Source organism: Plectropomus leopardus, chromosome 7, assembly GCF_008729295.1.
Source record: "Plectropomus leopardus isolate mb chromosome 7, YSFRI_Pleo_2.0, whole genome shotgun sequence".
NCBI lineage: Eukaryota > Metazoa > Chordata > Actinopteri > Perciformes > Serranidae > Plectropomus > Plectropomus leopardus.
Window position 1 is genome coordinate 10,960,008 of NC_056469.1, and position 72,089 is coordinate 11,032,096.

Consider the following 72,089-nt stretch of genomic DNA (forward strand, 5'->3'; position numbering starts at 1 on the left):
CACAGTTTTTTGATACATGATTAAAATGTAGAGTCAGTTTTTCTGTCTCCATCCGGTTTGCTGAAACAACTAATTAGAGGCATGTTTCCAATATCTGCCTGCAAAAATAAAATAAAAATAAAATGAATTTGTATCATTATTAGAAGTTAACTGAAGAGAAAGAGAGTGGTGGTGCTGTCTGCCTGACTGTCTTTGCTGAGACACTGTAGGAGAGACAGGTTGGAGACGAAGTCTGAGAGAAAGATCTGCTGAGCTTCGTTCTGAGGCCAGGGGGAGCACATATGGGTTTGCTAAACCAACATTGGGTGAATTTCCTAATCTTTCAGTGCTGGTTTGCTTTCTTCTCCAGGCTTAGATAGAGTTGGCCACGGTTGTGTTTACACCAGCTGTCAGTCCTGTCCTATAAGACACACTGCCACCCTGTGGAATAAGGCTGTAACTGCAACGGCACTGCAAAGCGAATGCACTGAAGTCTTCTGTGATAATCACAGAAACAACATCAGTATATGGTATTGTGTTTCAGAATTGGGGCATTTCACCGTATAGGTGAGGGCATTCATATTTGAGATTGACACTGAAAGGGCTCCTTGGTGTGATGCACATTTATTTTAATGTTACTAGTTTTGCCACCTGAGACCAGGCCACTAACTCCACTGACCCACGTAGGCTGTTGTGATGGATTCTGTTGTAAATGTTGGTCCTCAACCCAACTTTAAACACACACAGGAATGATATACCACCTTGTTCTTAAGGCTCAAATTACCAGCCGTATGTATTGCTATACACGTTTTTATCAGCTGTCCGTTATTGTTAAAGGGACAGTTCACCACAAAATCAAAAATACATATTTTCCTCTTACCTGTAGTGCTATTTATCAATCTAGATTATTTTGCTGTTAGTTGAGATATCGGCCGTAGAGATTATTTTGGAGATAAACTGTCCCTTTAATGTGATTATAGGATATTGGTGTTATTTGCTGATGAGTCTCCAAAGCTTTGAGTGTCACTGTCTGTGCCATGAAAGTGCAGCAGTGTAGCACTGAGCTTGTTCACGCATTGATAGATGTTCCTGTTTATAGTATTTGTCCTCAAAGAGACGAGGTATGGGAGGAAAATGAGTGTTGGGGGTGTTGGTTTTGGCTTTGAGGAGGAGCTGTTTGCTTTCGTGCACTGCATACTTGAGCGCCGGCTTTAATAAGGAGCCAGAGCTGCGAATGCAGAAGAAGAGTGGTGAGGGAAAACCGGTGAGGTTGAACATGCGAGAGGCCTGGACTGTCCACAGAGATGTGGTGCAGACACGGGGAGCTGTGGTAGTCCAGTTACTAATTCAGCATTATTTATCAACATGTAATGGGATTGTATTGTGAGTTTGTCATATTTTTGCATGTATCATAAAACGGTCCTTATTAAACTGATGCTGATTTCCACCATATTATTCAGTCATATATTATAAGATATTAGACATATTGGTGCATTATGGCCCATCAGGATTGATCATTTGTTCTCAGGCCTCTACAGCAAATGATATGTGATTATGAACCAGCAGTATAAAATAAGCAAAACTTTCACATGCTGTCAAAATTGGGTTGCAGTAAACTAGCCCGCATCTATCCTGGCACCAATTCAAACTGTGATAAATATCATCTGGGCATGTTTTGGACATGTCCCGCCCTGTCTTCATTTTGGAAATCTGTTTTTTTCAACTCTCTTTCGTCCATTATATCTGCCAACATTCACCCCTCACCCTTAGTTGGCCTTTTTGGTGTCCTACCCATTGACCTTTCTTTGCCATCCTATTTTGTTGAACTTGTAGCATCCTATTTTTCTTTTCCCTTTGTTTTTGTTGCTGATTTATTTTTCTCTTGTCTTTGTATAACTTGTTCTTTTGGCTATATCAAGACACCTTCTCTTAGTTCTCTTAGTTAATTGTACATATTCACACGAAGGTTTTTGTATTGTATGTATGCTTCTTGTGTCGAAAACTTCCTAAATAAATCATACATAAAAAAAAATTGGGTTGCAGTCAGTAAATCACGTCATTATTCTACGCTAAATGAGGAAAATGAGCCAGTCTTTTTTTTTCTTTTTCTTTTATTGACGGTACGGTCTGTTCTGTAGAATAGAACACTTCAGTCCCTGAACAGAAAAGTTTCTTTCCCTCTTAAGTGAAAATAAACAACTCAATTCCCTGTATTTTTGTTCTACTGTTACAGTTTATCTTTAAAAAAAAAAAAAAAGTTAACATGACTATATGTGTTGCATACATTTACAATGTAATAATACTTCCCAACACAAACTGAAGATAAATCAACATACTGTACAAATATATGGCCCTACAGCAGGATTACTTTTTGTAATAACTTACATTCAGATGATTCAGTGGACACACAGAAAAGCAAGCACACACGCAAACACACACCAGCTCCATGTCGCTTGGTATCATTCTCAAATACTGTAAATTGTTAACTTTTTTTGTTTTTGTTGTGTTGTTGTGGCGTAATGGGCAGCATCGACGCACTATAAGCTTGTAGACAGCTTACTGTACCCATTGTTTGAATGGAAATGTTTCCATGAAGCTGTTTCAAAAGCCCCGGAGAAATGTTTTTTAAAATGAACAATCCAATGAAAAATGATTCAAAATGCTGTTAGAATATAAAAACAATCTGCAAAAGTCCTTCACTTACACATGTACAATGGACATTCAGTTCTATGAGTGCTTCTAATAATCCAAGTATTTAATAAATATATTTAATGATTATTAATCTCTCACTTGATAACAATAACCCCTTAATCATTAAGGATTTCAACAGATCACTGCCAGCGTCAGAGCCAGCCATTCTGTCCATTTATTCACTTTCAGACAGTCAGTGGCCCAGTCCAAGTGCCCAACTTCAAATGCTGATCATTACCTAAATGATCAGCGTGACGGGGCCAGAGATCTATCTTAACGTGGCCAGTAGAGTGTTTGTGTGAGGGTCATATCTCTAACATGGGCTGATAAATCTAAGTGTTTCTCTCTTTTTTAAATATAGCTTAGTATGATTGATGGAACAACTGTCTGGGCCTTTACAAGGATGGACACTTGAACTGGGTCAGTAACCCCAAAATTCCCTTCAGCAACAAACTGTAATAAAGCTCAGTCTCTTGCTCTTTAAAACCAACATTTGGATATTTCAAGTCACTCCATTTACAGTTACATTCAGAAACATATACATTTTATAATGCTTAATATTGCTGTTTTTTTCACCCACACGCTTGTTTGATTTGAACAAATAAATTATATTTTTTTATTCATGTGACAGGCAATATGGGAAAAAAAGTGAGCCTGACAAACAGAGTTTTGTGTTTTCTGCCAGTGTGCCTCTTGTTGTCTGGAGTCACAGTGTTTGAACAGGTGTCTGTTACAGCTGGACCTGCTCTGTTTTACCGTGTATGTGCTACATGTCCGTTCTGTGGATTATAAACCAACAGGATGCTTCACCCAAACTCATTAGGAGACAAAAACAAAGAGACACAAATGTGTGGGGACCCTCAGCAGGTTCAGATGCAAATACATTAATCTTTTACTCACTCTGCTGCATTAAAATGACTATCACATTAATCCAAACAAATGCAAACCCAACGAGATACAGTTTGTCAGCTGTTTTTAGGCACATAAGAACAGTAAGTCACAGCGAGATTACACATTAAAGTCCCAATCTGGATTAATTTTTAAAATAAGGATTATAGAAAATAATCTCTAGTGCCACTGTATGTGACAATATAACCTCCATTTAACTCCAGTGCAATAAAATATGGCCGGAATATAAAATGACAATGTTTTGGACTTTGAATGAAACAAGGCAGCAAAATTAACCATATTTGAATATGTTGCCACACTTAAATAAAAATACAGTACAGTTGAAAAAAAAAAAATCTAATATAATCCTATCCCTGAATAAAGGCTCTGGTAATAGGCTGACCCCATCCAGGACTAGCAGACAGCTTTATCATGGCGTTTTCTTGTCTTAATGGGAGAGAGACTTTTTGTTCACTTCATGGTTGGCTTTAACGTGAGCTGGTTTGTTATTACCATAGACTGAACGCTGGGATGACATGAACCAGTCACACCAGTGCACAATGACAACGTTTTTACAAATATCAGGTATTTCATTTAAAAGCCAAAGACTACAGATGTGTGTCGTTTTTGACGGTCGATCGTACTTTGTGGAGATTTTTGTGTTGCAGTAACACACGGGAAACCTGTTCAAGTAGCGACATTAAGGCTACAGTTGATCCATGACACAGCATTATCTGGAAGTGCAGCAACATCTGTTGAGTGAATGCATAACTGTGTAGTCCTGGAACAGACAGCCCCTCATTCCTGCACACAAACCCATTCTGAATAAATAAATTCTGTAATCTGAATAAAAAAAACAATGTTATATTCAGGCCAGTGCATTACAATTAATGTGTTGCCTTTTTTTTTTTTTTTCCAAAAGTGCACTCATTCAGACTAAAAAGTGGTAGTGGAAAAGCTCTGCAGTACATCCACCAGATTGGGCCTTTAATATTGTACTATATATGACACAGTATATTGCATAAACAATATACAGTTACCATGGACACAGAGGAAGGCAACATACTCCATCATTAGTCTGGTCTGACAGTATATGAGTATAACACAGTGTAACAGTGTCAGCCACTACTGGTTCATTTACCACCATTTCATTAACTGGTGACTGTTTAACCAGTTAGAGTCTGGACTGGTTAGAAGAGATGACTTATTTGAGCTTGTACTGTTCATCAGTGTGGCTGTTTGGTCTGGGGACACTCTACAGTCGTGTAGGATATTTGGTTTTGTAAATAAATGTGTATGTGTGCACGTTTAACATCGTATGGTACTGTGAAAGGTTAGTGTTTTGGAATATGAGCTACTACACTGACTATCCTCCCATTATGTCCCGGTTTCATCGTCACTGTGTTGCTCGCTGCTTGTGGAGTGCCACAGTCTGAAGTTCGGCCTGGTGTGTGTCTGTTTCACTGTCTGTGGTGCTGCTGTGTCCAGTTCATGTAGTGTCTGTGGTATGTGTGCGGCCTTTGTGTGATTTGTTTGCATTTTGTCCATTTCCTGTTGTGGGGTTTGCATCGTATGTGGTATGACCATCTCTGCGTTAGGGGGTCCTCCCGGGTCTTTCATAGCCATACTGGCCCCTACCATAGCGGGATAGCTCCGATTCCTCCTCAGCCCTGCATTCAAACCTGGAAGCCCCCCGCCCAGTGCACTGTTCCCCAGTCCGGTAGAGCCAAAGGAGGCTAATAGAGAACCCCCAGATGAAGCAGGACCGGCATGAGGGGAGAGGGTGCGGAAACGTTTCAGTTTGTCCACAAGTCGCAGGTTTAGCTTCTCTGTTTGGCTGTCATCATCCAGTCGTCCCTCTCGTTCCCTCTCCGCCTCCCCCAGAATCTCCCTCAGAATGGTACGAGCTGGCTTAGAGGCGAGGAAGGTGTCATAAAATGGCGGGTCTTCAGCGGAAGGGCTGAACTGAAAGACTGGGCGGTTGGTGGTGGAAGAGGCAGATTTGGATCGAGGGGAGTTGGGCGGAGTGGAGGGCTGGAGGAGGAGGGTGTCCGGACGTTTTGCCAGTTTTCTTTTTTCAGTCTCCCCTAGTGCGTTGGTGCTCCTCTGCGCTTGCGCTTCTCCCACGGGTGTTGAAGCTCTGCTCGCATCCAACCCTCGGTCCCAGCTGCGGGGGTCGTACACCGAGGCAGAAATCCCATGCTCCAGCAGGAGGCGCACCAGGCCTAAAGAGGTGCTGGTGGTCTTGGTGGAGTCCCGAAGGTTGGTGGAGGACTCTGCTAGTGAGAGGGAGAGAGAGAGGCGGCGTGGGGTGCAGCAGGGGGTGTAAGAAGGTGTCTGTGGGGCAGAGAAGGGTATGGGAGACGAGGCGGGGGTAGGGGTGCCGATGCAAGCACTGCTCTGACAGGAGGCCATAACCGAGCTGCAGATGGAGGAGTGTGTTAAGATGAAGGGAGGAGAAAAGAGAGGAGGAACAGGGAGCAGTGGGTGAGCATGGGGAGGAACAGAATGGGGAGTTGGAAAGAAATTAGTGGACATTAGTTATCCAGTCTGTACACTTTGCTTTTAGTGACAATTAGGACTCATTAGAAATTCTGTGTACAAGACCTAAAACAAAAGCATGCAGGAAGTCAACCTTTGTCTTTCTGGGGCAACTGAGACGTGTAGACCAGTTTAAGTCTGCATAAAATCATTACAATTCACAGACAGTCCCATCGTCAGTGACAAATAACATATTTGAAATGACAACCAGGATCATCACCACTTACATACATTAGACTATTTACCACACAGTAAGTCCAATAAAGAAACTAAACACAAAAATCCACTTCATCCAGAAAAAGGAGCTGACTCCTGTGGTCACAAGACCTTTTTCTAGTCCTTGGGTCATGTGGGCAAAGCTGTCATATATAAGGAGGATATCATTATCCCTCTCTTGATTCGGAGCAAAACTTTGGCATCAGATAAAAAAAAAAAACCGTTTGGATTTGGTATTCAGACTGTCTGCTGTTAGCGGTTAGTAAAGGGTTACTTTGGTGCTTTTCAGTCTGGATCTTATTCCCATGTTTTTATGTCACAGTGGTTCATGGGAGTAACAATTTTTGAAATGGGTCCAGTATTGAGTGAGACAACTGCAGCCACAAAACAACCTGTAATGTAACCACTCCGGGCATATGAGCTTCGTAAATGTATGTTAGCTAAAAGTCTCAGATTATTATTTTACTTGTCTGACATCGTATGGAAAGGATCCATACAGATTTCGACATATTTGTTAATAAGTAAGACCATCTAAAAAAAAAAAAAAAAAAAAAATCAGAAACAGCCCTGGAATTGTCTGCACCTAACTCAAAAGACTCCATTAAAAAAAACTGTAATTTTAGGGTGTATAAAGCCAGCATATTTTCACATCTAACTGGGTGAATTAAGGGTATGTTTAAACCAAAACAGAGTTGGTAATTGTTGGAACATTGAAAATACATTTTTTAATATTGTTTTGTTACTGTCAATTTTCAATCAAGTATGTTTTACTATGAGAAAATGATTTCTATGATTGGCTTCAGTGAAGATGATTTCTGGGGATTTTTCTGGATGAACAAAAAGTATCTCACTTTGTAACAAAAAGGTTGACCTGTAGGTTCCTCTCCATAGGTTGTCAGATTCTAAGGAAATAATCTCCTGTCAGCGGCAAAAACAAGCACTCTTAGTGGACGTAAATTGATGGTGCAAACATGCCCTGAATGGTTCCTTTGCAGCTGCAGCACCATTTGCTTAACAGTGGAACAATTACAAAAACTGTTGTTTCCACGTTTTACTTTGAGACCTCTGCTTTGGTATTTTGCTACCTGGACGTTGTTTTCCCCTGTTTTTGTGTCAAAGTGTTGAATGGCTTGTTGTAGACGCTAACATATGATTTCAGAGACTGGCTTTGAATTCAGACAGGGGGTTACAATCAAAACTATTTGCTATGAGCTGCCCAATGGAGCAGATCAAAGTCAAGTGTGGACACCACAGCCGGTTCCTTTTAATGAATGATAATGTTTGATTTATGAATTGTAGAAAGTGGACCTTTGATTAGATCAGATTCGATTATTCCCATCATATACTTTTCTCAAATTCTGAAAAATGTTAGATTTGATCAGTGATTGGAGTCATGAATTGAAATCAGAAGCTGGATTGTTAGTAACATGTTGACAGGGAACATTAGAGGCAAACTACATGTAGGCCCACAATGCTTTGACTATCTGTAGCGTTAGGGCAAAATGCTGATGTTATTCTGTTTACACACACCCACAGTGTTTAGGGATGCACTCCCATGCATTGCCTCACCCATGTGCACCCAGTGGGTGCACTCAATGGGTCTGCTCTACTCCGGCCATGACAACCATATGATACAACTCCACTTCATCTTCCTCATCACATGACCTGCCAAGGCCAATCAGACAGCAGGGACAGAGAGAATGAAGTCAGCCAGGTGCTGTGGCATTAACCCTTTGAAACCTGGATCGACAGAAGTTTTCTTATGTCGTGTTCAGATGCCTTTTAAGCATTTAAACCTTTTAAACCCCGAGCTAATCGCTTTGAGTTCTTTCAAAAACAGGGAACAAAGGCAATGAGCAACTTGGCAAGAAATGTCTCGCAAACTGCAAGAAATTAATAAAAGAAAAATGACTTGATAAAGAAGACAGAAAGAAAGAAAGAAAACTATGAAAAGGAAAAAGAGAAAGATAACTACATATATTTATTTTTACAGTTATATTACATAATTTTTTAAAATATATTATTTTAGCGCTTATTTTCCATTTTTATTTTGTAACTTTTCTTTAATGCATTTTTTGAGTTGGGTATTTTTGTAACTTTTTTTGCTGATTTTGGGGTGGGATTTGGTTTGAATTTCTTCTTCTTCTTACGGTTTTGAAAGAAATAAGGCCAATGTGCTCAGGCTTTAAAGGGTTAAAGTAGCTCTGCCTCAATATCTATTGGAGGGGAACAAGAGGCAAATTTCATCCTTGGCTGAGAAGCAGCTATTTGATTTCCAGTGTACATTTAAGATAATGTTCGAGTCATGACCTGGTAACACTATCGGACATTAACTGTTACTACAGTAGGTCGTCTTTAATTTCCTACAGTGTTTACAGTAGAATTAGCAGCAGCTTGCTCTCTCCTTAATGTGCCAGTTAGTAAAACTTAGAAGTAGAAATTGAATTCAGTGACAAAAAATGACTGTCTGCCATCGTGTGTTCATAATGGTACACTACACTCAGTTCAAAACAGACTAAACATAGCAGATATTTCAAACTGAATACAGTGTGACTGCACTTATAAGCAGTCGGGAATTTAATTTGCTCACCTTGAGGATACAGAGGTCAGCTGATCAGAAGGGTGGAGAATCCTGCAGGTGGTGAAGGTGTATGTAGAGCTGGTATGGGACATACACTTCCCCGGGAAATTAACTGAAGGAGAGGAGAATAAAACAGGAGAGAGGCATTAGTCCTGAGACAAACGGCACCAAGCAACACTGTAAACAAAAAAAAAAAATGCTCGACACAAAGTGGAGGAAGGTAGACCATGATTATAGAATGAGCCCCAAGCAAAAGCACCCACACACATTAGCTTCCATAATTTCAAAGACATTGAGGTGATGAGGTGACGTGCACTGTGGACACCCAACGTTAGGCAAGTTTGCCAACAGCTTTTTGTTATATGTATATATATATATATATATATATATATATATATATGACTGCTGTAATCATTTGTCCTGCTCACACTGGCGATCACAAGCACACCACTGAAGATTTCTAGTAATATAAACTTTAGAATGTTTTTTTTTTTTTTTTTAACAAAACAAGGAAATCGCTCACATTAAAAGCACACGAGCAAGAGATCTTATAATGGCATGTTTGAACAGGAGGAATGATTAGAGAAAGCAAAAGTGTATATATGGACATCTGACTAAAAAAAAATATGCTTTTAGTTAACTAAACATGTAGCCTTATTGTTTGTTTTAAATTTTATATGACAGTGACTTTTTTTAATTTTTATTTTTTTATCCTTAGTCATGCTAAAGTCTTGCTCATTGTTTAGAATGTAGCCAAAAAACAGGTTCATGTATGTAATCAACTATTCACTGGAGGAGAAAGCGAGCTGTTATACACACTGTATGGGCTATTACACCCACATGCATCTGACATGATGTCTTATATAATGTGTATTGTCCTGACTGAATAGACTGGATGATGACTCATGTGCAGGAAAATACTGAAAAAATGCAGATGCACGAACCTCAAAAGCCCACCACAGTGAGATAGAACAGCAAAGCTGGGAAATGACGGAAATGAAGGGTAGTGCTTTTTTTGACAGACACATTTAACTATTGGCTTTTTTTTTTTTTTTTTTTTTTTTTTACTAAATATTGAAGAAAAGATGAGGAGCAATAAACAATCCATTTCGGGGCTGACTGTTGTACTGTATGTACAGGTAGAATGCAGCTAAATATGAAGCGTTCTGAAAAGAATATGTGCTCTGGTCATAAAATCAGGATTAAATTGTTTTTTTTGTCTGTTTTTTATACATTTTTTATGGAATATGGTCACAGATTTTATTGATGACATTTGCAGTGAAAAATTTATTTCAAATTTGCCTCAAAGTAGATATCCTTTTGTAGGTATTTTCATGTGTTTCATGTGTTCATGTATTTTTTTAATTTGTGGTTTTGGATTTCAGGATTTTCAAGTTTAACTTTACGCTGCGGGTCTTATTTTGTCTTAACCAAACATCTTGGTAACATGGCTTCTTAATTGTTTCATCTTGGGATTTTTTTTTATATATTCAGTCTGTAAATAAATCATATAGTTCCATTTGAGTATAAAGGTGACCATATAGCAGAGCTACAAGTCAGCTCCTGCGTAACCCAGCCTGGATGTCATGTGTTCATGTGACTTAGACAGCTGCACTAATAACACCTGATATACCCGTATGTGCCTACATACTGGACTCAAGCCATGTTATTTCTGCATGCATGGTAGTGCATGTGCTTCGGTATTGACCGCTAAAAGGAAGTTTATCAAATACTATCAGTGCCAAAATATTTTCGTAATTACATTTCTATGAATTACACCAAAACATGAGAAAGTTTCGTTTGGTGCTGCAGCTCACCGCTGAGGGACTCTGAGATTGTAAGAGTAATTAAAGACACCCTAAAGTCAAAGCCCTGTTGAAGAGGATATGATGGTGTGACTGTTTGAAATAAAGCGAAATGTGGCCATGAAAAAAGGAGTGAGCTGAGAAGGAAGACTTGAAAGATGTAAACTGAAGTAGATTAATGAACAAAAACATGTACTTGATGGGGTTCGATGGCTGCACACACAGGACTGCCGGTGGGATGGGTGGGTGTGCAGGTGTGACATCAGGTGCAGGTGTGTGCGTCACATTGGGGTTGTGAGATGTCCATTAAATACCTTCCCCAGTAACCTCACCCTCCCACCCTTCCTCTTCACCCCCCTCCCCTTTACTCCCCATGCTCCAGGGTTACAAGGGTGGGTGGATGCAGTGCAGTGGGCTCAGCTGAGCGCTCCCTCACCAGGCATACGGTCCACTGTGGCGGCCTGTAAGGCCTGGAGCTCCTTGAGGTCCACGTGTCCATTCATCATCTCAGAAGAAGTGGGGAGAGGAGAAGAAGAAGGGGACGAGCCGGAGAAAGAAAGGGGCATGCTTCCGACATGTCCATCTTTTCCATGAATGGCTTCTCTAGCCCTGCACATGTCTCCTTGCAATGTTTCCGATTGGCTATTGTCATCCGTGTCTCCATTTTTGTTGCAGCAGATGGAGGGAGAAGAGGTAGAGTGAGGCACATCCAAGGGAGCAGAGCTCTCTCCTGGCATGCCGGTGAATGAGTCGCATGAAACTTCGTCCTCCTCTGGTTGGTCCAGGTGCCAGCCGTCTTCCTGTTCCTGCTCGTGTGCTAAAGTGCGGAAGCCCTTCGTCACCACACCGGGCCGATGATCCAGCAGAGCGCCCATGTGAGGTTGAGCCAACTGCTGCCATGCGTGGAGAGTAGCAGAGCCTGGAAGAAAAGTAAAAAAAAAAAAAAAACTCCTTGGTGATAATCAGGGAAGCTGTTCAGAACCTGCTTCAAACGTGTAACCAAAAGATGTTTTTAATGTTTGACACTAGTCCCTCCACCAATTACAATTATTACTGTAGATCACATTAACACCACAGGATGATGTCCAACGGCTGTAAGCTTTACATTTTATTATAGAATCATACGCTGTCTGTCCAGAGTGTACCTTGCCTCTCACCCAATAGCTGAAATAGGCTCCAGCCCCCCTGCAACCCTGAACCCGGATAAGCAGTTATGTAAAATAAATGAAGCTTGTATCCAGCACTATACTGTATGTAGACAAACTGACATTCTATCTGTTCAGTAAATGTCACTTCTATGTTTAAATGTGTAAAAATAGATCAACTCCAGCTGTTTACTGGCAGACATCAGACTGTATATAAACACATACACAGGCGAGCAGACATCAGTGACACACACAGACACACACCCATGCACACACACACCAGAGGGAACAAAGTCATGCATATAAACAGTCACACAATCCATGTCACACATGCATGTATGTACCCATGCATGTGTGACATGGATTGTTACATTGTTTCTTCATGTAGTCCACACAGACTGTCACACATATTGCAGTGACAGTGAATGCCACAGTAGGTGATGTCTGTGTATTTGTCTTTATATTTATCAAGCGTCCTGCAGCTGGTAAAAATTTCAAGTCCAATGAATGGTTGTTTTCTCTAATGACACAGGTCCTTTAAAAGATGTCAATACACACACTAATAAGATCAATACAGAAGAATGAAGGAAAAGGGAAAGTGAGGAAATTAGTAAAATTTTATTTAAGGAATTATCAACAAAGAAAACAGACAGGTTGAACAGAAAAAGAAGTAAAGTGTAAAGACAAGACAAAACTATAATGAAAAAGAAAAAGGCAAAGAAAAGGGGTGTGAGAGGGATGGACGTACAAATACATATAATTTATATATTTTATAAAACATCTCTACATTAAAGGCTCACAGTAATAATACTGTTAAAAAAACAACTAATGGTAGTTAATTTCTGGACTGTTGCTCTTTAGGTGGTACATCATCCAGAATTATTTTGTATGAGAAATAAAAACTAAAATCTGAGGAAAATTCGAGATAATTTTTCAAATTTCAACCAACCATCATTAGACTTGGAATTTAAAACTACCACCTGTTTTGTCTTTCACTCCTGCCATGCACCAAGTTGCGTAACTGACTTTGAACAGTAGGTGGTGCCACAAAACAGTAAATACCTCTGTAACAGCATTTTTTTTCTCAACTTTTGTCCAACATAATTTTTAAAGACTTGAAAGCTTTAAAGACAACATATCGCACATATACAATTTTTAAAAAATGTATCCTCAGGTTTAATGCTGCCGTTGCTTTTTTGGCCAAAACACCAATGTTAGAATAGGGGGAGAAAAAAAAAATATTATAGCTGCTGTCAGTTACTATGTATTGTATCTTTAATGGCATTATTGTGTAGATAAATATCTGTCTGCAAGTATTTCAACAATAAAGCTCTAAACTCAACAACCAAGTACAGTACAGAAATAAATACTCAGCATAATAAAACTCCTCTATTAAAAAACAAGGCATAAAAAACTTTTTGTGTTGATGTACCATTTAAACTTCCAAATACTGACAGAAAACAGTGTAAAGTGCTCACCTTTTGGGGTGTGTTTCGGATAAATGTAACACTGCAATGCTCTCATATAAAATGTGCTGACGCGTTGCATTTCTATATATCCCTTTATGGTATGGTATACATTGCCATACCATTTCAATTTTTAATATTGTAAGAAAAACAAACTGCTTTGACAAAAATAGACAGCACAATTCTAAATAGAATATTATGCAGTGTTAATGGCTTTCTTGACAAGCGGTGTGCTTCACACCAGCAGCTGGCAGCAGGCCTTGTTCTATATTTCAAACCAGCAGCGTGGCTGTGTGTGTCTGAAGTAAAATGAGTGCTGGAGATTTAAACTGCCTTCCTGTTGCTCCACCACCTCCAGCAGGCCTGTGACTAAAGCCAGCGGAGCTCTGAGGTGAGGCTGCGAGCTCGGCAGCTTGCTCAGCTCCGACAAACTGAAGCTCCTCTGCAGGATCTTAGGATCCTGTGAGGCACTCACAAAGATTTTGGACTGATTGCGGTGATGAAAAATCAGATATTGATTCTGCTGCTGGGTCTGTGATTGGGTCTGACTCGTCTGAGTGTCAATTTGGGGAGTTTGTAGGAATCTACTATTTAAATTCTGATAATATTCATTTTCATTGTGCACAGGATTCTGGTTTGGACTCTTTTTGTCATTGTGTGGAGGATTAGAGGACTTGTGAGAGGAATAATCACCTTCTAGCGGCTTTACAATTTGTAGCTTCTCCGGCAGGTAGGACCTCGCTGTGAATGAGTACCCCGACCAGACGCTTCCTAAGGAGGGATGAGAGCACAGCGACAACAGGCTCTCTGTCGGTGTCCCTGGGCCTCCGCTACTCCCCTCACCTCCCTTTTCTTCTGCTTTGGCCAGGTAAGCCAGCTTCCTCTCCCTCTCATCTTCAAAGAAGCGTTTTTCTGAGAGGTAGTTGTCACGGCGGAGGGACAAACGTCGCAGGGCCGCCTCCAGGTCCCTGCTGCCTGGGGTCCCTGGAGTTCCAGGGGGACGCTTGTTAGAGTCCTCTGACCTGGGGATGGGGAAATAGTTGACATTTGGGTTTAAGCAAAGATTATGAGCAGGTTGGCTCTCTCTCTGTACTGTTATTTTGTAAAGCTCAGTTAGTTCCTGTTGTGATAGTTAATAAAAAGGCAGGACCTAATGACTGAAAACTTACGTTGAACTAAAACCATTGAAACACTAAGGTTACTGATGAACCCAGAAAAAAATTTCATGCACACACACACACACACACACACACACACAAATACAAATACAAAAAAACAAACTAAGCTAACTACATAATGTTACTGAATGTTTCCATGTTATTCACAAAAAAAAAAAAAAAAAGAACTGACCGGCATTATCAAAATCTAAAACGTGCTGCAGAGTCCATCTGTCTTACCCATCATCCGGACCCTCCAGGATACTGCTCGTCCTGTTGTCTAGGATGATCCCACTTCCTGTGTCGCTTCCATATATGGAGTTGGAGCGTGGCGTGCCCACCCTGCTGGAGAGCCCTGAGGTGAGGCATGATGTCTGGTTGGAGCCTGGGATGTTGAGGGGGGAGGGGGCCAGCGATGAACGCTGCTGACGCATCAAGTTCAGGTTTTTCACCGTCTGGAACACTCGCTTCGGGTGCAGTCTGGAGAAATACGATCACATATGTACTGAATTGTAAGGTTCTTTTTCCCATTTCACTCTGACGGTAACGACCCTTTTGTCTATGTTTTTGTTTTAGGTTGAGCCTGGTTCTTAACTGGACATACCTCTGCTCCTCTACATCTGGATCATCCATCTGAAGTTCCTTTCTCATGGTGCCCTCGATTTCTGCTGCCAGAGAGTCCTGGAGAAGAATGCATGGGGCAAAAAAAGGTAAAATGACTTTGTATCAACTAAAACCACAGAGATGCAGCAACAGTGACAAACATGTTGGTAAATATGAGCTCACCATTGGGAACAGACCCAGAGAATGGAAACGCCTCGGTGTGCTGAGTGGTAGAGTTTTATTTCTCAGGTTCTTCAGCTCCTCCTGAGCCTCATGAAGCATCTCCATGCACTCTGCATACTTGTCTTGTAGCTCTCGCAGCTGGTGGTAGGGAAAAGAAAGATTGAAAGAGATGAGAAGAAATTTAGGTAAATGTTCTGCAAAATGTTCATTTTGGGGGTTTTTGTGCTACATGTGAGCATATAGAGTGCTATTTTTATTGGGTATTTCATTAAAAGCACTTTGTAATATAGTTTTTATACTTGGTGTGAAGGGTATTTTTGGCCAAAAATAACAAATTAGTTGATTTTTGTTATGTGGGGTTCTCAGGCAGGCTTTAACTTTGGGAACATCTAATTAGGCACTGGTCGTGATTCAAATGTGGGATGTCTGGTATTGAACCATTATTAATGTTTATCCATAACTATGTATATGTAACTAACGATCCAAATCCAGACGTTTTCAGGTTGAAGAAATGAATTGGAACTGACATTCAGGTGATAAAAATGATGTCTTGCTAACGTTTCAGTTTACACATTGGACCAGGCAATAGTGCTGCAAATTTTACATCAATAACATAATATCACAAGAATCACATTTACTGCTATAATAGTACCAAGATGATCGGGTTATATTGATAGTGTGGGTAGTCAGCGTGTTGTGGATTGTCTTACTTCAGCAGTGAGTTGTCTCTGGGCATCTTTGGCTGCACCTAAGTGCTGAGTCAGCCCCTCGTTCTCCACGGCATACTACAAACACCCCAGATGAAATAGGATATAAAAACACAGAATCCAATGTATCAAGGCTCATTGCACACAGGCATTAAAGGGGAACAAAGGCAATTTAAAAAAAAGAAACAAAAACCTATTATTCTAGAGGCTATATAAACATGATGGAAAAAATAATGCAACCTCATCTGTGTGCATATTGTGCGGGCACACTGACAAACCACCAGGTGGCAGCGTCATCACAGTAAACAGTCACTGCCTGCCTGGCTGTATGAATGGAGTGTAGAATTTGTAATATAAATAACCATGTTGTCACTTTAATGGTAACACTTTTAAGACAGGGAAACTTTGTCAGACCTTTCGGACTTTCTTTGTCTTCCAGTAGATAACCTTAGCGTTTATTCGGGCCGTGACTGGATTTCAGCACACGTTGTGATGATCATACTGCTCATAAGTTGTTAGGTAGTTACACAGTGGGGGTGTCGAAAAATTGATACAGCATTGTATTGCAATGTGTTGTGTGGCAATATTGTATCAATTTTTTTAAATTATGTAAATTATTCATATAGCAAATACAAATTAAACTTTTGCTAGCCCACTAGAATTATCGGAAATAATTCCTTTAAAAGTAATATTATGTTAGATATACAGTAGCTAATCCCATAAATACATTACTGTGGGTTGACAGATTATTGGCCTGACTGATTATTGGGGCCAATATCTGGCATTTTGCCAATTATCTGTATCAGTGTTTCATTTTAATGATCGCTGATAAAATGAATCTATTAAAAGGTGCAAAGAAAGTGTCAGCACATTTTATTTTATAAAATCTCAGGGAGCTACTTTTATCTGTTCATTTTTATTTGAATTTTCACTTAACTATATACAAAAACGTTGATGGGAACTTTCTGTATATAATGTTGAAAGTGTCAGTTTTAATTAAACATTTGCTAAAGGCATTTAAACAAAGACTTGTGTTGGAGTTTGTTGTATTACAAATTCTAAATATTGACAGAAAGATTTTCATTTTCATTGTTAATGCATATTGATTCCAAATATCAGTTATCGGTCTCTTTATCTACTAAAAATTGGTATCGGTATCAGCCCTGAAAAAACAATATCAGTCGACCCATAAACAGTACTAGACTTCTAATGACCAAGTAGTACTGGTGTGCTGTTCCTGACTTTGGAAACTACAATCTAGTTGCTCCGTTCCAGAGAGCAGCACTTGCTTAAACTGTAACTACTTGAAGATGAAAGAAGTCAGAAAGGTGTGTCACAGTTTCCTTGTCTTATAAGTGTTTATAGTTAACATTAAATAAATCCAGAAAATGACAGCATGTTTTTTACATCACAAGTGCTGAAATTCTACACTCCATTCATATCGCCATAGGCAGAGGGTTACAGTTTACTGTGATGACGCTGTTAGCTGGTTGTTTCCAGGCGCACCTATCATGTCACACAGCCAGTATAATATGATTAATATGATTTTTTTATGTGGCTGTTTTTCTCCTCTAGTAAAATAAACTGTTAATTATCCATGAACCATATTCTTTAAATACTAACGTGTGCTGTCAAACATTATCAGTGTAAGAGACTGTCGGGGGTTTATACCATCTTGGCCTTCTTCTGGAGGTCTACTATCTGGGAGAGGAGGTGTGTGATCTCCTCCTGCTGTCTGGAGGCGTCTTCAGTCTTCCTGGCCAGCTCCTCAGCCAGAGAGGAAATCTGCACATTGGCATCACCTGGCAACATCATCAGGGGCTCATTTAGAATAAGAATCTGCCACAAAAAATGCCTCTGTGTGCCTCACTGCACTTAGAGATATATGATATAATGTGACTCCAGACAATCTAATACTCACGTAGTTCTTTGACACAGTCATTGACAAGTTGCAGCTCTTTCTCCTCGTACGAAATGGTTTCCGTCTCCAAATGACTAGCCTGAAAAATCCCAAAAAAAGTCATCACTAATGAGTATAAAAAACACACTGTAGACATCATTAATCATCCCAATAAATCACTTCTCATTAAAGCTATGTAGAAGGTCACACTTAGACCACAGTGCTGCCAACAGACTAAATCAAACAAATTAAATTTTGATCATCATTCATGTCTTGAATATTGACATATGATACTTGGGGTTTTATTAATTTTTGAAAACGATTTTTACATACACTTGTGCTTTGATAAGTAATGCATGCAATAATGTAGATTTATTTAAAAAGCAAAGCAGAAAACGTATGATGAAATATATCAATCAGTTATTAAAAAAAAATTGTGTGCATTTGCAGAAGCTTATATGTAAGTGTGTGTGTGTGTGTGTGTGTGTTTGTGTACCTCAGATCGCAATGATTTGTTTTCTTCCTCCAGATCTTTGAGTTTCTTCTGCAAGGAGTCAAGGGGGAAACTAATTGGAGTTGACACACTGGTTTCACTGGGACGCACACTGTAAACACACACGAGAGAGAAACATGTGAATATGCATGTCAATCAATCATCCATTACTCTGCCATAAAACAGCGTGAAATCCCATTATATTTAGTAGTGGTAACAGCCTCTGTCTCATTTTACACATTATTTTTTTACATTAAAAAACAATCTGCAGAGATTCATTAGAGAGGAAATACATTTTTTTTTTTGCTGTCTCAAATAACTGATACATGCTCTCATGCCTCAGTTAATGACAGCATGCGTTTGCTTGCATTCAACTTGAATTACATTACATAACTGCACTGCATACTCTTTTAGCAAGAAGAATGAGAGGGTAATGAAAGGTGAGGAGAGCAGGTGAATGAAAGGAGACTTACGGTGTGGAGGTGGTGGACTCCCCCTCACTCTCCTCGGCAGCGCTGGTATAGAACTGTAACAGCTCATCTTTCATGGACAAGTCATGCCGCAGCTGAGACACCTATGTGTGGAAATTGAAGGATAGATGAGGATAGGACAGGAAAGGATTGTACGTAAAACATAGAGATTCTACAAGCACAGGAGTCACATTTGATCATTAACACATACAGAAGCACACACACGCTTGCTCTGTACCTCCTCTCGGATGTGCTCCACTTGCTCCTCTAGCACTTCATTCCTCTCACTGAGGGCTTTGTTTTTCTTCAGCAGTGACTGTCCGATGCGAGCTGCTAACTCCAAGTCACGCTCTTTCTGCACAGAGATAAAGTTTTTTGTTTAGTGTTTGAACAGTTAACAGTTAAAAACATTACAGACAGGGCGTCTGGTGGCTCAGTGGATAGAGCGGGCGCCCCATGTATAGAGGCTGTGTCCTCGTTGCAGCGGCTGCAGGTTCGATTCCAGCCTCGGCCCTTTGCTGCATCTCACCCCCCCTCTCTCTTTTGCTGTTCTATCAATTAAAGGCAAAAACGCCCAAAAATATCTTAAACCACCTCTCCCCCCAAAAAAACAACAACATTACAAACAATAAAGTAATAATTTGACATTCTGGTAAAATAGATGTGATTAGTTCCCATGAGTTAGATGACAAGACTGATACCACTCTTACCTTTGGAGCCAGGCTAGCTGTTCCCCTCATTTTTCCAGTCTGTATGCTAAGCTAACAGGCTGCTAGATCCTGGTTCATATTTAACAGACAGATTTGAGAGCGGTATTGATCTTTTCATATAATTCTACAAGAGAGTGAATAACAAGGTTCCCCAAATGTCAAACTATTCATTTGAAAGGACAGCAGTGTAAATTTGCATGCAGCATAAGCAAGTTTAACACCAGGGTTGAGTCAAGTATCACAACAAGAAGAAATGAAGAAATAAACAACAGCTGGTGACAGAAACACAACCCAATGTTCGCACATAATTCAACAAGGACCATAACAGATATTTAACTTACAGTATTACCTCAACCTCTAATTGCCCACAACGGCACAGATCTAATGTAAGTGTAAACCCACTGGAGCAGCAGAACACTCTCACCACCCAACACTGAACTATGATTAATTAAAAGCTTATTATTAAAAGTGTACAAATGACCGACAGGCAGGCACTCCTGTTTTTCAGCACGTCTGGGTGCATCAGTAACAATAAAACTAAATAATAAAATTAAAGTGTTATTTGCTACTGAGCAACACAAACGTCTGCCCTAACTTAAATCAGGAGGTTCAGCTTAGTGTTACAAAACTCTGAATATTAATGCATTATCAAGGTAACTTACGAACAATGATCTCTCACACGGTGTTAAGTTTTCCAGTCTGTTGATGCTTTGGTGTCGTTGAATACCATCTTTAGTCAATAGTTGGATGTCTGGCTGGCTGAATTTCATGGTTCATTTAACAATGACACCTTTCTTTTCTCCGCATTTTTTATTCATGCATTAAAAGCTGACTGAGCTCCTCACCAGCAGCTGATGTGGATCACTTAGATTTGAATATCAGCTGCCAGCAGCTACTTTTATGATGTGGTTTCATCAAACCTCCGCTGCCAAGAGCCTCATGAAGCAAACTGTTTAGACTCTCAAAACCACATAATAACATTTAACCAAAGTACTCCTCAGTCTGCATATACTTTGTGTTTTTTCAGCTGAACGAACTGATCTCACATGACATGATCTTACCTCTTCCAGCAGTCGAGTGACAGCATCAATGTCACTGTAGGTCTTCGTCATCTGTCCCACTCTGTCAGCACACAGCACTGCACAGACACATGTAGAAAAAAAAGGTCTCAATCCAAAATTCCTAAAAGAAAATTACTGTACAGCAGATGCACTCACTGATAAATCAGAATAGTAAACCATGCATTGAATTTCTGACCATTTAACATTTATCCCAAATACGATGGCTGCATCACAGTTCTTCTGTACATTATGATTGAACATTTGACTTTCTGCACTCCAAAATTTGGTGAGTTTAGCTGACTGAGAATGAGCTCACAATATACTTTTGAATAAATTGTGCACAATTTGCAATGTTTATGGATGACAGAATTCAGGAAAGTCAGCTCAGTTGTAGTATTGGCATGATACCTAGAAAAATATCAATATTAAATACCATTTTCAAGACCACAAGGAAAATTGACATTGAGGCCATAACATTGGAAATCTTTATTAAAAGGCATAAATAACAAGACAAAGAAAACTTTATAAAAACAGCAGTATGACTGTGGTAACTATTTAGAGTAAGAGCTCGTAACAGTGTATAAATAGTGTGTAAAATCAGTATTGAAACCATTTCAAATATTCAGTACTGATATGTATCCATATATTGTTATTTTGAGCAAATTGTACTAGGTTGTAAAAGGCATAAATTATAGGTTAAAATCTACTTTCTATCCACATCAATAGTGCATTTACCAACACAGTAGCATATAATATAGGATACACAATAACTGATGTTTAGCTCTTTGAATATTAACCTGCCTAAAAAAACAGATGTCAGGTATTACCACCTAAAATGTATGCAGCCTAAAACAGCAACCCTACAATGAAATCTATCTTTATTTAGGTCAAGGTGTTTCCAATATTTACTCTTCCCTCATTGATATAAAATGGGAGGAACCCATCAGTTTTAGTCAACTAAGTATTAATTCCAGATAACCTAACTCAAGATTATATAATATTCTTAGTGTTTCTAAAAGCTGCTACGTGTCGGATTTAATACTCAAGATAATAAACAGGGCAGCATATTTCTAAGAAACACACACCCACATACAACACTCATATGCACCTCACAGCCCACTATTTATCAACTTTCTTAAATAGTGATTCAGAAAAGATAAGTTAATGAGTGCAGAGATATGAGGAGCCACATCCCAGCGCTGCTATTTCAGCTATGAGCACATGTTCATTATCAACTCCTTCCTTTCTCATACAGAGCTATCACTTTAAATGCATTCATTTCAGACTGGAAATTACAAAAGGGTGTCTTGACAGAATACATAATAATAATGAGCATTCTGACACAAACAATCAAAACTATTTTCTCTTTGAGAATGACTGGTGTTATTGCTTCATTAGAAAATGTTGCTCAATTTGTTTGAGTTGTTTTAAGGTAACATTCCTACATAAATGTGGATAAAATGACTGGGTGCGGATACATCAGAGTATGAGGATGTTTATTTTTGTCTGGTCTTGTTAGTCACTTTTAACACTGTCAGTTGGAGCGAGGAGGTGTGTGATGCCACACTGTCTGGAGGTGTAATGTCCAACATGGCCTGATGTGTCATACAAGAGCATGAGGCACAGTGAGATGATATCATGCACACTATTACAACAAAGAGCCATTATATTAGTTTCCACAGAAATAATATTTAACTCTAGTTTAGAAAGAAAAATGTCACATCAGACTCAAACACAATGGAGCTGACTCACAGGCTTCCCAGAATGCAAAACAGAGCTGGCCAATGCAAACAACATATTTTCATATCCTCATACCTCACAGAGAGTGCACTGTACCGCTGTTGGACACAAGGCCTCAGTTGGATAAGCTTTAGTTAAAGATGTTTCCCATCATCATCATCACCATCATCATCATCATCATCCATTATTGAATAAGTTGCTCTTTTCCACCCAAACAGTGTTGAATCAGCATGCATGACACCGCAGAGTCACTGAGGCATTTTGTTTGATTTAATAAGGCTCACCTCAACTTGTAATTTAATTCAAGTTTCCCCCCATAAACCCATCATACGTCAGTCAACTCAGGACTGTAAATATTTATGAGGTGAAAGAGAGAACTAGAAGAGTCCACAACAAATCATCTGCATCCATGCTAGCAGGTGTGTGAGGCTGTAATTAGGCACAGCAGGACGTCTGAGCTAAATGCTAACATCAGCATGCTAATATACTGCTTTTTAATAGGATGTTTACGATGCTCACCATCTTGGTTAAACATGTTAGCATGCTGTCATTTGCTAAAGAGCACTAACACTCCTTAGTTTTGCAGGTGTTTGCTCATGATACAGGCACACAGTAAAGACACGCAGACATGACGATCTATAGGAGAAAAAAACATCCACACACATAACTTTGTCTCCTGAGTGAGCTGTTAAGGCACAGAGTGTTACCGAGGGAACAAATCGGCGTGGTGACGACAAGGAAAATGCATACATTATGTGTATGTGTGCACACGCGCACACACACACACACACACACACACACACACACACACACACACACACACACACACACACCAAAAATATGCATCACTTGTGTCAGTTTGCAATCTGACCTCTAATGAGATTGTACGCTTGATAGCACAGGGTGCAGCCTATTTACCTGTCACACTGTATATTTGTGTGTGTGTGTGTGTGTGTGTGTGGTTTCTTTCTATGGAACCTTGCTGATTTATTTCCATGGTAACACTCCACCCAAGTTGGATCGATAAGCGTACAACTGAAAACAACTGATGGAAGCTTATATGCCATTGAGGACCTTGATAGGTGATAGGACATGCTGTGTAAAGAAAGAATGCAGGCAGAAGGAACCAGGTTGAGTAGGAACGAAAAAATGATTTTTGCTAACTGCTCCTGATCACTTGGACCAAAGAAATAAAATGATTAGGATAACCTGCTCTTTCAGGTAAATACAACATTCTCTTACTGATTCATCTTAGTACTCCACTTTGGTCGTAAATGGGTGGTGAAAGAAAAGGTGAAGACGGGTTAGAGAAGGCAGACCTGTAACCTGGATCACATAAAAGGAAGTGTAACGTAATATTGGAATGTGATCTGGATGTTTTCTTGGTGTTTCATAAGGTGAGCAGGTAACTTAAGACTGATGCACTCACTAGCTCTCTCCTTCCTTTCTTATCTTGTACCAGGAGGATGATGAATGAGAGAAGTCAAATGTTTGGTCTTATTACACTACATGGACTCTGCCTTAACAGATAAGTTTGATGACTCCGAGTTGAAATGTAATTAAAGCTTAATAGGACTTAAAAGGACGTATTAGCAGACTCCTGGTTTTCTGTCTGTCTGCAGGGGGGCTGAAGGAGCCAGACGTCTGGAGTTCTGGCTCCGTCAGGCCTCCTGTTGCTAGTGAGCAACAGACAACGCACAGGTTCAAGGACAACAAACACCAGGACAACGGCTAAAAAGGAGCTCTTGTTATTCTAATCAACATCCTAAACACAACCTAGAAGTGTCAAATGTAATATAATCTAAGTAATTATCACTACACACTATTTCCTTATTGGAGCCAGGTTTATATTCTGCTTAACTGCCACTATAAAAACATGTTTATGCCACAGTGACCTCTGTGTCTCAAGCAATGATTTAAATACTTCACACAAATACAAGTCACCAATTATGTTTTATCTCTACTATTCATGCACTTTTTGTGATAAAATCTCACTTAAGCAGTTTACTTTCAGTTTTTTAAATCACGAAAGTTTTCCATTGAGCTTTCATGATATTGTAGCTTTAGTTTATGTACACATCTCTCAAAATACGTGTCCCCCTGTGTCACCACCAGCCCCTGTCTGTCTCTCAGCTGTTTTCTAACCATTGCTGTGAAAAATTCAGGATGGCTACAAAACACTGAAATTAATCCCAAATTGATTAAACACAAGCTAAAAACCTTAACATTACGTAAGAATCTTTGTGCTTTTGTAAATGAAAAAATATTAAATGTAGCATGCTAGCACTTGGCAGTGAAGTGACAGCTGGAATAAAGAACCAAACCCATATTTGAACATGTCAAATCAGCAGGCAGGTGGATGTGCATGCTGCACTGAGACCAGATACAACAACAACCTGAGGGACTGAAGCACAGACTCACACACCATGTAAAGCATTACACAAGTGTCCTATAATCCCCTTCACAATCCATATAAATCATATCAAATTAACTAGGAGTGAAAAATCTCACTACAAAGGTCACAATCCATATAACGTCATAACAAATGAACTTGAAGTGAAAAATCACACTGCAAAGGTCAGATATACTGAGCAAGATAGCACACGGACTCTACAAGAACAACTCCACAACAGAGAGGATGTCCTCGATTACAAAGACATCTACCTTCACACAGAACCTGTTGCTCTTCATCCAACTCTTCTCCCTCCTCCTGCTCTGAGCTTCCACGACTAGGAAGACAGACATACTCCTCTTCCTCCTCCTCCTCCTCCTCTTCTTCTTCCTCCTGCTCTGTGCTTTCATGACTGGGTAGACAAAAATATTGCTCGTCCTCCGGCTGGTCAGAGTACTCCAGCTCGTCCTCAGTGCCAGCAGCTGCGAGCAGCGCCATCCTCCACTCTGGCACTAAGGCTATCTGCTAAAGCACAAAGCTTGCAGGTGCAACACCATGGCTCCTACCTGTGCTGTGTGCATTTGTGGGTGTGAGTGTGTGTGTTTTAATCTATGAATCAATAGCTAATCTGTGTGTGCCTAGTTGTAAAAGCAGACATGTAACAAAGTCCCAAAGAGGACAGTGGGTGTGTATGCAGTGTGTTTCGTTAAAAACGCCATTGTAAATGACTAGCAAAGTCTGTCTGCGTTTATCTGTCAAGTGCCAGCTAATGTCTGCTGAGTGAGTTTCTAAAAGTGTGTGTGTCATTTGTCCCCTGAGGTAGCTCTGCCACAACCAGATAACCTGACTCCTCCCTGTCTCCTCTGTGACTGGTAAGTGAACGGCCTACTCCACTTTACCACAGACGGGGGGAGTAGACACAGACATACAGGACACTATCCCTTAGATTTTTAAAGTCATAGAGTAGGTTAAAATACATCTTAACACAACAGATGAGAGCATTTAAAATAATTTGTATTATTTATATTTATCCCTGTAATCCTCAACCGGGCAACCAATTTCAATCTTTTCCACTTGAATAGTTGAAATGGTTCACGCCCGCATCAACAGGAGCGAATCAGAGCTGAGAGAGCCACCTGTTTCTCAGGTAGACTGCCTTGTACAACCGCACTGCCCCCCTCCCTCCAGTGACAGTGACTTGGTACAGTCCTGGCTCAGCCTCTATGGTGACAATAGGGCAAAGTAAACAATAACAGACCTGCACCTGTTTCAGGGCGTGCCAGTCAGTGAAACCTTTATAAGTGAATGATTTTATGCAAATTTAATCTGCGACCATGGGACAGCAAGTTGAATTTAGAGCGAAAGGGGGGCAAACGATCAAATGAATGACAAGCAAGTTTTAGTATGCACGATACTGCAAAGTCATGATAACGGAGAAACATCTTGACAATGAACTGTTAAAGCTTTTTCCCTCCCCCCCCAAATTACTCTCAACAAGAATATGATGTGAATCAGAAGAGAAACAATCTTTATGTTTCTTTTTAATTATAAAAATGTGTTTGTTGCACAGCCCCATCACTAATAAAAAATACAGCCTTAATTAAGTGTAGGAACTACATTTTTGGTAGGCCAGTCCAGAAGTTAATGTCGCCCTGTTTGCCTTGACAAAGAGCCAGTGGGGGGTTTTCCATTGGATTTTGGATAATTGCAGAAAATAAGCTCTGTGGCAAACAAAAATGTCAATGCCAGAAGTAAAAAGCTAACACTAGGCTATAGATGAACTATACCACGGTCACATGACTTTGATGTCGCCACCACAATGAGGCTGCAAAGGCATTTTTGGCTTGATGACATTTTGTAGCCTCATTTAGCAAACAAAAAAAACCCCACTAAGTTTGAGACAAGGGTAAAGGGAGTGCTAAAATGCTTACTCATTTCTGGGAGAGGGCTCTTGCAGGAACCATTTCCAGCTCAGAAGCAGCTCATGCTGTTACAGAGGCAGAGCTTTGAGAGAGTACACTCTCAATTCTTTATACTCCCAGAGCTCTCGAATCTCATACCTGCTTGCTAACGGTGTTGCACTTCGTTAACCACATGACTAAACTTTGTCGCTTGAAAAATGACAACAATCAACCAAGTAAAATGAATTTCAGTCATTTATAACCATGTGACCTGAAGTGATAAGGATATTAAATGTTCTTTCTCTGGAGACTAGGAACAGATTTTTAAGCTCTAAATCCTATTCAAATATAAAAAGCTTTTCAAACTACTACCCTGAAAAATGACATGCACACAAAAAAACTATTACTGTCAACTTTAAATGCAAGAAAAGCCAGAACTTGAGTTGACCAGACGATGCAGCACCTTCAATAGGGCTTATTGGAAAACAGATGCAAAAGGAAGAGTCCAATGCCAAATTTCAAAATCTGTCTCCACAAGCCACATACAAGCAAGTATGTAACCATTAGTACAGACTTTGTAAGAGTTTTACAAAGACCAAGATGTATTCTCACCCTGCAGCATATAGTTTTGTGTTTTACTTATGTTAACCATTCAATTTAAAAGACTTCAACGTGGCTCCCATTTCTAACTAGATTAAAACTTAATCACATCATTCAAATAGTTCAGTTGAGGCTGAGAGGTTAAGCATCAACAGGTCTACTGATATATAAACAAAAAAGCAATACATTAGCTATCCTGTATGCTGGTCCATTTAATAAGCTGCAATACATTTTACTCTTCGTGAGAGATTGTTACCATAATACATGTTTATATTTTACAGACTTTGCACATGCATAAGGTCAAATGCTATCACAGAGTGAATTTAGTAATTTCACACCTATCACTATTGTAATATGACATGCTATTGTTACCATCATTGCTGTGCATCTCTCCCTCTCGCTCCCTCTCTCTCCCCACCTCTCTTTCTCTTTCTTTTCTGTCATTATTGTAATTTAATTGTTATTTACAACATCTATTGCACATCTGTCTGTCCTGGAAGAGGGATCCCATCTCAGCTGCTCTTCCTGAGGTTTCTTCCAGTTTTTCCTTTAGGCGATGTGAGGGTCTAAGGGCAGAGGAATGTCGTACCCTGTAAAGCCCTCTGATGCAAACTGTGTTTTGTGATAATGGGCTTTATAAATAAAATTGAATTGAAATGAGAAAAACTGTATATACTGTACTGTATGTCAGTGTCAGGTGTCCATATAAGTTGAACTAGTACCAACCGGAAGATCCATTCTGTCATAAATGAATATGGCATGCATCAAAGCGGCCCAATTTTCTGCCCATTAGTTACTGCTCAAGTGTTATAATTACTGTAACTGGTCTAGAAAACTGATGCCAGCTCAGTACAGTCCTGCATGCTTGAGTAACTTCACTCAATGGTCCCATGGATGCAATGCTGCAGGGAACAAAAGAGTCCTGCACAAACACGCCCAGTGCTTCCCAGCACTGTTTTCTCTCTCCTATTGCTTTTCTGGTCACATTCACTCTTTACACTCCGCTTGGTTTCCCCTTTCGTATACTGCCCCGCTTTTCACCTCGTTCGGTTGCTAAGACTCTGTTGACATGCTTTGTACAGTTTTGTTGCAGAAAATTCTTGTGTCCTTCAGGCGGCTTAGATTTAATACTTACTTTTCTGTTTTTGGCACAAAATCTGTATGAACATTGCCAGCAGATCAGCAACAGCCAGGGAACGTCTATCTGTGCTGACTGAGCTACATACTAAGTTTTTAAAACACAGCAGGAAGTCTCTGAGTAAAGTTAATAAAACTTATGAGATCAGATAATTCTCCCAGTGAGAAGTTTAGACTATAAAAGCAAATGCAAACTCGTGATGTAGGTGAGATAATTACAAATTCAAATCTGTAACCTTTATAGACTCATAAACAAACATTTTATTTGCAGCGGTTTCTTAAACCAAATTAGATACTGACACAAAAATCCATGTTTTGTCTCCCAGCTTCATTCTCTTCCTGTAATTTATCCACCCTGTCACATCCACACTCAGCCCGTCTCTGTCCTGGTTGCCCTCCACCCATCCAGCCATTTGTTTTGAAGGGTTCAGAGAGTGCCAACGAATATTTGGCAGGCTTCTATCGACAACGGTGGCTTAGAGCAGCATGCAAATCATTGGACTAAATATAAGCCAACCTACTTCCACATCCCTCCCATGCATACCTCAGAATAACACCAAACCAGCTGCTTTCTATTTCTGCCTCCAGACTCAGACTGTCAGATTTATCAAAGAAACTACACACACACACACACACACAAACACACACACAAACGGCTCATTTGGTTATTTGATCATTTCAGCATCATTTTACAGTTGTAAAGTCTATTGTCAGCGTGTAGCAGAAAAAAGCATCTCAAAAAAGTTGAATTAACAAGGACTGAAAATCAAACCCCAGCTGCTTTGGCTAAATAATATTGCAGATGTTTAAGCTGCACAGCTCACAGCGAGGAGGTGCTGAGCTGTCTCAAACTGTTATGTAAGAATCTCCACAGAGCATCTCCGCCACACATGCATAATCATAGCACATAACAACTAATACATCACGCTCTCCCGGTCTATTCAAACATAATACTGTAAAATTTACAAAAATGAACCTGTGTCCAGCCAAATGGAAAGCAATTATTGCAGGTTATAGCTGTATTGAGTGCAATGTGTACATGGCACAACAGGACATAGACCATAACCAAGAAGCCTTAAAACACAAGAAGGGGGAGACAAGGACAACAGTAGAAAGGTGTACAGAGAGAGGATGAGACAGAGGCAGTGCCAACAGGCTGGTAATAAACCAAACACTGCTGTAGCCTGCGGTTAGTCACAGCTTCCACATGACCAGGCTACATCAGTCCTCCTCATGTAGTTTTGTGTGTATGTGCGTGCATGCATGCATGCATGTGTGTATAAAGCTGTAGAATTATTATCCACACTGGTTACATACTGCTTTGACTGTGAGCCAAACAACAAGCTGTCATAAGAAAATGGGGTACATTACATAATGCACGTCACTGCACCAAATTCTACTATTAATGGGTAATTATACAGATTTGCAGCTAAAATGTATCCATTATACTTATTTATTCATTACTGTTTGCTATGCTGGGGCTTTTGTTTGTTTGTTTGTTTGTTTTATTTTGTTTTTATTTTGTTATTCATGAGAGGGGACAGGGTGGTGCAAAACTGGGAAGACAAAAAAAGACAAAGAAAAAAACAATTGGAAGCACTAAGGAGAAAGTTGTGTTTTTTAACTTGGCTTGGGGTTGGGCCATTATCTCTGAAAGGTTGTATTTTGTAATAGCTGTAAATACCCTCCAAAACCTAAAACCCAACAGCAGGGTTGAAATACATGTTATCTTTAAAAAATTGCCAAAATTACAATATTTATCATAGGCAGAAACTGTAAATACCAAAAGTATCTTACACATCATGTGTTAGAAACACATCTGCATGGAGCTTAAGATAGAAGCTCTAAGATTAAGATAGTGATATTAAAATTTTGCCCAAAATAAACCACTTCCACTCACCAGATCCTGTAAAATACAAACACTAAATTCTCTACTCCTGCATTCATGACTATAGTGAAAAAACAAGGCATTTGTCAACTCCAGGATTACATTTTTCAACTTTTAACATTTGATCATCAGAGGGTTCCTTTTTTAAATCTAATAATGCCAAGTTACTGACATTATTCTGGCTGCTGTTTCCTCTGTTGTGCAAGTTTAGGTATGGTTTATTTGGAAAAACAGTCATTATATGCATGTGTTGTTAATGCCAGGGGTGTGCACGCATGTATGTGTTGTTTGCTATTAATGGTGAAGGGAAGGCTTATGCATTGTGCATAACTCAGGTAGCTTAAGGAAAAATATTTGTAGAGCTCCAGGGAAGATTTAAAAAAAAAAAAACTAAGAAATCACACAGGTGCCACCCTGCTCCTCTCATAAACATTGAACGGTCCCTTGGCTTTTACATGTCTTGCCCTGACATGGTGATTATTACACTGATTTCACTGTCTCAACAATCTAGCTTCCTTTATTCATCTACTTAGACAGTTTACCAGCTGCCTACGTCTTCATTACATGTATCTCATCTCACAATAAACTGTTTGCCAACAGTGACTGATGGGTCCCTGCAGGTCACCTGTTCTGTTCATCTCTTTTTCAGCAGCTATGATAAGCATGTAGCTGACATCAGCACTACCCTCTTACACTAATTCACAACCAGCAGGAACAGCATCTATCCCCACTCTCACTCTCTACACCCACAGCTCCTCATATAAGCTACTCCATGGCTCTATTTTAGAAGCCACACTGACTCAGCTGCTACAGAGCACCTGTTACAACACCTACTGTATGCCTGCTATAGCTACAGCTTCAATACTGCTGTGTTTGTCTTCACTGTAACATCTGCTTTGATTATTTTCTGGTGTCATGAATGCCACTCCACAAGGTCACATTCTGTGGGTTGAGCTTAGATGGAGACTAACAGAAAGAAATCAGTGTAAGATGACTCCACTAGGGGTTTAGTTGAGGGATAATAATGGTGTTTAATCTTATTGAGTTGAATTATTTTACAATCCACTTTTTCTATTATGATGAGGGGAATAATGACCACCTATTTACCAAGCTTGTTTAATATTAACTAATCCAGCTAAATCCTGTCAGCACCTCTCTTCACGTCAACCTCTGTGTGTCAGCAGAGGACACGTTATAAAACCTGGCTACTGGTTATCAAACGTTACATCACATACACATTACAGGGTGGGAGTTAGGGGTACTGATATAGCATAATATTTTGTATGGCAATATTGTACCAATACAAAGATGGCAAGTATCAATTTCTTTATTTTAAAAATGATTAATATTACAAATACACATTAAACCTTTGGTGACCAGCTATAATAATAAAATCAATTGGTTTTTCCATCCATTCGATTCATTTTGCTGCAATAAAAATAATTAAAGTGAGATAGAGAGACTTAAACTTTCAGTAAAAACAAATGTTGACAAAGTTTGACATAATAATTATGTATAATGATAATTTGCAATAGAAAAGTAATGTGACTTAAATATTGCGATGAAATCCTATCGTGGGGTCTCTGGTGATTCTCACTCCTAATATACTACATGGCATTATCAAAAATATTACTTCTTATATTTATGAACTTTGATTCCAGAATTCAAAACTCACCTACCAGGAAGTCCTTTCTACCTTTTATTCGGTTTCAGTTTTTTTATGGAGTGCCTTAGGGATGATGTTTCTCTGTAGGCCATCCCGGAAGCTAACATGGTCTATGGGATTTTGGATTATTGCAGAAAGCAAGATCTGTGGTAACCAAACTTTCATGACACTTACACGTTTAGTTAAGCAAGATAATGGCAACAAATGACCACCACTTTGAGGATTTTTGAATCCTAATTGCTGAAGTAAAAAGCTAATGCTAGATTAAAATGAACTACATTGCAGTTGCATTGCCACCGCTGTGAGGCTGTAAACCCGTGTTCGGCTTGATGACGTTCTGTACTCTCATTTAGCCACTTGTTAGCAGCCGCCTCTTTAAAACACATAAAAGCTTGGTGGGGTATTGACTGGCGTATTATATGTTGAAGAACAAAACGTGAAAGTCTTTAAGCTAGCATTAACCACTGATCTTAGTTAAGGCTTCTAACCAAAAACCCATTGACTCTGACACAAGGGAATTGGAGATGCTAAATGATAATGGATTTCCAGGTTTTAGGACTCAGAACTGGGGTCTATTACTTGATCTTCTGACTTTACAGCTCACTTGTTGTGTCAATGTCTTTTTTGGGACAGTACACACATTAATACCACTTACATTAAAGTTATTACTGTTATACTACTGTATCACACAATTCCTACAAAGGAGTTAAACTATCCAACAGGCAGTCAGCGCCATCAGTAGTCTGTGTCAGCTCTTCAAGAATTAGATGTCACAACATAAAACTGTCATCTTACCATCAGTACACTCCTCATAGTACCAGTCCAGTTCATAGTAGTCTGCCTTGACAAACCTCCGACCTCTGACCTGTCCTCGTCTGTTCATCATCAGCTGTGTTGTTTCCAAAGTCCCGGCATACTTAGGTGTTACATATCTGGGAAACCTGATGTCCCAGCATGCTTTGAGACAACCAGTTGCCGCTAGGGTCTTACTAGTTACTGACTGTGTCCGTTACTCAGTGGCCAGTTCTGCTATCCCAGCATGCTTAGCAATTACCAGCTGGCACACAGTCATTATTAGTGACAGTCTGCCCATTATTATCATATGTCCTTCCTGTCCCACACTCATTAACAGCAAACTGTCAGCGTGTTATGCTCCATATTTGTAGCCGTTTCTGCGTGTCATCCCACAGAGCCGTTACTTGCGTCATCAATTGTCAGCAGAAAAAACAGTCACTTTAATGTCCTTTTATCCATCGCTAATTCCTCATTGATTCAGCAAAATGTGTCAGTTGGAATCTGACATTCTTTACTGTCGCTCTGTCCTTTTGTCTGTCTTCTTTCTTTTCTGTCCATTAGTTTTCCTCAGTCCCTCCAAAGCTTCAGCAAATGTGCCAAATTCTATCTGCTCATGTCTCCATCCATTTATAGCTTCCTGTCAATTCATCTTCCTGCGCCCCTGGCAGCCCATCCTCAGGCCAAGGCTTTCTAAGGTCATATCATAACCGTAGTCTTCTTTTTTGTAACATCCCTAGCGCAGTGAAAGCACGAGATCTACTCATGCACCACCGTATCTCTGACCATGACTCAATAAACACAGAGAATCAGAGAGTGAGAGAGAGCAAGCAGCAGCAGTCACGGGTTTTGCAGCAGAGATGATGATAATCATGACACAGTGGGGTGGGCGGGGTTAGAGGATACCTATCAGCCAATCACAGGGAGCAGTATCACTAGCTTGCTCCCACCCTCCTTTTGTATGTATGTGTATAGCCCCCCTCCTCTCCTCTACTTTGTCCTTCTGTGAGGTTGCTATAGCAACAGGCTCAGACTCTCTATGCCTGACGCTGAGCAGCATAGCATAGAAAAGCAGGAAAGCAGTGCAGTGTTGGAAGAGGTGACGTGGCTTGCCCAAAATGAATGAACACAATAGGTATTCGGGGATTGGTCATTTTAGCTGGGGAGGGATGAGATAAGCACGTGCGCGGTGCATGGCAGACAGAGCAATGATGTGTCCTCAGAGTAAAAGCAAAATGCAAAAATACGATACATTTCTATGACAATGTGAGCTAAATTCAATGTCATCCAGCCTGCAAGTGCTAACCAAGACTGCCATGATGCATATTATGGAAAAATTAGGTGTAGCTCAATACACTCTAATATTTGCAGCATGAAGCTAACACAAGGCCTCAGCCAATAGCTATCAGGCTAAAGGCAGACTCACAAACTGGTGCTTACTGGAAGCAAGTGGGCTTTAATTACAGGCCTTTATGATGTCTAAAAATGCAGCTTCAGCCAACTTTGCATTTTTCATGTAAGGTATAGTGAGGTTATATTTCTCCCCATAATAGATTCAGTTACAGTTCATTTGTCATTACTGTATACCAATACATACTGTATATGGCCACTACCCCAGATAATGACATATATCTCCATATTTTGGAAAAATAACAACATTGCTTAAAAATGGAAAATTATCATTAAAGGCATACTATGTAGCATTGTCGGACCAGTTAAAGTAAAGTAAAGATTAGTGATGTCTGAGAGGGATTACATTTGTATCGGTCTCTACATTGTTTTTTGAGGGAACTCCTGCTTGGTATACCTTTAACCTGAAAAGGTCATGGAATTTCAATCACATCTTCTAGGCCTGGGAAAGTAATGGAATTAGTAAAGATAACTGAAAGTTTAAAGTCAGGGAAAGTTGTTGCGTGTATAAAAGCTGATGACATAACTAAACCATCACATAAGTTTCCTTGTTTCTTCTTGCATTTCTTCTCTCCCTTCATGCTCTCTTGCTGAAATTATATTTTCTTTACTTTTTTTGACAATCATTTTATGGAGTTTTTAAAAATTATACCACTATATATATATATATATATATATATTTGTAGCGAGAGAGAGAGAGAGATAGAGAGAGAGAGAGAGAGATGCATACACATATACACACTAACATATACACATAGATACATATGCACATGCATACATATCTACATACATGCACTCATACCCTCATGTACCTGTTCACTTACATATACCTCTCCTAAGAAAAACTTACTTTATTATTTGATTAGAGTTTGAAAATGGTTAGTTTTTAAAAATTCTGGGCAAATGTGGCAAGGAGAAAATATTATGGATAACTAAAAATTTTTTTAAAAAGTTTTGAAATTTTTCCCATGAAAATGTGTGGGAATCATGTAAATCTTGGGTCCACGGTTTGGGGTAAATCTGCAGTTGCAGTTGCAGTTGCACCAATAAAATAAATAAATAATACTAACTAAGTACTATTTATAAATACATGTAATTTTTCCTATGGTTGTCAACACTGATCACCAGCTACATTATAGCTAGGATGGCTAGAGGAACATCTACCAATGAGACAACCCGTCTCCTCTGTTGAGTGAGACAAGTGGGTGTGATGTCATCACAACATGAAGAGGCTCTGTATTGGTCAGCTGCCTCAATGTCATCGCCTCTTCAAACATGTCCTCCTCCTCATGCAGCAGGTTACATACTTAAATAAATCAATAAACACCCCTGTGATTCATAATGCTTTTACACATTTTAACCAGAGAAGCTCCACGTAAAGATGAACATATGGCAGAAAAAATAACAGTACACAGCTCCAGTGAAACAATATAATCCATCCCTGCTCCTTCAAGCCCTCAGGGTGCTGCTACCTAGCCATCTGTTAGAGGCAATAATGAGAAGCACCATGACTCCAAGATGAGGTTAACTGGGAAAAAATCTGTGGAGCATACAGCTGATGTACAGTTTGTTATCAAAACACCCATGGCAGAATGTCTTGTACTGTTTCTTACGTAAAAAGACCTTGTCATTGACACTTAGCCTGGCCGGCTATGATGAATGTCAAGGCCAAAGTGACCGTGTCAGCACAGGGCAACAAGGTAAAGTTACAGCTCTCAGTTAACCCTATTTATAAGACGCTTGATCTATTTTTAGACTTTTTTTTACCCTTAGTCACTTTTCAAGCTGACAAGAATTACAACTAAATTATTGATGGTGAGAAAACCCATTTAACGTTCCCTTGGCTTGCCGTGTGCCGTGTGTGCACGTGTTTTAAGTGAGCTTGTGTGTTTTTATTTGCTTCCAATTGTGTACAAGTGGGTGTGTGTGGTTCACAACTGGCGTGGCCATCAACCACAAGGCAGCTCTTAGTTTGATAAGACGAGAGCAGACACGTGCATGGATACAACAGCGGACTGAGTGCAAGAGAAAGCACAACATCAACTGGCAGAGAGAGCGACATATCAAGTGTTTGTTGTGGTAACCAGGGTCAGCTGTTGCACCAGCACTGATAGGCAGATGGCCATGTCTCTCTTTCTCCAATTGCAACTCACTCAAGGTCAGAATAAATCTGAAATCTCTCACCTTCTTAATCGTAACCCTTTGAACCCTAAGCAATATTAGCTGGATTTCTTTCAGAAACATGGGAAGAAGGCAATGAGCAGCTTAGCAAGAAATGGCCCAAATATTAGCGAGAAATTTGTAATAAATAAATAAATAAAAAAGTTAAGAAAAGATTAAAAAAAAAAAAAAAAAAAAGAAAGAATTCTGTAACATAATTTTAGAATTTTAATTTTCTGGAATTTTTTCTCCTTTTTTTATAATATAATCCTCCCTTGCCACCTTTTTTTTTAAATAACATTTTGTTTTGCAATTTGTGGGACATTTCTAGCCAAGTTACTCATTACTTTTTCCCCCATGTCTTTAAAAGGAATCCAAACGTTCTTAGGTTTAAATGGCTTTCTGAAAAGTGTCTGAATGCAGAACAACCAAGCTGATGTCAATCCAGGTGTTAAAGGGTAAAATCCTCATTGTGACTATCCAAAAGCAGTTTCCTGATGTTTAAATCTAAAACTCTACTAGTTTGTCCCTTGTTGTTGACATGAGTTTGGTCTGATATTATTTGAGAAGGGCGCAGACGGAGTGTGCTTCAACAGAGTTACGTTTTGGTATTATAAAGTCTAATTCTTTCTTTAACAAATATCACTATCACATTTAGATGAAAGTTGTATGCTGTATTTTAACACCAAATCACCTAAAATGTATGTGATGAACTTACAAAAGTATTTGAGGGTCTCCTCTATCTGTTCAGTCGTCAGGTCGAGGGCAGAGTCGGAGTCCACCAGTGGCGTGTGCAGCCAGTCATCTTGGTCGTAGCCGAAGATAGTGTCAGCCCTCAGCTTGTAGACGGGCAGCTGTTCCTCCAATAGACTGATAATCTCAAGCTCCGGCAGGTCAGTACTGTTACACACATCTGCACAGAGAGACAGACAGACACTGTTCAGTATTTCTGCTTTGACGAAACATTTTTAACACATGATAACTAGGCATTAACTATTGGCAGTGGGAAAAAATATTACCCTCAGAAAAGATGAAGATTTATTATTGGGGGAGTGCCAAAATGTCATCTCTGGGTATTTGTAACATTTTCTCTCCTCGTATATAATGCATCCCAACAAAACATTTTAACAGTCCATCAGAGTTGAAAGTATAGGACGCCCTCTGGTGGTAAAAAGAGGAACTAACCACAACTCCTTAAATACAATGTGCAGAATTTGTGTCAATTTGCACCTCTATTTAAATTAATTAAATGTTTAATTGGATTGGGGCTGTACAGTTCATCCCCTATAGTTATTGTGGATTGCAAAAAAACCCAAAAAAAGAATCCTATGTGCTGTACCACAACCTTATCCATTACTGGCTGCAATCAGCAGTGTTTGCGAGTAACTATTTGCATGTAACTTATTACAATAATAAAATTACAAAATAAATATAATTGTAATCCATTACATTTAATGAGGAAAAAAAATGCACTTAAATTACATAATCAAATTGTAATTACTAATAAAAATAATTACTAATTGAAATGTTTACAAAGGTGTTACATATGAAAAAAAAGCTTTTCAGTAAAAAGTTTCTATGTTGAGTAAAACATTTATTCTGTTGCTTTACATCCTTTTGCTGTGCAGTAATGGCTTCTCTAGGCAAAGCCGTTGAGACAAATTTGAGGGCAAAATTTAATAATAATTAATAAATAGTTTTTATGTCTTTTCAGCTTTATTGCTCTGTAATCAAATGTAATAAGTAACATTACTTTGATGAAGTAATTAAAACAGTTACGTAACTTATTCTCAACAGGGTAACTAGTAACCTTGAACCTATTACATTTCAAAAATAACATTCCCAACACTGGCAATCACTCCATATTATTTAGACCTATTACTACCCAAAAGTCAAACATTCTCAGCTAAGTAAAACTACAGAGTACATCTACAGTTTCCAGTAATCAAACAGTTTCTGCTAGAATAATTTACTCCCTGTTAGGTAAAATTATTTTAAAAAACCAAACTGAAATCATTAATGCATCACAAGACACAGCAGCTAAACCGGTCTACAAACTGTCTGCATCTCCTTAACAAAGTCAACAGCAGCCTCCTACTGAAACCACTGAGTCAACCAGAGAGCCACTTTGTGTGCTGCTGTGGAAAACCAAATAATCTTACCTAAGCTTTCAGCTATGTGCCTCTCTGTTCTCACATCACTTTAGTGTGCTATTAAAAGAGGCATCCATTTAGGACTCTACGACTGCACATTCTCTCTGTTCACACACAGAATTAAGGTTTTCTACGGAAATGTGGAATTAAATAGGTCTTGGACAGCAACATTACAACAACATTACAACATTACATTGACAGTAAAAGAGATTGAACATAACAGTAAAAAATAATGCCCTTTGTTTTCCTGTCTCCCACTATTTCTGTCTCTCCCGCTCTCCTCTGCTGTCTGTCTCTCCTTCTGTCTGTCTCTCTAACAATGCTGTCTCTCACAGTTTGCTAATCCAGACTGAATGACGGACTGTGCTGAAAAAGGGGAAACACCATAACACACACACACACACACACACACACACACACACACACACACACACACACACACACACACAACAGCTGGTGAATCATTCAGCAAGCACAGCCAATGAGGTTTCAACACAGAGGTAAGTCCTGGTTACCAGTTCATACCACTAAAAAAGGGACATTTTACCATGAATTGAAGTTTTTACTAATCTGTAAAGAATAGTGTGATGATTCTTATTATTGTCTAGTTTGGGTGTTCATGCATCTGATATGAATGTTCTTCTCATGTTAACGCTCTTTTTTTTAGAGACAAAAAAAAGCTCCATCTTTTCTTTGTTCTCAACCATCATGTATTTGTATCTTTTTTGTCTCAATTTGATCACAAAGCACATAATCAGTGGTGTTAAATCCCAAACTAAATCACTACTTTTATGAATACAACACACCAGATCTCTGTTTTGTTTAAATGCTCCTGTAAAACCAAGACTCATATTAAGTTTAATGTCATCTCTCGGGATGTTTCAAATAATAATAAAAAATTGTTTGAACATAATTCTAAATGGACCAGAATAATATTTGCACAAACCCGATCCAGATGGGGATGTTGCTGGAGAATCCTAAAATTTCTACCCTGCACTAATATGAAATATGACCAACGCACTTCAGCTCCTAAAATGAGTCTTGATAGGACATGGATGAGGATAATTATAGCACAAACCCTTCTGTGCTGTGTGTGCTGACAAAAGGTCAATGGAGACAGCAAAAAAGTATGTGTGTGTGTGTGTGTGTGTGTGTGTGTGTGTCTGTGTGTGTGTCTGTGTGTGTGTGTGTCATATTTGGCAAAACAAAGATGATCATTTTTCATTTTATTGTAGTTTTTGTAGTATTCATTTAGTTGGATATTATTTAATAGTCAAATGTAGACTCTGTTGCTAAATAAGTTACACAGAGTGCAAAAAAAGTTAACCAGGACTGTCCCAAGTACAAAGTAAACAGACTGTATGTCAGCTGTGTGTTGTTGACCTGTGCTCTCCTTTGAGACTGTGAACTGCATCACATGATATCTTATATATATCAGTCTACCATAAATGCCAGGTGGGACTTACATCTAGCAGAAAAGTAATAACTATTAACTTATATACTGATACTATACTATACTACTAATATCTGCAATATTTAGTTATTTGTCATTCATAATGTTTATTTATATACCATTATTTAACCTGGAATAGTCTGGTTGAGATTCAGAATCTCTTTCAAGGGAGTCCTGGCTACTGCCGGCCATTACTGACTCAGTGTGTCAAAAGAGCACCTTGTGGAAATAAAGTAAAGTTTTAAGTTTATTAAACTTTCTATTTAGATTTGTGCTCAGTCAAGGTGGACATATGACCAGGAGAAGTTTACGTCCAGTGTTCAAATACAAATATAGCTGTCACAAAGAACATAACCACCAGGGTCGTGCAAACCTTAACAGCAGCTAGAAGTCACCAGAGAAAGTACGCTCAAGTTCATGTGTAAGAATAGGCCACTGTCCAACTGAGCAATAAACAAAGCAACATGTGCAGAGGACACAGAGTCAGAAGGACAGAAAGACTGACAGACAACTTTCAAAATCAAGACCAGGTCATTCTGTAGGCTAAACAGTAAAAATACACTGATAATAATTACACAGATCAAGCAGACGTGCAGGGGTGAAAGAAGTATTCAGATCTTTAACTTAGAGAAAAAATAACATTACCACGTTTTAAAAAATGCTAAGAATGTCCTGCATTCAAAACCTCACTGAAGTAAAAGCATTCTTTACAAACCAAAATGGCTTTGTCGGTGTTAACTGTTTATTGTCCTAATGGATTATTATTGATGCAAACAGCATTTTTATATTGTAGTAGACTGAGGTAGGGCTAATTTGGATCATTTCATATATTGCCAGGTTGCTTAATTTACCCTGTAACAATCACATTTTATATGATTTCAAAACCCTAATCTTGGACGGAACTCATAACTACAGCTGTCAGATAAATGCGAGTGAAATATTTACCTCTGAAATGTGGAGTTGCAGAGAGCAATAGCATTAGAAAATAAAATACTCAAGTAAGGCACAAGTAGCTTAGAACAGTAAAGGTCCTAAGTAAATGTACACAGTTGATTTACACCACTGCAGAACTGCCAGTGCTAAAACAAATCTTGCTTACTGCCTTTAAACGATGCATGTATACCTCAACTAAGTGTAGTCTATCACTGGACTGACACCCAAAATCAGGTCGGCATAGATCAGAAAGGTATACAAGCACATGGACTGGATACATGATGCTAAAATGTTGCTAAGGGAATGGGACAAGTTTAAATCCTAGTGTCCAACATGGCTGCCTCCTGTAATCTATTAGACAACTGAAGTGCTACTCGGCTGAAAGATAGTTAAAGAGTCAAGTTGACCTTTCTTCATTCATTCTAAACTTTTACCCTTAAAAAACAGTTCCTTTAATTTGGAACGTAAACTTAAAGTTTTAGATTTTCAGGTACAACTTAACAGGCAAGTCTCTGAAGCTTTCCTAACTATAAAAGCCCTAACAGCTGATTCACAGATGGACAGGAAGACGGATGGAAAGAGACAAACAAAGTGAAGATCGAGAGATAGGGACAGTGAGAGAAGATCTGTCTCATTCTGCCCATCCAGATCTCAGCTAGACTCATCACAAACTTGACTAAAGACCAGCCAAAAGTGGCAGAAACCCATGCAGGGCACAGTGTACTCACTCATGGTGCCTGAAGCCCGACAACCACCAAATCTCCTGCCCTCCAATCACATTTTCCACTGGAACAGGAGAGGGCAAGGTCGCAAGAAATAACACGGAGAGGAGAGAGAGAGAAAGAGTGTTGGGAGAGTGAGAGGCAGGAAGAACAAGAGAGAGGGTGCTAAAAGTTTTAGAGGACGGCACTTGGTGCAAGAGACAGAAAGACAGGAAAAGAGGGAGGGAGGAGTGAAGAGGAGAAGAGACTAGAGCCAAACTGGTCCGTCATGCCTGACATGCCAATGACGATATCTACATGGACCGCCCCGTGGCTCTCTCTCTAACCCCCCTCCCTCTCTCTTCCTCACTCTGACAGCCAACAAAACCAGCTGGACTCTTCCTTCGAGCTGTTCTAACCAAACACTCTCTCTTCCTATCCTGCCTCAGTATAAACACACTGTAGCAATCAGCAGGTCTGAAGCTGTTCCGACTGTTTAACCATTTGTCAATATTAAACTCCTCCGTGGGGAGACAGACCTGATACTGTGGGAATAAGTGCAAAACCACCTTTAACAGTCAGAGCAACAGGTTTAGCATGAAGCAGATTTAGCCCAGTTTAGCAGTAATCATGGCATGTAAAACGCGAGCAAAGCTGCAGCAGAAGAACTGCCAAAAATCCACTCAGTATGTTTTCGTGTAATCCTACAGATCCCAGCGTGTCTGGCTCTGAATGGCATCTGATATAAGTACATTTGTTTCTAAGCTTGTATATAGAAGTCTTGACTAACAGCTACACTTCCCGTTTTAAGTGGTTAGGGTGTTTCACAAGTAGGGATCCATGATCAAAGAGTTTTATTTTGGAAATGCTTTTCTATTTCAGCTACTATTCTAAAATGGAAGGGAACGATCTGATTCTAGTGAAAAATAACCAAAAATTAGCGTTGATCAATTTTACACCACTGTGAGTGATTCAGGTGAATTCCTGGTGGTTCGATGATGTTTTCAATCTGTCCGCTCCATTTAGAAACACTTCCATCGATTTAATTTTTGAAATATCTAAATAATATATTTTTTACAGTTTGAAGTGAGCACTGTATGAGCAGGTGAACGCTAATTTCTAGACAGTGTACCTTTCATGACAGTCAATAAAAAAGTGGCCTGACTATAAACTATAATTCCCTAAAATTTAGAACCCGTTTTTTCTCCATTGGAGCCATCAAACCAAATATTTCAATGCGGTTCTCATGGAGCTGCAGCACAACCGTGTCCAGAATTAGACCGAGCTGCAGTTGAAAGCCACCGCCGGTCACAGAGGGTAAGCACATGGAATACAGGAGAGTACCTCAACGTGGTCAAATATCACTGACAGTCTACGAGGTCTACGTGTGTGAGGCTCTACTGAGGTGTTCAAATGTCAATTTCTGACTCCTGTATGTGTGTCGTTCCTGTTCTCGCTAAGTTATATAGAAAGAATTACCACTTATTCTTATGGTCAGAGTGGAACTGCAGTGGTACAAGTCCACTTTGACTGCAGCTGTAGTTTTCAACCATAATAAATCCAAATGCAATTCTAACCAAACTCAATTTAAACAGGAAAAAATAGCACAATGAAAAAAACTATGTAATTATTTTCTAGTATTTCTAGTGTGCTGATTACACCACTTGCATAGAATAGATAATGATGTACTGTCTTTTCAAAATTACACAAAAAACTTGCCAAAAAGTTTTAGCTTTTTGGTCAGCCTTTATGTACAAACTGCAAGTGGTTTGGTTCCAGCTAGCAGAGGTAGTGCACATGTGATTTTTGTGATTTATGATTGCACAAGATGTGGTCATGGGTTAGTTTGTCAATAAAGAGTAAACATGGACATGGCTACTGAGAAAAACTGACCTCAGCAGAGAAACTGATCCAGAATCAGTTCCACATATCAGATATTCAGGGTATCAGTATAAGTTGGTGTTGATTTGGTGTGATTTTTTTGGGTGATTTATTTCTGAACATTTTGTAGGGTTGTTAACAATACGCAAGCTGAACATAAAGTAGGGAGATGTCATTGTAGATATAAACTAATGAAATTTTAATTTAATCCCACTGGCATCCAATTAGTTAAAGCTAACCAGTAAGTAAAAGTATCAGACCTATTTTGTATGATAATACAACAAGAAATTGTGTAAAATGGAATACAATATAGGAACTGGCAAACAAGTTGAAACATTTTTTTTTTTTAATTAAAAAGTTCCTGTTGTGTAAAATAAAAATGATACAAAAGCTGGAAACAATCAAGTGCTGTAAGGAGGCATCAACATGACAGGACATGTGGCTGTATCAGATATGTAAACATACAACGTCACATGCCAACAACTCCCCTTTCATGGGCCAGACTAACAAAGACGGAAAACAAGCAACAACTGTGCCCTGCTTTGTCTGCAGCTCTGTTTGAGGGTGAAATCAATGTGGCTGCATTTGTCACAAACTCTGTCACAAAAGTCAGTGTTTTCATTATGTAATATTAAGAGGCAAAAGATCTTCTTTTTTTTTAAAATCAAAATTATTGTGTCGTGTTTGAATTGTTTCTTCAATAACTAATGCAGTTCAGCCTCTTGTGTCAAGTATGGAGCCAGCCAGTCTCCATTCTGTCAGTCCCACATAGGATGATTCAGACTTTTCATGTACAAAAACACTGTATCCATGGCAACACTCAGATGAAGCATACATCTGACAGCCAAGTTCATTCACAACCCTACTAAATGACTACACTTACAAACAGGCTGTTATAGCAAACAAAAGCTCATTTCTCCACACACACCATGGGTCACACAGGTTCATCTTATGTTACTTGGCTCCTGTCTGTCTGTGCACGCATGATAATGCAAACAGTGAAGAGGAAACGAGCTCTGGTCTAAACATTACAGCACAATGGATGTTTTTGCATGCCATGATTTGATCAGAATCAGGAAGCACACTCAGCAATTTGGATTCTACTTCATTTGACCACTTATGTAACATTGCCTCTGTCTCACTCAAAGTCCTCTGTCTGCCTGGTTGCTCCTGATCTCTCCCTCCTCACCAAGCATCCCATAATTTCACAGTTACTCAACTCTTTACATCACTGCTGGCTGGTAACCACGGAGAATTAACCTCACGCCCAGGAACTGCTCCATGGCAGTGAGCCTCTCTATTCAGCTCTTTGTGTTCATTCATCCTCTATACTTAGTGAAATTATACACACATACACACTCCCACACCAACTTTTTTCTCCACAAGGAAGTGTTCAACTACAGAGTTAGAGCAGGGAGATGTCACAGACAGGGAAGGATGTGAGAGACAGAAGTGCATAAAGATTAAAAAAAGAAGTTGAAATGCAACAGATTATAACAGAAAGTTAAGTTTGTTATAGTAATTGTTTTACACCAGCAGATGGCAGCACTGACCTTACTTGCTCAACTTTTCTGCCCTTGAATGACTCAACTACAGTAGATATTACCCAAGCATGCCATTTCACCATCAGATTTTGCAAAATGCAGCTGTTATGCTGTTGTTTGTTGCACTAACATGTTGCCAGCCTGTTCCTGTTGAGTGTTCCTGTTCTGTCTGACTGATCATACAGTTGTATCAAGAAGTGTTTTTTTTTTAATCTTGACACAACTACATACTAGGGCTGCACATTTAATTGAATTTGTATCAAAACTGCAATATTGCCAAGTGTAAAACCCAAATGGCAGTAGTTGTCCTATTTGATAAAGGTAAATTTGTCACAACATGCTGTTATAAATGAAGCACTGTGGTGCCACAGAGATGGCCGGCCTTCAAATCATATCCAGACCTAAGAGAACGCTTGTCAAAAAAAGAAACATTATTTCCATTAGAAAAACAAATAGAGAAAATGGCATGCAAAAATTACCATTTCTGCTAAAATCACAACTTGTATTGCAATCACAATATCTGTCAAAATATTTGTTTGTTTTTTTTTTATATTGTGCAGACCTATTACATACTAATCTCTGAGAAATCCGAACATTGCCATACCACACTACATTAAAAACAAAGATCAAAGACAAACAATGTCAAACTTTGGAAGAAAAAAAGAGCAACGCATGTGAATTAGGAATCTCAATATAGTTTTAACATAAGAGAAAAAGAAAAATGTAGCAGTGACTGTAATGCAATGTTATTAATGTAGTTTAGTATTCTTCAGCACAAACAAATATCAGCTTACACTATAACGCAACACAGTATAAACAAGCTCAGACATTCTTGCATAATTTCTCTGACACATTTTGAACACAATTGGAACTAATAAGCTTGAGAAAGCTTTGCAGGGCTACTCAAATTAACTACGCTATACCATACTATACTGCACTACATAGTGCACCTTTAACTTTTTACTCAACAACCTGCTTACCTAAGCATGATTGAGCAGCATGATTCGAGGCCATTAAATGGGGGCTGGGACATTGTCATACTGGGTCATTTCATTTGGGTATAAGCGTAGTAAGGTCTGGTCTGCACATGCTGAAAGGTTCAACAGCTGACGCACAATCATAGAAAATGAGGATGCCATCTTCAGTCAAACTTGGGTCAGACTATTATTTTAAACGAAAATAATGATATGGGAAGAGATATGAGATGATATGGAGATAATGATATGGGAATTACAATTCTTTCATTTATTAAAACATAAAAAGCAAATGCTTTTATCTGAAAATGTTCTCCTGTATATTAGCCATCCATATTGAGCATTCCCAAAAAGTTCTGACAGGCCGAGCACACCCAAAGAGCACCTGAGCAGACACCAGCCCTTTCTTTCTAGCCCCGTTTGCTGTGGCCCACTGCGCATGTGTCAGAACCTATAATTCCCATGGGGTCAAAGACTGTGTCCCAGCCTACATTTAAAAGCCTTTGCATGCATGAGGAAGTAGCCATTAACGCACTGAGCCAGTGACCATAAAAAAAGTTAGAGCCCCCTCCCAGTGCAGGGACTGCACTTCAAGTTACCCACAACATTTGGTGACACATTCTCCCTGTGAAGCTCTGGTGATATGCTGCTGAAAATAAATCTACAATCAAGAAACCATACGATAGCATTGAAGCATTAATGGGGTTGCCTACTACAATTGGTAACCTTGGTTCTATCTAGCGAACCAGCATGAGTTTCCACCAGTTTGTTGTGGAGCAATTGTGGTCAAGGATGTAATCAACAGAGGGCACTGAACAGTGCACAGCAGAAGTAAAGAGTAGAAGCAACATGGCAGATTGTATTGATAACCTGCAAGCTTTTCTTAAAGATATTTGTTTTTGTCCAAAAAACAGGCACTTCTATTGATGAGAACTTTACTCATCAACAGATCAAAATTAGGTGTGGGAACTTCAACAGAGCAAAGGGGTATGACTATCTGAAGTCTGTTAATCACCGTCCCAGCTGCAGTAGCTGTCGAGTACCAGATCAGCAAGATTATAATGTGTGCAAACTTCACTATGGTTGTGCTAAACGTCAACAACATCCCCAGCTTTAAGACAACAAGACAGGAAATCCAGGTTCTCTGGTCTCCTCTAATTGGTGACTGTTAAATCTAAATTAGTAGTTGTGAATGATAATCTATCTGTATGTGTTAACCCTTTGATAAAAAAAGATGACCTTTCCAGAGTGTATCCTAGCTCTTGGCTGATGTACAGTGGGTACGGAAAGTATTCAATTTTTCACTCTTTGTTATATTGCAGCCAATTGCTAAAATCATTTAAGTTCATTTTTTTCCTCATTAATGTACACACAGCACCCCATATTGACAGAAAAACACAGAATTGTTGACATTTCTGCAGATTTATTAAAAAAGAATCACTGAAATATCACATGGTCATAAGTATTCAGACCCTTTGCTGTGACACAAATGGCTGCAATATAACAGAGTGAAAAATTTAAGGGGGTCTGAATACTTTCCGTACCCACTGTATACTGGGGTACGCTCCAGCCCAGCAGGGCCATGTGAAAGAGTGGGCAGTTTGGAAACTGAATAGATGTGTAATGAACAACAGAGCCAAGTTTCCAAGTGCTAAAGGTGAGAGTCCATCAGAAGCTCCATATTACTTAATGCCTTAGATGTCATCAGGTAGACTATAAAGGAACTTGTCGGTGTTCAGATAATACAAGGAACTGAGGTCATAGGGTGGGACGGTGTGTGCAACAGGAAACTATATGAGAGGCCTTTTCCTGTTATTTGTGTGTAAGAAACTACCACAGTCTCAATCACTGCTTAGCTGAATCTTTAGTCTAGTGCTGTACAAGTGCTTGGCAACCCTTATGGGCTTGTTGAAGTGGCTTTTGGCCAAATTGTATTAAGCTCCCTTTCCCTTCCTCTGGGCCCCATTTCCATACTGTCCCTCAGGGTCCTAAATGCCGTATTAAACAAAGGCTTAGCACTGATGCGCTGAACAGTTGACTTAAGAAGTTTCATCACAAGAGACACAACATGGTGTGCTGGACTTGTCAGTTAGTGTAATGGCCATGTTTTGGTGTCAGCTTTTCCCAATACTCTGGGCTGAAAGATTTGCCTGTCCTCAGTGTTTGTTTCCAGGTTGGGACAATCTAGACTGCTGCGAGATTAGGGCTGCAAGAAAAAAAAAATGAATCAATATCCATTAATCTTTTATCACTTCAGTTGTTAAAAGCGTCTGCCAAATACTCGTTCCAGACGGGCTTACGCAGACTGCAAAGAGAAAGAAGATGGGCTGCAGCACTGCTAAATTGTGACCACTGGAGATGAGACACAGTCCCTCTGCTCCCTTGGAGAGAGCGATGGGAGAAAAGGAGAAGGGGTGATGACTGAAAGAGTTGACAGAGACAGTCCACTGGGAGCTCCTCTCACATGCTGGCGTTTACACAGAGCAGATGTCCCCTGGAGCTGCTTTATTGACAGGATGTGACATATGAAAAAGGTCACATGGAGGGACAGTTTCTCACAGCTCCACATGCCTCTCTTACCATCACACGCCATCTTTCTCAAACCACAATGTTCTTCCCAGTCACAGAAATAGAACTATTATTATTACTATTACTATTACTATTATTATTATTATTGTTATTATTATTATTATTATTATATTATGGTATTGGTAATAATAGAAGTAGTCCAAACCATTAGAGATTGGCTGGTAATGTTGCATGCATACAATATATCTATAGGTAGACAAAAGTTACTGGAATCCATTTGGCAGTGTTAAATCAGCACTGGATGCATAAATATAATTGACTCAGATGATGCAACTTGATGGATGTTTAACAAGAAAGCATTTTTGACAGTTGAATTATATATTTATGCATCCAGTGCTGATTTAACACTGCCAAATGGATTCCAGTAACTTTTGTCTACCTATAGATATATTGTATGCATGCAACATTACCAGTAATGGTCTCTGCATCTCTGTAGGTGGCTGTAAACTCCTGGAGTGCAGCTGGCAGACTTGCTTCACTGACATACTCCTCTTCCTCCTCTTCGCTAGTCAGTTGGAGCCCTGGGTAATGTAGTCGCGCTGTGTGTTCAGAAGACTGTTTAGGGGGCGGGGCAGAGGAGCAGGTGTTGGGAGGTGAAGTCTTCGGGTCCAGCTTGGCGCTGAGTGGTTACCGATTTAAAACATGACCAGCCATGGACAAAACTTGGACTTGCCACAACAGGGATGTGACAAAACCAAATTAGATTTCCCTCAAGTGTGTTAATGGAATGGAGTGGACAAAACAGATCAGAATGTCTCGGGCGCAGGACAGGTTCAGGGCTGGAGAGCCAGAGCCACACACTTGGATGTTCAGAGGTTATTTATTGCATACCTGAATGAGAAAAAGGGGAGACATCAAAGGACAAGAGAAGACTTAGTTTATGTTTTTCAAGTAATTAAATGCAAAAAGATGCATAGAAAATACAACAAGATTCCAAACATGCAAAGCATAAAAATAAAACACAATCTATCATAGCCTTTGGTTTACACACTTATTTTATGAGTGCAAACATGTTCCTCAGCATATCTAATAATGGAGCAGAAATAAGATTTAATTAAAACAACCCTCTCTCTATATCTCACTCACACCAGGGCAAGCAATAGTATTAATAGTAATGGTGTCACACTCATCTGCATGATGGCTTCATAAACAGAACACATGCTTAAGTATAAATAATTATAGACATGGCTTTACTTGTTAGTAGTTTAAAACTGTAGGTGTATAAACTAAAATGATCCAATACAAAAGCCCTGTAATATATCATATCTTTGATAAGCTTATAATGTTTGTTGACCATGTGTCACAAAGATATTAAGTGGGCTTGCTGTTACTTTTAAGGCAATAATTGATTAATCTGCCAATATTTTTGTTTTAATAGATTGATCATAAGTCTATACTGTAAGAAATAAAATAAAAATTAGCAATCTTCTAAGGTGATGTCTTGAAATATCTCGCTTTGTCTAAATTCTAAAGATATTCCGTTTTTGATGGGATGTGACAAAAGAAAAAAGCAAATACTCTCATTTGGTATTGGAAAAAGGTGGCATTCTTCATTGCTTTTGCTTAAAAAACTACTACTACTCATTTCAGCTCTACTGCCAAACTCGTAAAGGGGCTGGACAAAATATTAGAAAAACATCACAATATAACTCCAATGCCAATGCAATTTATTACAATGTTGTTGTAAGGTGCCCCGATAAACTCTTAACTTAGTATACTTTTGAATCTAAAATAAATACACAGAGAGGATGCAATAAGAAGCCAGTGAATATAATCACCTAAAGCATCAAATGGAAACAGTGCATCTAAAGAAGCATATGATTCAAGATCAGTAAAGATTGTACAGTTGTAAGTACAATATAGCTTTAAAAACATATTAGAATGCTGGTATTATTTGGCAGGACACTATATTGACTACAGTATATGCAGTGAGACTCCACGATCAATAAAATTAAGAACAACCAATAAGCGAATTTGGGGAGGTACATCGTCAATTATACAAAAACATGACTGACGAGCTGCAAGGCGGACACAAGTACAACACGATAATATTGCACAGCAGGCTGTCAGCCCAACATTGAAGAGGAACTTGGCTAAGTTTCTATAAATAGTCAACTCTTCAAAACACATACATACACACACACACACACACACACACACAACCCCTCAAGACAAGCTGCTTGATATGTACGCCTGGACTCGCACACACAACTGTGTTTTCTTTCCATTTCTCTACTTTATGTATTCTTTGTACTTTCTATGTATCATCTTTCTCTCTCCTGTATGTATCTACACTTGTCTTTCTTTTTCCACCCAGGCCTCCTCTTAGACATATTGAGTCAGGTCTGGTGTCTTGTGGGAAGTAGAATTTAGGTCACACAGTTTCCATTATTTAGGACTGAGGGACATCCAAACACTGTTGCTAATGACAACAAACCATACAGTCACAGCAGAACATATGACAGGCTGCAGTGACATGTTTCTTCTATAGAGTCTGTGTGATGACTGAAACAAAAGTCCAAAGATGGTTACTGGCTTGGAGAAGTAAGAAACAAGATTTTTAGGGATTTGAAAATCTAATCCGACACCCCAAACCTAATTCAGAATCACAAGAGGTGACTGATGAAGAAGAAAGTCTTTGCAGCTCTTTAAAGAAAAATGCTTCAAAAGCCAGTACCCTGAATGAATGATGTCATAACAATTACAGTAATGCTGACCAAACAGTACTGTATTTCCAAATTAAAGTGCAGCAGTACCATGATCAACAGTACCAGGATTTAATATGTTGTGGTCACAATATTCCCACCCTGTTCTGTCCTCCAGCAGGGCTCACAATAACAGGGCTGGGTTGAGTTTAGAGGAAGTGGTAGACTTCAAGGGCTGATTGAGCCGCTGCTCAAGAACAACTGCAATCTCCCTCTTGGGGACAAGGTGTGGCTTTCCATGTTCCTTCTGTTTTTCTTAAAATTCCAATTCAGACAGGTTTTTTTGCAGTTTTGGTGCGGTGAACATTTATGTTGCCAATGTTTTCAGTGCAATTATATTTGTCTTGCCTATCAGTTTGATTTTGTGTTGGTTCAAAGAGGCAGATGCTGTGCTCCTGACTAATTTAACTTATTTCCGAAGTCCTTTTTAAACTTCCTGCTCAAGGCGAGAATATCCGTCCCTTATGCTACATCGCTATTCTGTATAAAAGTAAGATCATGAAATTGGGGGGGGATTTGATGGCATTATATGCATGTGAGAGCAAGGAGATTGAAAAAGCAGCTAGCAGCAGTTAGCAGCTAACTCAAAGAAGAACAGCCGTTGTGAATGTCCACAAATTGGAAAACAATGAGATTCGGGTGCTCCTTACCCTGCAAGAGGAGGAGGTCAGTTGACATATAACAGAGAAAGTGAATAGTTGTTATTGTCACGTAGTGTCATTGTTATTGTTTAGAGTGGGTTGCTGTTACGCATGTTGTATGTCACACAAAGGTCATGGCTGTTGTGTTAAATGTTTTGCTTGTTATGCCTTTTTTGCATCCACAATGCTAGCATGCAATCTAAAATCACACACAGGAGCGATATGATGCCATTTTAGTTTGGTTCTGTGTTAAAATGCAAAGGCGATGTAAAGAAGGGCCTTTGTAGCGGCTCTATAGTGAGATCTCAGTGTTAAAAAGGCTTGGTATAGGGCATGGAGATACACGTCCAAACATGGATTACATTTGGCAGATGTAAGGAGCAGGAAGAGCCAGTTGCAACCACCGGATCTGCGTCCAGCCCCCCTACATTAGCAAGCATCATGACTGATTATTTTGGAAAATAAAATTTTACAATGGCACACAATATGGCTAGAAAGGGTACAGTAAGCTTTCATCTATTTATTTATTTTTATGCTTTTGGCTATGTTTTTTTTTTTTGTTAGACAAAACTAGGCCTATTCATCCAAAAGACAAGGAAGGTAGCCTAATCACCATCGACCCAACTGTTTGTAATGACCCCACAAAATACTGTATGTCCATTAGCGCACAAGCAACAACGAGTTTAGTCCAGTGTTAAGAAGAAGACTGTCAAACAATGATGTATTCCTCCTACAGATGATTTCTCAATGCATTCTTCTGTTAATCAGTTACTCATGACTGTGCTTTCAACTGTAACAATATGGATATTACAACACAGACCACAGACATTCATTCTCAGCTCCTACAGAAAACCAGTGCTGCACCACCCAAACCTCTCATTCTCAGCACTGAAAACTCTTTCCGTCCACAACTGACACCAACCCTTAGGAGACTGAGTCCAGTCCAGCTCGTTGTTTTGGTGTTTCGACTTGATCTCCTTGGGACTTGAAGATCATAAAGCCTTATCATCTGTACACAAACAACATACATCAGGCACCTAAAACAGGCCAACTTTTACTTTCAAACTCTGCAGTGTATTTTGAATGTCCTTCCTGGGTCCCAGGGCCATACAGCTTTACTTAAGCATAAAGCCAAATCCACCTGAGTGAGGTCTAGCTGATACAACAAACTCAAATAAAATTATTTATTAATATCATTAATTAATAAATAATACATGAATGTGGAAATTTGCTGCAATCACATGATGCTGTCACACATCCACAAATATGCAGTTATGGATGCACACGAGAAAAACATGCAAATGTTAAACACAATTAATAGACATTCAGTGGTGGATTGATTGAATGTAGGCTATAGAGTGAAGTTGTAGCAGTTGTGTCTTGATCACCACATTTTTGGTATTTTGTGGGTGTAATATCAGACAAGCTGTAGACACTGACTTAAGTAGCTAGAATAACCTTTTTTGTTGTAGTAACAATTATGCTTTGTTCAACATTCTGTGAGAATCAGTCGTTTGAAAATGAATCTTTATCCTGGAAAACTGAATAAATATAGCACTGCTATAAATGTTAGGCACTGAGCGGCTCCCCTAGGACAGACTGAAGCACAAAACATCTGCTGTAATATGGTCAAATCATGATCTTGCTTCTTTATACTTCTTGTTGTACTGGTAATTTATACTATCATGTTACATTTACCTAATTTGTTATTAAGTTACTGTATCACTGAGGATTATCTGTAGCTCCATGTAGCTATAAAGGATTTGCATTTCAGGAAAGAAGAGAACAAAAACATTAGGGGTGGGGAAAAAATTCATACAGCATGGTATTGCGATATTTGGTATGGTGATATTATATGAAAGGCAAGTATCAATTTTTATGAATTAATAACTAAATAAAAGATATGGCAAATGGTAAATGAACTTTTGGTGCCCTACCAGAATAATAAACTTAATTCCTTTTTCCATCCAAATAATTTGCAGTTAAAATGTTTTGCACTATATCCTAATGTATATACACTAATTTCAATACTCAACATGTCACAAAATGTGTGAAATCACAATAACATTGTTGTGTGACTTGGGTGTTGTGGTATTGTGGGGGCTCCTAACAAACATGCACATCTCAGTACTATGGTGAGTTTAGGTGCTGCTGTCACATCTGGCACAGAGCTTCAGGCACACTGTTGTAATAATTGCTGTAGGGTCACGTGTTAAAACCCACATGCATGTGTGGCTGAAAGGCTGTCAAAGTGGTGACGTGATCAGGCTGGGTTTGAATTTCTCTATGTGACGGAAACACTTGCCTGCCTGCTGCTGGGTGCTATGCACAAAACATGCCTGTGCTGTGCGGCTTTTGGTAACTGAGTGCTGAGGTTTGTCCTTGCTAGAGGGGATTTCCTCACTTTCAGCAGCTGATGATTTAGATCACTTCGACTCTGAGTAGTGTTGTTCAACATGCGTGTCTGTGTGTGTCCTGACTAATGGACTGTAGTGGGACTTGCTGATAGATAACTGTTTTCTGTGATCATCTCTCTGTGAGTAAGAGTGTACCCACATGCTGTGAGTGACTCGCTATAAGCAGGGGCTCTAAAACAGGAAACGCTGTGTGCACCATAAACAACTTCCTCTCAGCATTCTTTGCCATTAAACATTAAGTACGAATCGTGCCAGATGTCAGGAATCTTAAATCAGCTTCAAGAAATATTACAGAAGCTGTGTTTCTGTCTGCCTTTGGAAACAGGTCAGAGTCTCAGTGACAGATGGGGTCCATAAAACTGTGTCCATGACATCACCATGGTGAGAAAAATCTCTTGCCATAAAATCGCTAGTTATTAGAAGCTTACAGGGATCAGGAGAGTAAACATTGGTTGCTATTGAAAACTGCAATGTCATCATTATTATGTGTACACAAATAAAATTACACAGTAGCCATGGGTAAAGGCACAGAGGTTGAGGCACTGTTTGATAAAAGGTTGCAAATGGAGAAGTTTCTGTTCCCAGCCTAAACCTGATGGGTCGCACTGACCTGTTGAGTTCAGCCAGAGCTCAAATTTCTCTTTTACCCCCTCTAGCTGAATTAGGTTGAGTTTCATTTGATCCACCATTCTTTTCTCTCTAATCAGACGATGTGAAAGCCTCTCAGTCTTGCAGGCACCTTTTGTCAGCTTGCCCTGCTGCAGGCTCAAGACATTAACAAAGCAAAATACTTATATAGGAAAATATGCTAGTAGTATCACAGTGTTTGCATGACCCTTCATTGTCAGTTTTTTTAAACAATATAACTGGCAGGAAACAGCACATTTTAATTAAAATCAAACAGCTGTTTATGAGACTATTTTTTTTTTCCATTCTAAAACTGAATAGAAATTCCAACTTCCACCAAAATATTAGAGCGAGGCTGTAAATGGAGATCAGCCCAGGCTGCAGAGCTTCCTGTCAGCCACTTTATGATCAATGGCTTCAATCAATACTCCAATACTCCTCTGTTTAACCAGAGATACAATCAATAACAATCAGTAGTTTTACTCTGGAGCAAAACATATCTATCAGAGATGGAACTCACACAAGAAATTGACTATACAGAGGTGGTATACAGTATGCAGAAAAAATATAAACTTTGCTGTGGCAGAGATTTAGCCACTTTGGTTGTGGTTTGTTGGTGATGTTATGCATCACTATCACTTTGCCCGGCTTCGAACACACCTCACTCATTAACATTCAGCTAACTGTCTTCAACACTACACTCAACTTTTTTTCCCGAAGTGATATTCTACACTCAAAATAGTTGTCTGTGCAGAGAGCTCAGAGGGCGCCCTTAACACACAGAAAAACACTCACACACATACACACACTATTCCTCTTGCTCCCTCGCACTCTGCTTTCCGCTTCACAACTTAAAAAGAAGATGGGCAGCAGTAAGGATTTATGATTTTTTGCAAATATTTAGATATAAGATTTATTTTATTTTGTGCCACTGTATGTCATGATACTGGATTATTGATTAATACTTCTGGCTGTAATAAATAGTACTGTATAAACTGATGCTATATAATTTTGGGGGGAAAAAGCAACCAACTTTAAACATCCAAAACTGTCTGCGATCCTCAAGAAATGTTTTTTCATACTTTGTTTCATGCTGTGCCCACCCAATTAACTAGCTTAGCTTACCACTTGTTGGAAGGATGTGTCAGTGATTATATTGTATTACTTGTATTATTATTTATTGGTTGATGGGTGTACTATTGTTTGGCCACTTAGGTCTAAAAATGAGGTAATGTATTTTGACCCTTCAAGATAAATGAAGGTCAGACACCACCAGCACAGATACAAGGTAAAGTACAACAAAGTCTGCAGCTTAGTTAAACTTTAAAAATAATCTATTTTGGGACAATCTACCTAATGGTACATGCTCTGTCCCGTCAAGCTAATTGTGCCACTAAATCATGTTTGAATTGTGGTTTCAGTGATGTGAAGTTTTCATAACGAAACTGAATGTGGCACAGTAAGCCAAAATTGTAACTGAAAATAAAATTGAATTTATTGCACAGCCTAAATCCATATGATGCCTGTTCACTGCATCTGAAATGGTAACAAGTCAACTGTTTTCTGACAGACTAAAATCTAGCCAGCTTTTTGTAAAAGATCTGAGATGCAAACAGCAGTCTCACTCCAGTGTCCTCACAGCAAGGAGACAAAGAGGAAGACAAAGAGAGAAGTTAAAGCGAGATTACAGGAAGGAAGCTGCTAGTGGATTTTTAAGTCACATGATCAGTCAAAGCAGTTGAGACATCCTTTCCAAAATCCTATAAATCCCTTCAGAAAATGTCAGAACACGTCCGGGCTGAAGAGTGTTGTGGTAGTGAAAAAAGGACATACTTTGTTCTTCAAGAGAAAAGTTTAAAAGAGCTGATGGATGAACTTGACTGTACGTGAGACAGAAAAGCCATTTGAAATCTTTGCTGAAGAGACTGTCCCTGCTTTCATATCACTCTGAGCTGAGAGGAAAAAAATCACATCCAGGAGGAAGACCAATGAGGGGAAGGATGGAGGAAGAGTAGAATGATAGAAAGGTTGAGGGTGGAGGGAAGAAAGATGAAAGCAGAGAGAGCAGTAGGGACAGAGGTATAAATGTAAGAGTGAGGCAAGTAACTAGTTATTATTCCACAAGACAATAGGAAGACAAAGAGAAAAGCCAAAAAAACACAGGGAGCATGGAAACTCTTTAACTATGGCTCAGAAAGCCATACAAGGCATTAGGCTGCATGGCTAATCCTGTTGGCATTCAACAAAGTTGGCACAGCAGAGGACTCTTGCTAAATCTCTCAGCCTTCAGCCCTGAGAGGTTGATTTTATCAAGCACGCAGCCAGGTACAGTGTAAACAAGACCTGGGTTAAAGTTTTCATAGTTGTGTTTTGTCCTTATCTATTCCAGAAAGCTGCTTCCCCGCATGTAGAAGAAAAAGACTCACAGAGCAAAATGTATAGTAATAACATTAAAGGGATACTTTGCCAATTTTTAGCCAGTTTAGTATCATCACAGTGTGAGTATAATGAACTTTGGTAAACTTCCCATTATCCTACCCACACCTAGATCTCCCTGCTCATCTCCCATGCCAGTTGCATCGGATTTGGCTGTTCAATGTGAATATTCCATGATTCCTTTTGTTTACCATACAAAGTCTTTAAAGTTTGAACAGGGCTCAGCAGGATGTTGAGTGTGGCAGCGGTTTTCATGTAATGTATAAAACAAGCCAACTGTGCTAACAACAGGTCATAAATGTGCAATAACAGTTTTTGCCAACACCAGATATCCAAAAAAGGCCAGACTAAGTTGCTGTGAGCTGTAAACTCACCACTTCTTAGCGAAGAATCTTTCCTACTCTGTGCTGCTACCTGCATGTCTGTAGCCCCCTGTACCAAAGAGAATTGAGAAAGTCAAGAGCAGTCACTCCCCAGCAAAATCTGGGGACCAAACCATCTCCGGAAGTACACTGCACAGAAAAAAAACATTGCTTGATTTGAAACAATCTCAGTCAACTGAACTGTAAAACTAGGCAGTGCTGATCAAATATAAACCAAGAATTCATTACTACACTATTTCTCTTCTAAAATTTTTTCAGAAACATAACTGAAATATGAGAATTTTTGAACAGAAGTGGGTGCCAAACTGTTTCCCATATTATGTAAACAGAGGCGGAAAATACTGAGATCAAACCATAAAACTAAGCTTTGCTGATCAAGCATGAACCAAGATTATGTTAACAGCGCTGCCTATTTCTCACCTACAACATTAAGAATTTAAGTGCACAGTTTCATTTGAGACAGTTTGTTATCAGTCAGCCGACAAATTGTATTTGGATGGGAAACCTGCATTACGTAATCCAGTGAGAGCCCTTAACTGGTCCGGCACAATGCATTCTGGTAGTTGTGGGTTTTCTACCTCTTGAGCAAAATGCCACAGCCCTTTTTTCTTTATTTTATCTGCTACCAATTTCTCAAATATGCATCTTTCTACTGCACAGACAGCCCAGTTTTATGAAAAGACCATCTTTCCAGCACTCAAATACTTCTTTAAGTAGGCTATCTGAAATACAACATAAAAAGTTCTGGGCAGCTGCAGTGCTGTATGTAAATCACCTGGTGCAGTCAGATCTATTATTCCTTGTACATTTAAGACAGACTCACTCTTCAGCATGATTCAATATAACCTCCAGACCATAGAGTATGCTTTACACACACAGCTGCATATCAGCTCAGTTTTGTGAACTGTAACACTGGCACTAAAAATAACTCTCATCCTGTTTGCAAAATTTACAGGCTTTGTTTTTGTTTCCAAAAAATCTACTGCATCAACATTATGACTAAATTTAACAGTATCGTGTCATCCAATTAACACTAAATTGTTCTGTCACACCAAAGGTCATCATTCTGAACTAAATATCACTGTATCACAGTGCTTTTTTTTTTATACAGTTTATTTGATAGGGACGATGCAAATAAACATAATACACCTTCTGCCTGCTAGAAACAAGCTGTAGTAACTGATGCCTCACATATAGAGATTATAGCTATCGCTAGTTTCAAACTCCTGTTCCTGGTTAGGCTTTTAGTAAAGAAAAGATGAAAAAAGAAAAGAAGACGATATCAAGGTTACATACAATAGAGTATTATTAATCTTTTTCCAAATTATTTACAATGAAATATCCCACCAGTCATGCAAAATACTTTACATTACAAACGTCACTTGTACTTGCCAATACATACAGATTAGAGGAACTTAACTTTGACTTTAGTGTGAGTCATAATATTTATTTAGGAAATCTGTCAGTTAGGATCTATTTTTGTTCATATATATACATATACACACATATATATATATAAAGAGAGAGAGAGAGAGAGGGAGATTTTGTTTAGATTTTTTCTTACTTCACTTTGGCTGAATAACTTTGCCATTATTGTTATTGCTGGAGTAAATGACAGTAGCAGCAGTGTGGTATCAGTGTGCCAACAAGTTAGTCCAGCCTCAGTCAGTCATGATCAGCCAGCGATAATCAGTCTCAAAGGCAACTAGATGATAAAATCCCCTCACTCCTCAAAAAGTGTTCTCTCAACACACACACCCTCACTCTAGCCCTTCTTGCAGTTTGTAATGTGCTTCATTTTATTGTCTTTCCATCTGATTTTTCAATTTTTCAACTGAAACTGAGCACGCCATAAATCCATAAAACTACTCTACAGTGATAGTGTGCCGTAAAGTAGCTCTGAAGTTAATATTGAGGGCCTCACATAAAAAAGCAACCTTTGACTTTTCTGTCCTTTCAAATAAATTTCTGCCAATACTTACACTACTACTCACACTAAGCAGACTAGAACATATCACTCACTGTCGTCACTTGATCAGTTTGTCTTTTTTTTGTATGATGTCATACCAAAATAAATGAATGCCATCTGACTGACTGATTTACCATATGCTACAAGCCACTGAATGTGTGTGGTGTGTGTGTGTGTGTGTGTGTGTGTGTGTGTGTGTGTTTGTGTGTTAAAGTGAGACAGAGAGGTCAGATAAGAACAAACAACCCCCCATGGCCCATCTGTCGGTCACTCTACAGTATCAGTGGGACATATGAGCTATCTGTTCAGGTCCAGCTCCTGGTTGTGTGAACGTTCTCAGAAGTGTGTGTGTTTACAGTGAGGCCTGCAGTGAGACGGGCCATCTTCAGATCATGTGCTGTTAGTTGGCAAAACCAACTGGAACCTTATTTAGCATCTCAGGCCTGGCTTTGACACCCCTCCCCCTCAGCTGAGTAGCTGAAGTAAAGTAAAAATCACTGAACCCTTCAGAGCTTTCACACTGAATTTACAATCTTGTGTTGCAGCCTCTTCAACACAATCCACACCTCAGTCAAGCTTTACACACCTTGTTTAACTGGCCTGAGGCTCATTACGTCAATTTTAACTCACTGCTATCTTAAGAAATATTAGTTTTAATGGAAAAATCAACAGGGGATTATGGTTTGACCTGAATTTACAAAATTGCATTTATGAAGTCAGAAAAAACTGTAGCTGATATAAAGCATGCGAAGGGATATACAAAAAAAACCAAAAAAATAAATAAGTAAATGTTTTGCAGTCAGGGTGGTGGTGGTGGTGGGGGGGTTCAATATTGTATACACAATGCAAAGTGTATTGGAATTTTTAACTGTATAATTTATTTATATTGCATATACAAATTAACTTTTAGAACCCTGCCAGAACAATAAAAACATTTTCTATGTCACAATAGAAATCACTGAAAATTTCAAATTGCAATACAATTATATCATGACCTAGGTATCGTGATAATATAGTATCAAGGGACTCTTATCATTATGATGATGAAAGATACACCTAGCAAAAATACTTGGTTTACAAAAACTGCAGAAAGACATAAGTTTGATTGATATGAATAATGATCCTGATCAGAGTTTTAATAAACTTGTCACTGGACATTAAGGGGTAAAATTTTGTTCACAGTCTCAGAGCTGTGATAATCAACCAGACTGCTTATGGAGACTTGAGTCACTTTTAATGAGTGGAGGCAGGTTTAATGGTATAGGATTAGTCCTAGCTAAATCTGAAATCAATCTTATTAAAATGTGCCAACAAGCTGCTGTGACAAACTCACAAGGCTCATCATTTTCACTCCTGAGTTGGACAAATTGAGGGCACAAAATAAAGGTAATTTATCAGATCAGACAAACATTAGGAAAGTCCCCAATTTTTAAAGGTTATACTGTTAACCCTTTGAAACCTGAGCAAATTGGCTTGATTTCTTTTAAAAACATGGGAATGAGCAACAAATGAAGAAATAAACCAAAAAAATAGCAAGTAATTAGTAAAAAGCACAAGAAAATTAGGCCTACCTGAAAATTAACAAAAATACATCTATCTAACTATATATATATAAGGAGAGGATATATAAAGAGGATATTAAAGTTAAAAAGTGGCAAACATGACCTGGTGAAAAGTGCTTAAAAATACACAATACCTTAAAATAATTTTATAGATGTAATAATGAAAACAATCGTGTAAATCTACTCATTCCTTGTAAATTATTGACAATTTTTTACCAAGCTGCTCAGTCTTTTATTTTTTCATGTTTTTTTTTTTTTTTTTTTTTTTTTAAGAAATCAAACCAATGTGCTCAGGGCTTAAAGGTTCAAACAGGCAACTCGTGAAAGGCGTCTGAGAGCAACATGAGAAAAGTGATGTCGCTCCAGAATACAGAGAGTTGAACAAACCTAATTCCTCAAGTAAAAGATATCAGTTTCACTGACAGAGACTGGTTTAAAGCATGCCATGTATAAAGTTATACTAGCGACCGTTCGTGTAACCGTTAAACGTTAGACCGTGTGGCACACTGCACCTGCTCCAAAAACTATCATCAAACTTTAAATCTGACACTTTAGTAAACTTAAAAAAAAAAAAACATTTCTTACCGTTTTGGACTTCCCTGGAGAGTCAAAAATAATTCCGTTTTCTCTGTTCGGTGAGAGTAATCAACAGTTCACTCTGCTCGTTATCTCACAATGAAGCTGATCCTAAATGCGACCATGCGACCGGGTGTTGTGTCAAAGTCTGTGCCCCCGTCGATAAGCGTGTCCCCTCACACTAACCTGGCTCTAACCTTTTTCCTAACCACAGCCAGTCCTGTTTGAGATGCCAAACCTCACCGCAACCTCACTTTTACCCCTAACCAGTTGTCTCTGCTACGCCCTACCATAACCTAACCTACACCCTGACCACAGAGGGGGGCACCCCCACGGGAAACACCTCGACACAAGACCGGCGATAAAATATCTCGCTACAGTCAACCGAAAAACCCTACAAATTAAAGGACAATTACCAAAAAAGTAATTTAGAGTCAGGCCCGTAACTGTTCACTGAACTTCAGACGCTCTTTTTTGGCTTCCTTCGCAGGGGTGATGGAAACAAAGCTGATGAATACAGCTGAGTGAAAGTAGAAAAGCTTGGGCGTAACATCCGGTGGCGTCGATTTCAAAATAAACTGCATTAATGTGGACTGTTAAAGTGCCCTGAAAGTAGTGTTTGTAAAAGTGGGTTTGTGTGATTTTACCATTGTAAGTAAATACCGAAACCAGTTTTTTCCTCTTTGTCAGCCTTTGGAGGCTACAAAGAAGAAAATCTTTGTGACGAGACGGCAGAGAGATTTGCAAAAAGGTTAATAAATCCGCAGTCCTGCAGAATAAGTACTGCAAACATATTTTATGTTCATTATTCAATGTAGCTACATCATTTTTGGAGGGATAATTTTATACAACAAAATAAAAAAATGTTTGAACTTAGGAATGTGTTTAAAAAAATGTCAATGTGAACATGTATGAAGCTATTGAGGAATTTTATTTTATAAAAAATTACTGGTAACATTCTATGTGATGACCAGGAGTGTTCTAATTTATAGCGCAACTTAAGTTTGATTTTTTTTTTTATTTCAGATATCTGATTCTTTAAAATCAAATCATTAGGATTCAACACATTACATTTTAAAACAATGATGTGTCTATATAGGGACCAAACATTTTGTCATATATGTGACACAATCATTGTGTTTGATAGTCTAACACAAATCTTGTATCAAAACGGTCTGCTCAGTAGTTGTATTAAAAGTAGCCCACCACAAAATGTGTTGTTCTAGACGTGTGTTTTCGAGTAACTTGTGCTGGTAATAACACGTCTGTTTTATAGCTGGTAAACTTGAGTTTTCCCAGGCATACAAAGTGTCAGGGCAAATATAAAATGTTAAATTATTAGGCTATAATGTGATGGTATAAAAAAAAAAAAAAAAACCCTGCATTATCACTAGTCATTAACTTTTTTTTTTTTTTTTTTTTTAAATCTGTGGTCATTACATTCATTTATGTATCCATACAATGTGTTAAGAAGCAATAGTGGTTTTTTTTTTTATTTGAATGACTCTTTTGCTTTTATTTTGTAGAACATAATGCACTCATGGGAAGTGGTGGCTCAGCATTTCTCTTGTACTTTACAGGATTTAAATTCTGTGCAAGATTTCCACCAACTCCCCTTGTTCACTCTTCCTCTTTATGCAGTTATTGGGCCCCAACAACAGATTTTCTTCCCAACAGATCATTCAGTAGCATAAATTACGTGGCAATTTACTTGCCTGTTGAAGTTTAGGAATGCTTCAGATATTGTGGTGTTGGAATGTAACCAAGTAGGCAACATTTACTCAAATATTTTACTTAGCTGCAATTTATGTGATCACTTAAGTTACGTTACTTTCTAGATTCAGATTATCTATACAAAATATGAATAATCAAATAATTTATGATATATTGTAATAGGCAAAGCTGCCAATCAGTGTATGAAAAAGGCAAATTAGCCCCAATATCAACAGCTGCAACAAAAATGATGTGCATTAACTTTTGTAGGCCTACTCTTACTGAAGCAATGTTAAATGCAGGACTCTACTTTTTATAGTATAGTATTTTAGTTTAGCCTATTGCTACTTTTACACAGGCCTTAGTAAAATATCTAAATATTTTTGCCACGGCTGATACATGGCCACTCACGAGATGTTGCAATATTAAGACCAAATGTCACAGCACGCGGGCCTAAGAGGTCATTATATAAAAGTTCTTCATGAAGTTTTGTAAATATGGGCTTGATCTGTGGCCTTTTCTGTGTGGACATCACTAGGTTAATTGGTTGATACCCAGACAGATTTTTTAAATTTAGTTTTTTAAATTATTGCTTTGAATTATTCAAATTTTATGGAAAAAAAACTAAATAATAAGAAATGTGTTGAAAGCTAATATTAAGCAATAATATGTATTAGGCTTTGTATTGTATGATATTATTATTATTATTAGTAGTATTAGTAGTAGTAGTAGTAGTAGTAGTAGTGGTAGTTGTTGATGCATATGATGAGTATTAGTGTTGAGTAAAAAAAAACGATAATTGTTCAGTGCAGGATTAATCTGCAGGCTTAGTTAGTGAAAAAATAAGCAGATCTTTCTGAGTTTTCACTTTACAATAACAGCCTCAGTCAGTCATTATCAAAAATAGAAAATCTTCCCAGCAAATCACATCTGAATGAAGTCCATGTATTTTCTAAAAATATCTCGACAGTAAGAACGAATAAAATGCCTTTTTCCTGCTGACTGACACTTCTTTTTTATGGTAAAACATGCTAATACACAACTAAGTGCAAAACATCTGCAGGGAGCTATGGCAGACAAGCAGTGGTGCTGGTAAATATTGTCTCTGTCATCATAAAACTAAAACAAGAAAGACACTGTTTCTAATTTTGGCACATATTTGAATGTAACACCAAAATGAAATGTGGGGTTTGTTGAAATACGTGTGTGCAAGTACAGACGGATGTTACAATGTTTCATTCTCTGTTACACTGGGGTTCAGATACCTTATTTATTTATTTATTATTATTGTTATTTTTTTTGGGGGGGGGGTCCTTTTTTTGTTGCCCATTGCCTTCCTCCCATGTTTTCAAATCAATTTGTTCAGGTTTCAAAGGGTTAACAAACTGCAGAAACTATGTTTTCTTTATTCTACTGTAAATGTTGATGTTTATGTCATTTATTCTCAAAATCAGGCTTTCTGTGTCTAAAGATGCACCAACACGATGCGTAAAATCTGCAAGACAGCAGCCCAGATGCTGTTTTTGTGTATACAGGAGAACCATATACAGCAAGATTAAGGTCAATGCTGTCAGCCTCAAACTCTGTGCACACATGCATTTCTACATTGTTTTACATTATCTGGGGCAGTGTTCGCAATAAGGGGTGCATTTATTTGTGGTGACTGGTTAGGGTAGAATATGCTCTCAAACAAATTCTGTGTGATAGGCCTACTTCTTAGATTTTGCACATGTGCACATCTTTAAAATGATTAGCTCATTTTGTAAACATGTCATGAGACCCCGAGTCACAATCTAACTAAGATCTTTATCATTTTAGATTGCATAATGCATGTATAATCAAATTGTAATTCATCAAACTGCAACACGAATGGCATTGTTCCAGCAAAAAGTACTGCTTGCTCTGGTTAAATGAGAACTTTGTGGCAATATTACAAACAGGAGACAGGATGTGGGACAGTGGGGGCTCAGTAGCAGATTTTTCCCCCAACAGGTCAGTCAAGACTCTGTACAGTAAATAAACGTGCACTTTCTTTGTTCACTGAAAGGCTGCTCATATTAGCCACACTCACAAGGCACCATCAATGAAAACCATACATCATAGCAGACATGTAGGAGCAGTCAACATTTGATTTTATTCATAATTAAATATGGGCTTGATCTCCTTTTCTGACCGGGCAAGGTCATGATGTTTGGATGAAAATTTCCAGGTTAGAAGTCTGAGCTGACACATTTTGCTACATACATTTGAACATTGGCTGTAAAAAGATGGAGATAATAATTGATTTTTATGAACACAATTCAATGTAAAAGAAAAAAAATTCAGAGCTTCTAATTTATAAACATTTGTGTAATAAAGGCTACAGTCATTTTGATGGTTGCTGAGTTTGACCATGCGCCGTCTGTTCTGTGCATTCTTGTATCCTAGCAACGCAGGAGGATACCATGTGGAGATATTCAAATTAAAGTCTATAAAACTTGACAAGATTACCAACATTTTTCTTGAATCACGTGTATTTAGAAAATATATTTATTAAGTGAAACAGGCTTCTTTATACACATGCTATGTCTCTGGTGTGAACATTTATCTTTTATTAGACCTGCAGATCTCCAGACTCCCCTCTTCCAGCTGAAATGTCGTGGCCCAACCCACTTCCGCCAACAAACAGCGGGTTGTTGAAGAGGTAAGTTCTAACGTCGTTTGACAATAAAACATTGAAAAAAGTAAACATACTGTTAGGTAAGCATATTGTGGCTCTGTGCATAGTTGAATACAATTTCCATGTAATTTCGTTACTTTTTAGTGTAGGTGTTACACTAAACTGCTGTCTTGTCATAAGTGAACAAACTGCCTGTGCTTCTGAATTGACGTTAGCGACTGCCAGACCATATAACGTTACAATACAAGCTAACAACCGTTAGCCTCTTACCTGACAGTGAAGTTAACGCTAAATATGCTATTTGCCTCCTAAAATGAACTAAATACGTCGAACATGGCCATTTATTATGGTTATAGCAGCTATATTTTTAACTGGTCCAAAGTTAAATAAAAAAACTTTCTCTGTGATAGCTCAATCGAGCCACTTAAGGCTAATTAAGCTCGTAAATTTTACAGGTAGCTATTTTAAACCGTAGCAAGCGTCAGCTGTGGAAAAATGTAAACCAATAACAATACTTAATCTACGTTCCTTATATAGTAAACTTAACAGGAATATGCTGCACCTTAACCTAGATATTCAATAGCATTTGTACACGTATTAGTTTGACGTTTGATAAAATAAATTCATGACGCAATTTTCAACTGCAGTCCTGTTATCTATTTAAAGTGATATTGCCCCATGTAAATGGAAACTTGAAAAGGTTTCAAGCTATGGTTATTGAGTAATCGTTAAGACTCTTATTGTAGCGTAATGTAATTTTATTTAGACAGGGACAGTGCACATGAAAACATTATCCTTATATAAAACAAGGAGAGATGCATTGTACCAGGTTCTAGAGCTGCTGTTTGCTGCCTGTAGTCCCTGGGCAGGTTGATGGAATAAATAAATACATAAATGACAGAATCTGATTAATTAAAATACAAAACATCAGCTCATACAATTTTACTAACATTATTATCATCATATCCCACCCCACCTAATCAAGAAAAATCTGTGCAAAATTGCAGCTATAAAATTATGAAAATATCAGGGCACAATCATTCTTGCATCCTAAAACCAGTTTGCCCTCCCACCCCCTAACATTCAAAATACATGCAAGAAAAAAAAAAAAGATATGCTTAATGCTGTATAGTCCCAAATGCTAAACCTCCCCCACACTGAATCACAAATGTGTGCAGGTTTGCTGTGACAGTATCCAAAAGATTTGAAAGTTGGTACATGTTATTAGCTCTGTGGGAAGAGTATTCCACTGATTTATGGCTACAAAAGAGAAGGATGATTTCCCTAACAAAGTTTCTACTGCACTCTCTCCCCGGTGGCTGACCAAGTGGCTCATGTTGTTTTTTCTGAGCATAGTGTAAATGTTTTTAAAACATTTTAAAACAAATGTTTTTAAAGGAGGAGCAGCAGTATTGTGAATGTTTTTAAAGATTAGGCAAAGATTTGAGTGCAATATTTCAAATTTTCAAATTTTTAAATAATTTTATTAACAATATATTTCAAATAATGTGTTTTTTTCTGCCAAAGTTGATAATTAAAGCAAATTCCTAACATTTATTTTAAAGCTAAGGTCATTAAATACTGTATTTTTGAGTACATGTCTGATATTTCTCTGCTTCTTTTTTTATGGATGACAAACTCTATCCTCTCTCATTTCCTAAAATCAACATCTGAAAATGTCTGATTATGACTAGACCTCTCATTACTTTTCCACAGGGGATGGAGAACTTCATCCTCTATGAGGAACTTGGGACAGGCAGTAGCTCTGTTGTCTATAAAGGAAGAAGGAAGGGCAATCTCAACTATGTAGCCATCATCTGCGCTGACAAAGCCAAGAGACCTGAGATCACCAACCATGTAGGATAGTTCTATAAACTGTGAAAACATCTGTTGTATTTTCATTATTTATTTCTGTGTTAATAATGCATTTGTTTTATGCAGCATGATGAGGCCAAACAATCTTGACATCATAGGGATACTGCATGCAAATTATTTTTGCTTTTGCTATTAAACATACTTACTGTACACATTTAAAGCTTCTGCTTTTTTCCCCTTTTAGGTACGTCTCAGCCATGATCTAAATCATCCGAACATTGTATGCTTCTATGAATGGTATGAGACAAGTAGCCATCTCTGGTTGGTAGTGGAGCTCTGTACAGGTCAGTAACTATTACTTACGTCCCTGATACGCAGCCATTAGATGTATTAACTTGCTGCTGGTTTTCAGCCATCAAAAGATTTGCAGCCTGAAACTGATAAGATTTCACAAATAGAAAACACCCTTATATTGCAGTTTGCTTGATTAATTGCAGTGTCCTCCACACAGAATGGATTACTTGTTTTTAAACAACGCAGCAGGTGTCAGTCTTGAGTAATCCAAATTTCTTTGTCACCTGCAGGCTTGCTGACTTGTTTGTCTCTTTAACAGCAGTCTCTTTTTTTCTTCATGTCCATCAGGTGGTTCCCTGGAGTCTGTAATTGGTCACGATGGATGTCTGTCAGAAGATGTAGTGAGACGGTTTGGATGGGACTTGGTCAAAGGACTGAAACACATCCATGAGTTAGGAATCATCTTCTCTGACTTGACCCCTGCTAAGGTTTGCATCAACATTCCTGTGAATGTAGGGCCAACAATATAACAGCAAAATTATGATATGAATATAGTAACTCTCTTTTCGTTGCCAAAAGATCCTACTGGATGGTAGTGGCACTCTGAAGTTTGGTAACTTCAGTTTGTCCAAGGCAGATGGAGAGACACTGGAGGATTTCTTTACCTCGATCCCTACATCTGAGGAGGCAGGGGGAGGAGATAGCAAGGAGAACTTTGACAACATGAGGAAAAGATTACATGGTTCGGGTACTATTTGTCTTTATCATGTTGGTTTATTGTACTTGTTGATTGGTGGAGAAGGTAGCCAATGGATAAGCCAAGAAGAGTCCAGTGTTTTGATGGATCCATTTAGTGTGGGACACAACTTACGTATATATGCTGGGGGAAACCTTATTGACAGCAGGTGAACAAGGAGGCAGAAATTTTTTTGTGACAGGCAGGGTGCAGAGCAAAAAGCATTTAGAGGAACACTATAGTGGCAGCTGAGGAATGGTTAGGTTAAAAATTTTAGGTTACAACGAGAGCTGTTAAACCACACATTTTCAAAAGTTGCAATTAATTGCAGTATTTGAATAGTTAATCGCCATTAATTGCATAAAAATAGAACCCATTTTCATTCAGATATTTTGAGGTCAGCGATCAAGGGACCCCTGTAAAATAGCCATCCTGTTTTTCCATTGCCAGAATTCAGCCTCACTTTGGAGCTTTATTAAGCACCTTTCCTGAGAAGCTAGCATGACATGGTTGGTATCACCAGATTCCCCATGTCTTGTAGTCTATCAGTCTATTTTAAAAAAATGAATGCATTATGTATGGACCTTAATCGCATTGTGAATAACAGTGACAGCCAAAACACTGTTATGTCTTTCAACAAGAACACTTCGTATGTGGGTGAATTCAGAAGGGCAGAAGCCAGAGGAGGGAAAGCTAGTAACATTTTGATTATTCATAAAAAATGTACCCATGACAACTAAGAATATGGCAGCTCATAAAACATACTTTGCCCATGAAAGGATGCCTGTCTTCTTGAGCTATTTTTGTTTGTGTCTTATTTTCTGTATGTGTATGTTTGTGTAATTTCAGGTCCTCCAACTTATAGTGCTCCAGAGGTTTTGCAGGGTTCAGAAACCAATATAAGCTCTGATCTATGGGCTTTGGGTTGTACACTCTACTACATGTATACTGGTAAACACACACACACACACACACACACACACACACACACACACACACAAAAAGTCATGATTAAGGAACAGAATAAGAGTACTGTAACTTTTGACTGAGCTCTTATTAAAAAAATGTACTGTAAAGCAGTTGAAACAGTACAGCAGTTAATAGGAAATAAGAGACCAACACTGCTCTCACCATACAGTATTAAAATATTCTTAGTACTACTGTATCGTAAACCTAAACCAGAACTGTTGCTTCCCAGGTAAACCTCCATTTTATTCTGATAGCGACACTGAAGTGACAGAGATGATTTTGCATCAGGATCCGCCGCCTCCGAGACAGACAGGTAATATACACTCTCTCACATACACACACTTGATGGCGCACAGACACATGCTCACATACATGACGTGATCGTGATGATGGCAACAGAAATATTAGCAGCTATATGATGTCTTGTTGAAGTCAACTTGTGGGACATTGCTCTTATAGGGAAGTTGTTGTTTTGTTTATTTTTATTATAAAATCTTGCATGTTGTGTTGTTGCAGTGTTTTCAGACAGTACTCCCAGTGAAGACTTCCTGAATCTTCTGAGAGGCTTGCTCAACAAAGATCCAGATAGGAGGTCAGGTTGATAGACACACACACACACACACACACACACACACACACACACACACACACACACTCTCACACACTCTATTCTACTGCTGTTGCTATTAACATTAACATCATATAGCTTAGCTTACAAGTTGATGTGATTATATTTTACAAAGTGTGTCTATACTATGAATTCTGATTTATAGGGAGCAGGTTGCTCAGTTGTCTTTGTGGTAGCTTACTTAGTGCATTATCTTAATAGCACAATACTGTTATGTATTATTTATGTTTCCCACTGTGCATTAAAAAGAAAGTTCAAGAAAATCTTTGATAAATAAATAAAGTAAACGTTGTTCTTGAATCAGTGGGAAATTTGAGAGTTTCTAAGCTACTTTTTGTAGCATGTTGAGCTTAATGTCCTTTTTCTGTGTTTTAATGTTTAGTTTTGTTGTTTTTTATTCCTTAGGATGGAGTGGCCGGAGTTGCTGGACCACCCTTTCTGGACACAAGTAAGGATAGAGGAAGATGGAGAAGAGGATGAGGAGGATGAAGAAGGGGATCAGGTGGAAACAAATAGCTGTGAGGAGGTTGTTTCAGCTAACATGAGGTGTGTTGAAACATTACTATTTGTCTTTATTTTATACCTCCCCAGCATTCTGCCCACATTGCAGCCATTTTACTGCATACAGTTTTGCTTTGTGAAAGACAAAGACACACATCAATGGATGTAGATGGCAACATGTCATTCCTCTCTGGTCTCTTTTAATCCACTGGGAGAGGCCACACATTTTGAAACTTCTTTCAATATGATGCAATACAGTTCCACAGCACAACTAACCGCCTGCTGAATTACTATAATGTTTAATCAAAGCTGTTTATATTCTACATGTTTCCCATCACTTGTATAATTTTTGCTTTTTCATTACCTTCACAGACACACACGGAACCTTGACCCTTTAACTCCAGGAGAGGCAGACATACTTCCCAGTAGCCATTTAGCCATCATCCAGCCAGATCATAGGACTTCTAAGAAACTAATTTCACCGCAGACAACAACTGCAATAACTAACAGACCATCTGACAGGAGGACTGATTGCCAACAAGCTGCCAGACAACCAGTCAGTGGAGCCTTAAGGAGCAACCAGGGCTTAGATAAGGAGATAGTAAACAAGAGAGGAGGAGAGGGTGATGCAAAGACAAAAGATGATCCCCAGCTAACTAAGGCCCAGCAGATGTGCTACTCACTGCAGCCCAATAAGTCATTCAATCAAGGTAACAATCCCAGATGTCAATGTTGGGTTATGTTTATGTGTTTTAAGTTATATGTGGGAATTAGATACTTGGCCAATGCAGGATGTTTAATTTGAAATATATAAAATACCAGTAATGTCATATGCGCACTTGTGTGTGTGTGTGTGTGTGTGTGTGTGTGTGTGTGTGAGGGGGAGATAGAGAGGGAGGTTTATAATAGTTAATTAATAGGTTTATCACACCCCTAAGTAAAGCTGTT

At 38.8% G+C, this 72,089-nt stretch overlaps 2 protein-coding genes across 7 annotated transcripts in view; one reads left to right on the forward strand and one right to left on the reverse strand.

Annotated features, from left to right (window-relative positions):
- Positions 1-4,850: 4,850 nt before the first annotated feature.
- trak1a (trafficking protein, kinesin binding 1a) lies at positions 4,851-49,131 on the reverse strand. Of its 6 annotated transcripts, none has more exons than XM_042489927.1 (17): positions 41,550-41,805; positions 37,001-37,195; positions 20,597-20,673; positions 19,064-19,180; positions 18,829-18,929; positions 18,359-18,467; positions 17,884-17,962; positions 17,634-17,764; positions 15,966-16,040; positions 15,256-15,393; positions 15,074-15,150; positions 14,710-14,949; positions 14,006-14,334; positions 11,138-11,620; positions 8,906-9,008; positions 7,885-7,980; positions 5,894-5,980 (listed from the first exon to the last, which is right to left on the reverse strand). In XM_042489927.1, exons 1-16 carry the CDS (start codon positions 41,551-41,553, stop codon positions 7,908-7,910), a joined length of 2,331 nt encoding a protein of 776 aa, XP_042345861.1. In that variant the 5' UTR covers positions 41,554-41,805; the 3' UTR covers positions 5,894-5,980; positions 7,885-7,907. The 6 variants fall into 6 exon arrangements, with proteins under 6 accessions (XP_042345860.1, XP_042345858.1, XP_042345859.1 ...); XM_042489928.1 differs by having other exon boundaries at positions 5,901-5,980; positions 7,880-7,980; XM_042489926.1 differs by lacking the exons at positions 7,885-7,980; positions 41,550-41,805 and adding an exon at positions 48,921-49,131 and having other exon boundaries at positions 4,851-5,980.
- A 17,070-nt stretch (positions 49,132-66,201) lies between these two features.
- ulk4 (unc-51 like kinase 4) overlaps positions 66,202-72,089 on the forward strand; it is a 92,538-nt gene continuing 86,650 nt past the window's right edge. Inside the window, exons 1-10 of the mRNA XM_042489922.1 lie at positions 66,202-66,222; positions 67,915-68,055; positions 68,258-68,357; positions 68,656-68,795; positions 68,887-69,049; positions 69,893-69,994; positions 70,242-70,325; positions 70,529-70,604; positions 71,046-71,186; positions 71,514-71,851. Coding sequence (XP_042345856.1) covers positions 67,918-68,055; positions 68,258-68,357; positions 68,656-68,795; positions 68,887-69,049; positions 69,893-69,994; positions 70,242-70,325; positions 70,529-70,604; positions 71,046-71,186; positions 71,514-71,851 — 1,282 coding nt within the window. The 5' untranslated portion in view covers positions 66,202-66,222; positions 67,915-67,917. The remainder of the gene's footprint in view (positions 66,223-67,914; positions 68,056-68,257; positions 68,358-68,655; positions 68,796-68,886; positions 69,050-69,892; positions 69,995-70,241; positions 70,326-70,528; positions 70,605-71,045; positions 71,187-71,513; positions 71,852-72,089) is intronic.

Excerpts from the sequence above, each read along its gene's own strand:
- trak1a (XM_042489923.1), bottom strand. The coding sequence starts at position 25,226 with ATGGCGCTGCTCGCAGCTGCTGGCACTGAGGACGAGCTGGAGTACTCT. Across the intron at positions 16,041-17,633 it reads TCCAGAAGAAGGCCAAGATG|TATGCCGTGGAGAACGAGGG; the intron begins GTATAAACCCCC and ends GGGTGTTTGTAG. Across the intron at positions 15,151-15,255 it reads CTCTGGGTCTGTTCCCAATG|GACTCTCTGGCAGCAGAAAT; the intron begins GTGAGCTCATAT and ends ATTCTTCTCCAG.